This window comes from Amblyomma maculatum, chromosome 1 (assembly GCF_055883805.1).
Source record: "Amblyomma maculatum isolate TAMU_Amacu chromosome 1, ASM5588380v1, whole genome shotgun sequence".
NCBI lineage: Eukaryota > Metazoa > Arthropoda > Arachnida > Ixodida > Ixodidae > Amblyomma > Amblyomma maculatum.
The window spans coordinates 186,391,102-186,444,481 of record NC_139344.1 but is presented as its reverse complement, the minus strand read 5'-3'; the positions used below and the strand labels follow the sequence as shown (position 1 = coordinate 186,444,481).

Sequence of the window (53,380 nt, the reverse complement as noted above, 5' to 3'; positions counted from 1 at the left end):
TTGGTTGGCTGATGGGGTTTAACGTTCCAAAGAAACTTCTGCTAAGAGGCACGCCGAAGGGGAAGGCTCTAAGAAATTCGACCATCTAGGGTTTCTTAACACACAATGACGTCGCGCAGTATACAGGCGCCTTGCGAAAGTTTATTCAAATTTTCTCGTGCGCTAGTTCAGCAACCTCTTGTTGAGCCACTATTATTGTTAATTGTGTTATGCTTTTCGATTAATTAAACACCCGACATTAAAAAAATTTCCTCTACCATTTTCTTATCTTAGCGAAACCCAATGAACGCTTCTGTCACGCAACATTGCTCGCAAACCCAAGTGCTCGATTATAGCTTCGTAGAAATGCGCGATTAATTATTGCATCAAGACAAGCAGCTAGACCAGTTGGTACGTTAACACTGTTCTGCGCGGCAAAGAGACGCGACTGGAATAAGAAGACACAGTGAGCGCTGAAAATCTAAAAAACTTTTCTTGACAGTGGGCGCTCACCGTTTAGTTTCTCTTACTCCTTGTTTGGTGTGTCGCGAAGGACCTCGATGCACGTGAAACTTTATTTCGCCTGCACAGGCATGATTATATCGTCATGTTTTTGGTTTGAAGTTATGGCGTCATTGTGTAGTTGCCCTCAGCCTCCGAAGACGGCTCGTGCTTTGCAAATAAGGCGCCATGTTTTGAACTTGTGGTCTTCTGTGCATGTTACGCTAGCACTCTGCATCCACCTTTCTGAATCACGCAAGCCTTCCCCAGTGCATTCCCCAGCAAACTGGGATAATAGAGTCGGGAAACGCGCTCCTTTTCACTGTGTCCCTGGTCTTCTGCATAGTCGCCAATATGACGCCAGTAAAGGCTATGCATATAAATGATGGTTGAATGAATAGTTTCGGACCTAAATGTGAAGGAATCATGGAATGGGGGAATTTACTTCTAGGACCGTGAACACTTTTTTTTTATTTATTGCGAAAGCAATACTACGCCAGGTCTAACCGCTCGTCGCTGCGTGCCGTGTCCGTGGTCCCCGAGCCGGCGCTGCGACTAACAGAAGAAGAAGAACGCTCGGTCTCCAGCAGCTAATGTTTTCGCTTCCTATTCGATTCAGCAGCATTGAACCCTTCTCATTTTTTTTTTTAACTTGCAGCCGCAAACATCCATCAAATGACTAGCCACTGTGCAAATCGCCTTCTGATCTGTTGTCTTCCAAATGATTATTGCGGGGGGTAACGTCTTCACAGACTTGAGAGAAACAGGGATGGGCTTGTGCTTCAAATTATGTGAGAATGGGAGGATGCTTGGCTGCGTCGAAAAACAGACAGCACGTGGGTGCCGTTCAGCCGACCGAAAAGTGACAAGACGGAAGAAAATGCAACCCTTATCTTCGACCAAATCACCTGGCGGCGTAGAGCTGGACCGTGGGGTCGTTTATATATATATATATATATATATATATATATATATATATATATATATATATATATATATATATATATATATATATATATATATATATATATATATATATATATATATATATATATATTGTAGTAATCCCGATCGCCATCAGCTCGCGCGCCAACCCGAAGAGGTAGAAGTGGAGCCGGAGCCTTGTTGGCACTGCATGTTGGTTCGAACGCTACCCCTGTCGCTTTGGTTTGCGGACGTTGCCTACGGTCTTGGTGCTCCAATAAAGACCTTACACTTGGTGGAGGTGTCTCTGTCGTCGCGCCAGTCCTCCTCGCAAATTTCACCCTTGAACTTCGGAACCGCACGCTACCGCCTTCGGTCACAACCATGCAGGACGCTCCCAGCCAACCATCGGCGCCCATCCCTGCCACTGCTGCCACCATCTTCTGTCCCGGGGCACAACGCCCCCCTGACCCACCTTTCTTCAGTGGTACCGATGACCATGATGTTGACGACTGGCTGGCCTCTTTCGAGCGCGTCAGCACTTACAACCGCTGGGACGATTCCATAAAACTGAGCAACGTCCTCTTCTACCTCACGGACGTGGCAAATCTGTGGTTTAGAAACCACGAAGCCGATCTTCCGACGTGGTCTGTCTTCAAGAAGAACTTCGCGGATGTCTTCGGCCGTCCTGCGGTACGCAAACTCCGCGCCGAACAACGCCTCAATGCACGGCTTCAACTTCCCGAAGAAACGTTTACCAGCTACATTGAGGACGTGGTTGACCTCTGCAAGCGGGTCAATCCGTCCATGCCCGAGCCCGAAAGAGTCACACATGTTCTAAAAGGTCTCACTGATGATGCGTACTATATGATGTCGGCCAGGGACCCTACTTCCGTATCCGACATTATAACTCTGTGCCAGAGGTTTGACGAGCTACGAAAGCAACACGCTTCTACGCGGCGGGCTGCCGCACCTGCCGGCATTGCTGGCTTGGCACTGGCTACGTCGTCGGCGGAACAGTCTCAATTTATGCAGAATATCCAAGACTTCATCCGCGAAGAAGTTGCACGCCAGCTGTCCCTCCTCCATCCAGTTCAGCCGACCGTGTGCACTTCGCAATTAGCGCCGGCTAACGCGCCATCCATCTCGCCGGCTATCCGCCAAGTTATCGAGGAGAAAGTCGCCGAAGCGCTGCCTTCTAGTGTTCCCATCGCTCCTGTGCAAGCCCCACTCACTTACGCTCAAGTAACCGCGGGAAAGCGCGGTCCGCTTCCTACATCGTCTTACCAGAACGACCCTACATTTTATGCTCCACCTCGTTTCATGGCCCCTCAGTCTCCGATCCCTCGACCGCGACGCCGCATTACGAACCCATGGCGAACCGCCGACAATCGCCCAATTTGCTATGCTTGCGGGCTCCCGGGTCACGTCGCTCGCCTTTGCCGTCAGCTCCAGCATCATCCTGAGAACGCAGTCCGTCAGTACCACTACGATACCGAGCCGCCCTTGAGCAACGTCTCTTCTGGATCGTCTCCACCTCGGGCTCAGTACTCGACACGCCGTTCGCCTTCGCCTCGCCGACGTTCCATTTCGCCGATGCTCCGGCGACAGGGCCCTACGCAAAGAGAAAACTAAATGTCGCAGTTCCGGAGGCAAGAACTGCGCGTTTGATGAACTCGTTAAGTCCTCCGCCTTCTCCCGCCAACGTCATTGAAGTGTTCGTAGAAGGTTTTCCCGTTCTTGCGCTGGTGGATACAGGTGATGCCGTTTCCGTAATTAGCGATGGCCTTCGCCGCAAAATTCGCAAGGTCACGACGCTGCTTTCTGCCTTTTCGCTTCGTACGGCTAGTTCAGAGCGCATCACCCCTGTGGCAGCGTGCACGGTACGAGTTTGCATCAAAGACATTACGTATCTCGTCGAGATGGTGGTGCTTTACGCCTGCTCCCACGACATCATCCTCGGCTACGACTTTCTGTCGACTCACAGTGCTGTGATTGATTGTGCCCGTGCTGAAGTTGAGCTTTCCCCTGTGTGTAATGTTTCCCTGTGTGACCCGCCTGTGCGCCCTGCTAAACTCCTTGTAGCTGCAGACACCGACATTCCTCCCTTTTCTTCTGTTCCCGTTCCCCTTATTTCGACATCTGTCCTCCCTAGTCCTGTTCTCTTTACGCCCAAACTCGCCTCCGCCCACCATAACCGCCTCCTTTCCTCACCATGAGTCGCCAGGGTGGCTCCTTTTCCGCCGGGGGGTATTGTAGTAATCCCGATCGCCATCAGTTCGCGCGCCAACCCGAAGAGGTAGACGAAGTGGAGCCGGAGCCTTGTTGGCACTGCACTGTTGGCAAGCTGTTGGTTCGAACGCTACCCCCGTCGCTTTGGTTTGCGGACGTTATATATATATATATATATATATATATATTGTAAGGTGTTTATTGGAGCACCAAGACCGTAGGCTTATTATATTGAGGTGTTTATTATATGTATATATATATATATATATATATATATATATATATATATATATATATATATATATATATATATATATATATATATATATATATATATATATTTGCATTTCAGTGGGACCAGCAACACAACCCACTGTTCACTTGAAGCAATAAACGCCTGCGTCTGTGGACTGCTCCTGCAATCCTTACCTCTCTTTGTCAAGCATTCGCTTCTTTCCTTCCAAGAAAAGAAAAATTGCTATTTATTTATTTATTTATTTATTTATTTATTTATTTATTTATTTATTTATTTATTTATTTATTTATTTGTTTATTTACCCTCAGGGTCCAAGGGCATTACAGAGGAGAGTGGGGGTGAACTAAAGAAAATAAAACAGAATACAGCAAAAAGATAACACAAAATTATATAGTCATTATACAGTAAATGTTAACGACTGCGCGACAAGATATAAAAATACAAAATCAGCAGCAACACAACCAAGTAGCAGATGTTGAAAAACCAAAAGCACCAAAAAAAAGACAGCAAAAGTATGTTAAACATTGGAGCAAAAAAGGTTAGTAACAGCTGTACGAAAAGCAATGGCATCTGTAATTTTAGCAATGGCACGAGGAAGGCGATTCCAACTGTTAGAAGTGCTTGGAATGAAGGAGTCATGGCAGTATTTTGAGCGACATAATGGAATTCCTACTTTCTGACGGTAATCAATGCGTGATGAAGTGTAGGACGGTAGCGTTAGAAGTTTCTGTCTGAGATATGTACTATAGTGAAAAATCTTATGAAGTAACGGCTGCTATTAAGGGTACGATTCCCAGAGGGTCTGCGCGCGGATTGAAGACGGCGTGGTAGTGAAGGGAGCTGTGTAGGATTAACGGCCCTAAAGTCACTTCAATGTATAACATATGGTATTTAGGCGAAAAAAAATCATACAGCCGTCATACGCCTTTCAGATGTGCGTAGCAGACAAGGGCAGCTCATATACGGATGGCTTTTAATTGCTAGGATGGGCACGCAAAGAGTCAGCAAACTTTGAAGCCGAGAAATAGCACGAAAATTATCACCGACTTTATTAGAAAAAAAAAATGAATTGAGCAATTATGTTAGGTAGAGATAATTGGACAAACAAGAAAAAAGTAGCAAGGAGCCACCAATGGAAGCAGGCCTGAGGCCACAACGTCCGCATGTCGCATACGGTGTGTTCTATTAATTTTAAACGGGGCATTTTGACATTTCAAGAAAATGTAAAAATGTCTGAGGAAGACACATCGAGAAACTAGAACAGGGCCGAACACAACTGGGCTCCTCTGTCTGCAAAAAAAAAAAAAAAAAAAAAAAAAAAAAAAAAAAAGATTTTTCTTTTTTTTTTTTTATGAACACGCAGCACTGGTTAAGAGGAGAAAAGGTAAATAACGTATCTAAAATTTCACCTTCTTTACAGCAGCCAGGGACAGGGATGCGCTTGCTTCAAACATTAAAAAGAGGCAAGGAAACACAGTAACGTTGGGAAAGACAAAAGAAAAAGTAGATAGGAAAACACCGACAGGTGTAAAGAGGAGGAGTTTCTCCGTCAACCACTCGCCGTGGTGCGTCGTACCGCTGTATACTGAGTGGCGCCGTGTTCAGCAGTCGATGCAATATGTTATCCCTGATAAATAAAGCTTCCTTTTTGTTTTACAGTGGAGCGTTGATGTCAGCAAGAGTTCAACAGCTTTAAAAATAATTAAAAAAAAAGCTAATAACAGGTAGCAAATGTCTGAAACTTGTTTCGTTATTAATGCTCCGCAACTGTGAAATATTGGAAGACCTTGTAAAAAAAAAAAAAAAAAAAACACTGAGGGCACTTAAAGCTGCTAAATGCTTTGTAGGTTAAAACTCTAATACCTCTCTGCCACGGTGGCTCAGTGGTGAAGTCGCCCGGCTGCTGAGTCGGAGTACCCGGGTGCGAACACGGCCGAGACGACCGTGTTTCGATGGCGGCAAAACGCAAAAGGCGTCTATGTGCTGTGTAATGCTAGTGCACGCTAAAGGTCCTCGCATGGGGCAAATTACTCGCACGCCTTCCCTACGGCACATGTTTTGCTTTCTACCCTTTTCCGTTCCCTCTCGATGTTTTCAAGTTTCCACTGAAAAGTGCGACAGGTATTGCTCTTTTCCTCAAAACCAACATTTAACGTTACAGCGTTAAAGGCCCCGTTCGCCGAAATCTGGCTTCGGCGCCGGCGTCGACATTATGAGTGAAAAATCAGGACACGGAGCTGTCAGGTGGTGTCTGGCAGCTGATATGGCTGAGCACTAACTGGACGTAGGGTTGCCTGACGTTACGTTTGGCAGGAGCTGCCAACTAGGGTGTCTCCTGTCATGTAGGAGGGTGATAGCAGAATCAGCCTGCCAGCACATTTACAATCACGTTACCCCTTGGCCACGCTGGCACATTTATCTGTCATTTTCCGTCATCATTTCCATGTTTACACTGACGTTAGCAGTACTAAACAATAACTGCTTAGCACAGGGATGTTCACGACGTCCTTAAAGCAAAAGAAAGATAAATTAACTTGTCAACTTAAATGTCGTAAAATTAATACTGACGAGAAATACACATACGTAACGACGGTTTATCGCCTGTATAGCTGCCCGCACCCGCCCACATACCTCTGCCATGAAGGCGCTGCTCATCATCGGCTGTTCTTTCGTTGTTCCAAATTCGAAAATGTCTTGCTCCGAGCGTGAACAAAACGATCTGTCATTTGTATTTTTATTTTCTTGCGTAAATTTAAAATACCCTGTAAATCAAATACCTAATTGTTATTTCTAAGCACACACTGATGTGATAATTTCCTCTCATTAAGGTGTAAGGTGTTCAGGGTGTAGCAATCAGGGTCCGTATTCCGAGTTTGCGCCATTTTCAGAAGTGTAGTTATCTCCCTGACATCCAAGTCATCTGAGTGGTGGAAACACCAAAACCGATTGACATTTCAACTTCCAGATCCGGCGTTTCCACCAGTAAGGTGATTCGAGGTCAGGGAAGTAACGACACTTCTGAAAATAACGGAAACTCGGCATACGAACCCAGGTGTCGGTTTTTGGAGGTCCGCTCGCTTCTCGTCATGTGACAGCAGTGCTGACGTAGCGGTTGCGTCATGGCTACGTTGAGTCGGCGCCGTCACTGCACTTTTGTTCTATTTTAGTTCCTTTTTTCCTCCTTTCCGGTGGCAGGTGCAGCGCGGGGAAGCCTCGAGTGCCAGCGAAGATCGCGATCATGACGCATGAGCATCGCTCTCCGCCATGTCCTCTACTCACCCTACGAAAACTTTCTTGGGCAATGCTTCGTGTCAGAACTTCGCCTTGCCGATCTAAACAATACCACAGTGATTGAAAAGCTACAAATCTTGCAAAACAAGCAAACGTGTAGGCGTGACACATCTTCGAGCTGATCTCGATGCTTGCTTACTCCCGCTGCTCTCCGCTTGAGCGGCATAACAGTCGAATCCGGATATATATCAATCACTTGAAGGTAATCGCGAAATAGTTCGATATATCGATATATAAAACAAGCCAACAGATGACCTCCTCTGTAACCCAGGGGCGTGAATACGGTGTACTCACGCTAACGGCACGTTTCTTGCAGAGATATATACTGCCCGTTGGCATTAGCATATACCGCTATCCCACCGTTCGCCGTGGGGGCTAACACCACTGAGAGTGGCGAGTCGCACGAGCGCACACCCTCGTCACCAAGAGGGCGCACTGGGCGTACGCGCGGGCATCGAGGCTCCCTGACATCCACGTGCCGCTCCGTAGACATGAGCGCGTGCTGCAAATATTTAGTAAGGACAGATCGGTGTGAGAGATGTACTGCCCGCTGGCATTAGCGTATACCGCTATCCCACCGTTCGCCGTGGGGGCTAACACCACTGAGAGTGGCGAGTCGCACGAGCGCGCACCCTCGTCACCAAGAGGGCGCACTGGGCGTACGCGCGGGCATCGAGGCTCCCTGACATCCATGTGCCGCTCCGTAGACATGAGCGCGTGCTGCAAATATTTAGTAAGGACAGATCGGTGTGAGAGATGTACTGCCCGCTGGCATTAGCATATACCGCTATCCCACCGTTCGCCGTGGGGGCTAACACCACTGAGAGTGGCGAGTCGCACGAGCGCACACCCTCGTCACCAAGAGGGCGCACTGGGCGTACGCGCGGGCATCGAGGCTCCCTGACATCCACGTGCCGCTCCGTGGACATGAGCGCGTGCTGCAAATATTTAGTAAGGACAGATCGGTGTGAGAGATGTACTGCCCGCTGGCATTAGCATATACCGCTATCCCACCGTTCGCCGTGGGGGCTAACACCACTGAGAGTGGCGAGTCGCACGAGCGCGCACCCTCGTCACCAAGAGGGCGCACTGGGCGTACGCGCGGGCATCGAGGCACCCTGACATCACGTGCCGCTCCGTAGACATGAGCGTGTGCTGCAAATATTTAGTAAGGACAGATCGGTGTTTTGGAGCTCGTGCTGCTCGCACCTCGCGTCCGTGTAGCGCCGCATGGCATGACGGCCATTGGGGTTCTCATGACTCGACAACCTCCCCCTATCTTCTGCCCCCTCCAAGGTAGTTGCAGTTAAACCAACCCAAGATGGCAGTGCAGGCCCTTCTACAATGGGGCGTCTCTTATTACGCCCTCCCGTGCGACCACCGGGGAATGAACAGTGACGCCCGCCGCCCACAACGACGCACGGAGAGACCGAGTCTAGCTGACGACCGCATTCTTCCACGCGCTTTCCCTACACTATGACCGTCACCTAGTGTGTCCCAGTTCCAGATGGTCCCCATTAGTCAGCACCCAGTGAGCAGAAACGACTCTACTACAATGCAGCACAGGCATGGAAGCATCATTCAACGCTGGCCGCCCAGCACGCAGCCAAGTCGCTGTCAATCATGCGCGCTCCTCTCCTTCGTCGACGTCGCGGGTGCCGCAGGTGTTCGCCTTCGGGCGGTTCTTGGACCAATGCGCTGGACTACCTTAGAATCATCTGCTCCTGATTAGAGGAGATGGCCTGAGGAGCGGACACACCTTCAAAAGATTTATCCCGGTGACGATGCAGAGTGGGGCGCCGCGAATGAATGCCAAACCTGGGCCAGCTGGGAAAGCGAGCAAGTGAGCCTCGTTGATCCCACCCAAAGACAGCGCCCAAGACCATGTCTCTGTGATTGGATGGAAAAGGCGGGAAAACGATGATGCAGGCTTTTGAAAGCGCCCAATTAACACTCATCGGAAGGCGATTTCTGAGCAGCTCCCTAACCAAAGCAGTCTTTTCAGCACACAGTTTTTTTTTTTTTTTTGTAACCGTACAATGTTGTAAATGTGCAAACACAGTTTTCCCTTGATTTGATTTTGCTACTGCCCGTTCCCAGCCTATTTTCCTTCTTCAACCGGCGCAGCAGCGATGGTCCCGTACCATGGTGCAACAAGCTACTAACACGACGACTCGTGAAAGCTGCTGCGGATGGCGATTTGAGAAAACGGAATGCTGATTATAAGAGGCCTAATTCTGTTACTGCCATGCTATATAGACTGCAATAACTCAGCAAAAACAGAGAACAGTTGATTTCTGTCTCCTTCAGCAGGGAAGTAGGTCACGCGAGAATGGCCGCAGCCCTTCGTTAACCAAGTCTGGTTTCACTGCATGACAATCGCACCGAATTCCGGCTTTTCTGCACGACAGCGGTGTCACGTTGAAAACAAGCACGCCAGACCGAAGGCCACCTTCAAGTGGACTTGACGCTTACCTCATCAGGTATTTTTTTCAGCGTTAGGGCTGCCAGCAGGTGCAGCAGTGGGCGATATGGACGAGTCAGCAGGCGTTTTTGCCCTTTGTAAATCACCAAGTCACGACATTCGTTCTCCCGCTTATCCGAAGAATAGGGCAACGAAGTTGGGCAAGTCGTCTGGAAGCGCTGATATCAGCTCAAGCAATCGCTTCGCTCCACTCGCTTGTGACGACTTCCCTGAACTTCCTACCCTTGACTATCCAGCTCACAACGTGTCGGCGCAGCAACATTCATACGCACAAGCTGCTGATCGTCGAGGAACAAAGGCCGCCCCGACACGTAAACCCATGGACAACACAGATGATGACACCGCGCTTGCTAATTCCATCGCTGAGGCTTGTCGACATTTGGAGGAACTCACTAAGCTCCGAGAACAGCCATCTCGAAGGAGTATAACAAGCGAGCAGCTGCCTCACGCAGCATCTTCGAAAATTAATGAGCCACATTCCGGTGCCGACATGCACACACCGTCAGTGGACAAAATATTGGCGCTGATGAAGCAGCTGACCACCCTAATTGTTGAAGCTCTTCAACCTCGTCATGGATGTGCATCATCTCTGGGGGTGCAACGAAGCTGCCGAGATTTTGCTATTAAGGCCCCAGAAGTGAACATCTCCCTGCGCGGTGGCAAGCTCAAGACCTGCGCTTTCCTTCTCCAAGAACACAATTCCCTTCCTCATCTCTCTGGTTTCTGCACTCCTTCCATCACTGGTCGCCGTTGCATCGCTTCCTTCCTTCATTCGGGTAAATCTGCAATTTACGCTAATCGATATATGACCCCCCGATCGATCTTCCACGGTGGCGCAACAAGAGGTCGTTGTCCTTCTCGTTGAACCTGCACATACACCACTGATTCTGGTATAATCTTATGGTCGTCCAGGAACAGCATCACCTAACTATGGTTGGATTCGTTTCCTCCGCTTTAACTACTCGGACACCCTCATTTTAATTGGCACAGACTTCAACGGCACTCACGCATCGTAGGGCGACCCTTTGGATTCCTTCGGGGATGCTCACATTCATGGCACTAAAATTATTCATTTCATCTTCTAAATCAACAGCAAACTTCAACACACGGGGATTCACCTGATTTGACATGGTGGTTAGGTCGTGACAATCATCGTTGGTTCAAGATGTTGAACCAGATACTAGGGGCAGTGGTCACACCTATATACCTTAATCTCCATTACACCTATGGAAAATATGTCGTAGCGTACTGTTCGACCTCCTGGGATGCTGTTCGCGCTAATCGGTTTGAGTAAAATGAATCTATATCTACCGCTCTGTCTGCACTTTCGTCTGTTTAGTCGGCTCATACATCCTCCACTACTGTAAATGAGGATGATGCGAACTCGTACATGCACCTTTTAAATATCTGGGCTCTTCGTCACCAGGTGGATCGTCATGCTCCTCATAACCCCGATGATCCTCAGCTATTCCCGCTCTCCATCGGGCTACGGCACCTCCGTGGCCCTACTCAAATCGGCGCAAGCAAGGCTGGGCTGTATGGTGTGTCCGCCTCTCATCTACACGGGCAATGGACATATTTGGCGGAATTTCACGCCATGGAACCCCCTTCTCAAGTAGTTAATTAAACCGAAAGCATTAGCTCGGTTCTAAATGTGGATGAAGCTTCATTTGCACAACAGGCAGCCCATCAGTTTACCCGAATTGGGATTGAATTCCGATCCCTCCTCCCATGTTATCGATGTCTAAACACCCTGATAAGATTTCTACAGACTTCACAATGACAGAACTGCATGCTGGCCTCCATCGATCGCCTCAAAACAAACACTGCCCCTGGACACGACGACATGCCTAACTCCTTTGTTTTGCAATTTAGAAGGACCTGCTTTATAGTCTGCTTGATACATTCAATAAGGTGTGGCGTTCTGGAGTTATTCCGGGAGAGTGGAAACATTTTATTTCTGTCCCAATACCAAAATCAGGTCCGCCGCCAGTTTCTCTATCTGCCCTCCGCTCTATTTCCCTTACGCCTACTATCTGCAAGCTTTATGAACACATTATAGCACCTTGCTTGTCATAGCAGTCGCAGTCGAATGCTTGTTATACAGAATTTCAAATCAGGTCTTGTCCTCAAATTGGAGTGGAAGACGGCCTTGTTGCTTTGGCTGCTGACGTACTTAACCTTTCTCGCCAGAGTCATCTTGCTTGTACCATGATCGCTACGGGTATCACAAAGGCATATGACAACGCCCTTCACTCTGCAATTCTTGGCACCCATCAAGATCTCGGTCCGCAGAATCGCTTTCTTCACTCAATTTGTTCCTTTTAACAAAGAGAACATTCAGTGTATGTGCGCACGGGAAGCATTTTCGTCACTTTATCTCAAACCGTGGTGTGTCCCAGAGCTTCATCCTCGTCCCCACATTACTTAACGTGGTCTTTACCCCTCCTAAACTAAACGGAAATGTTCTAAAGGGCTAACAGAGATGAATACAAAGATAGACACGGACAGGACGGGCACAGATCTCTTTCCTCTTGTTCCACCAGTGGTGGAGCTTGCACTCTATATGACGAAATAAGCACCACCAATTACCATGCCAATAAAGGGGGGAGGGGTGCACGCGTGTGTGTGCCCGTAATATTTAGATATTGTTCATGGGCCGCCTGCTCCGCGGTCCCGAACCAAGCCCCGACTCACCGCCGCAGCAAGTACCTGCAGCCCATCAAATGTCAGCATCGACTGCACAGTGAAAACGCTTTTATTTTTGTCGCGCATCTACTAGCTAGCAAGTTTTTTATGGTGGGAATATAGAGAGCATACGCTTCCGCGTAGGACCCAGCAGCTGCTGTAATGCATGCAAAAGATGAGTGACAGTGAAAGGCACTTCCTCCCTGTCGGTCACCAAGAACCGCTACTCCATGTGGCGCATGCCACGCCTCACTTTGTGTTCGCTGGTGGGCACGCTGCTGCCCTCACACGGCCACCCTTGTAGCGGCGGAGACAAAGCAGCCGTCATCTCGCACTCACGCCCGCGGCAGCATGGCCCGTAAGTCGGCGACTACAAAGGCGACAGCTGTCCAGAATGCCGCGCACAGGTCCAAGTCACGGCTGCTGTAGGCACTCACTGTGTCGGCGGGGCTATGATGGTAGTGAAAGTAACGCTCGTTGCGGTTCAGCAGCAAGGACACTGGCACGCCAAGCTCAGCCATCTTCGTGACATCTGAGCCACGGCCGCGGTCGGGCTCGAGTCGCGTAGCCCCGACGGGCGCCGTAAGCGCCAGCAGCCGGCGCAGAATACACATTGTGACATTGCTGCCACCGCCCGTGGTGAGGCCAACGGGTGCGAACGTGCCCTGGTCGGACTCGAGGGCGAGAGAAACGGCGTCCATCTCGTGCCGGTGCCGGTGCACGAACTCGGCGGCGCCCCACAGTCCGTTCTCCTCGGCTGTCCACAGCACCAGGCGCAGCGTGCGCCGCGGCCGCAAGCCCATGCGACGTAGCTGCGCCATCACCGCCAGGCCGATGAACACTCCGCCCGCGTCGTCCACCACGCCTTGACCGACGTCCCAGCTGTCCGTGTGCGCACCCACTATTACGTACTGCACGACACGCGCGTTGCGCTGAGCCAAACACTCGCCGCAGTATGCAGCACGACGCATCGGCTCTGTAGCACGGCAACAATGACACGATACACAGCCGCATTCACTATGGCATCTAGATTAAAAGAGATGTTCGAACCCTCTTCATGGGGCTCCGAAGTCCAACGGTCAGTGGTAACGCGTCTCCTTCTGTGTCTCCTCTAATTCAGTGTAGAGCGGTAAGAAAGTCGTTGCTATATATGAACAACGCTGTTACAATGAACAAGAACAGAACGCTGTGACAGACGCAGGCTTATTGCTGTGGTCAGAAAGCATGTCCCACTGAGGAGCGGCAGCGCACAGTTTATTATTTGGCATCGATTACCAAAACAAATATTTTAACAGATACCATTATCAAGTATTAACAAAAGAAATGCTCGCCGGATCATGCGATTATCGTGTAGCCAGTTATAGAGGTAACATTATTAGGTAAATAACTTTTTTTTTTCAGGTAAGTAATGTAGTGAGATGATATTTTGCATTGAAGTTTGCGAAATTCGGACACTCGTAACTTACAGCAGGTTTGAGTGATGTGTCGAAGGACATGAACTTGCAATAAAGGTTACGGTACTAAATCCGCACTGGCTCAGTGATAAGGCGCTCGACAAGGTGCCCGTATGTTATCCAATGCTTCCTAAAGTTAAGAAAACCCAGATGGTCGAAATTGTCCGGAGCCCTCCACTACGGTGTTCTCCATAGCACCTCAGTCACTTCGGGACGTTAAACCTAAAAAATAGAACCAAGTCAAGATTCATGGAGGGCGGAAGCGCGGTGAACCCGAACAAATGAGACTGAGACAAGACAAGACAAGCACTAACTTTACCGAGCTTTATACCGTGATAGCATCACAGCTTGTTCTGTGAAAAGGCGCAGCTGTCGCCGTAACCCAGAATCAATGAGAAAATGTGTCGGAGAAAATACGCAATTTAATAAAATAAATTTGTCACCATTGGTGTTCGAAGACCCACTGCGTGACAGGCGGGCACGCAACACATAGGCCACAAAGTATCTTTTTTCCAAAAATGGCATTTATAACTTTTTTTTTTCTTTTTTTTTTTTTTTTTTTTTTTTACAGGTAGAAGCACTCAGCCATTGCTGAGCTGCACCACGGCCGCTTCCATCGAGCGGCCGTGGCTGCACTATCTTTTTAGAAAAGCCAACTAAAACATCGGCAGGGGTTATCTTTTTTAAACCGATTATAGTGTGAAAGCACTGGAAGCTGCAGTTTCAGTCGTACATGTGGCCCCATTCTGAAGAGTCCGATGACCGGAGTTCAATCCTTATAGTAACTTTATGCGTTCAAGCTTGGCCTCTGAGATCAGCTCCGGTGCAACGACGCTCTTAATCGCGGAGGCCATGGGTATGTAGCGCCATCTGGGAACCCCCGCGTCAAACGGCGTGGGCTTTACCCAACTTTGCCGAGTGCTCAGTGACCTAAGACATTTCAGAGAAGAGAAGCGCTCTCTCCCTCGAGACCGGCCGTGGACATTTGCGGGTGGGCCTCAAGCAAACTACTGTATACTGTACCATAGTATATATATTTCTTTTATTTTTGCCTACCCTTTTCTTTCTCCCTATCGCTCACCTCTTTGATTTCTTCTACCTTTTCCTCACTATCCCTTTATTTCCGCCGTCCTCGTTCAGGTGCTTCAGATATCAGATAGCAGATACCGGGGCTGGCAAACATCTTTCCTTTCCTTTTGTATATACGATAAATAACCACTACCACTACTACCACCACCTTTACCCAACTTGCACCCAAACGATCGGAAGCACCCTTCGTGGTGGCTGAGAGATTAAGATGGTCGGCTACTGAACCTGAGTGCTTGGGTTCGAACCTCACCAGCTCGTTATCCTCCTTGACGGCTTTCTTATTAGTGTGTAAGCCCCACAAAAGGAAATGGTCAGTCAATGCTCAGTCATAGGCTCCGTCACTTTCTCTGTTGGCTGTCGAACTTGAAAGATACGTCGGAGAGACTCGCGCGTTAGAGCCATTATATCGAGATTGAATTATCGGCGCGAGGCCATGTGGTTGTGACCTCACGAAACAGATTAACTAATTTAACTAATCACAACGACGGCACAAACAGGATCGGACAAGATTCTTGGTCGGTAGTGGTGAGCGGCATGAGTGTTTTCGCGCTAAAAATGCGGCAAAGGTAAGCACCGTATCAACAGCGGAAGCCAATCATTCGGCTAAAGCGAATTCTTGGTGGAACAACAGGCTCAACGTTGCGGTCCGAAATGCCTTTCTCCCACAAGCTATGGAGTCCAAAAAGAAGCATCATATCATAGGGTTCGTAATCAGATTGCATGACTGCAAGATATTGCACATCGCATGAATTTAGCACGAAGTATTTCTTATAGCTCTTTGCAACACGCCCCAAAAGAAAATTGCGTCTTTGCAACTAATGAAGCAATGTTCTTTTTTTTTTTTGACAGAAGATAAAGCAAGTTGACAGAAGATAAAGCATTTTTCCTACGGTGACGTGCGTTTACAGGGAAAGAATCGGTGAGAAATTTGATAACAAAAAGTCTTCGTCCAAGGAGGAATGGGCATTTCGCGCAGCCGCTTTAGCACATTATGGCCCTTAAGACCAAAGTATAAAGAACGATACAGTGGCGGCGGAAAGAGCATCGTTATCGTGTAAAGCCTCTTGCGAGAAATAAAATATAAATACTCATTCGAGAACCAACTAATTTCACTGAAGCATAAACACCTTGCATAAATCCTTCTAAACCGTGGCGATCAGTAAAATTTGACGAAACCACTTATTGGTTTCTTGAAGTTGAAGCACATCCATGAAGTTAACTTGCGAGAATGCTTTAATAATCAGATGGGAACAGTAGCGAAAGAAGAAGAAGAAGAGAGAGAGAGAGTGAACTTTAATTGGTTGACGGAATTGCGTGGGTGATTTCCTCAGTCCAGGATACCATTGGCTTGGGCTGCCTCCGAGGCCCACGGTGAGCAGGCTGCGCTGCTCAGAGAGACCCGTGTGGGCCAGCTCTGCCTCCCACTCCGCTTGGCTGAGCGGTCGAACTTTATATTTCTCTAATTGCTCTTTGCAGTTCCATATCATGCGCAGGATGTCCGAGACTTCACCGCATGCAGTGATTGTGTTATTTTTGAATTTTTCGGGCCAAAATTTGTGGTACTTTGCTAGGTTTGGGAATTTCCTAGCCTGTATGTTCCTTACTGCCTCCTGTCTGCTGAGGTCTTTGTGTGGTTCTGCGTATCGTCTTCTTCCTAATCTGAAGTATTCTATTAGTTCCCTGCACGTGAGAAACGGCAACTGACTGCCTCCCATACAGGTGCACTAAGCCCAACTCCTGTGCGCAATCACGTCTGGTCGATTCAAGATTTGATGAAAAATTAATTTCGCAAATATTCGGTGAACACGCTGGATATAACGTCTACACAACTGTGGAAGACGGAGCATAACAAACGTTTTTGTCACTAGAAACATGTTGCAGGCCTATAGGCCCGACCAAATATTAAAAGTTGATAGTGGACATGAGTATAAGCATAAGGCTGAACTTCCGGAATTCGCTCTCTCCAGTAATGTGTACTCGACAAAATGCATGCAGTGGAACGCCCAGATGTTTACTTGGCGCACATGACCGTTCTGTTTCATTATATAGGAGCAGTTTTGAGGCCCATTAACCAAACCAAAGGCCAAAACTTTTGGGGTGATTCATCTGAGCACACAAGACGATGCCAAAGTCTTCTATTCTGGATACCACTTTGTCGAAGGTGGGCTTGTCAGGGCAGAAATAAGTAAGATCATCGGCATATTCAAGCACTCGGACCTCATTTTTTAGGAAGACGGAGGCCATGGATATTACTATTGGGTAAAACGCTCAAAATGACTTCAGATAAAGAGCAAAAAGAAGCAAAGACATCGGACAAACTTGCTTCATAGAAAACTGGATCGGAACGGTGCTTAAAAGATGCCTATTTACAATTAGGCGAATCGACTAATTACCGTAGCACAGTTCCTACTCTTTAGTAAAATGGACCCCCACAACACGCTCGCTCTAGAAAACAGGACTGAGTGGTAAACACGATGAAATGCTTTTGCGAGGTCGACCTGAAATAAAGCAACCTGATTATGAGAGCAGGAGCATGATTCGAGGATTGCGCGCAATGTGTGCATTACTTTAAGTGGTGCAGCCCCTCAAGCTGCACGTGTAGTGAGGGCCAACGAGAACCGACATTGCGAACTGTGGGCGATTTGATAAATTTAGGCGAAAAGTTTGTGATCCTCATTTGCCAACGGGATTAGCCTATAGCTTTCCACTGAGCACAGTTTTACTTCATGAGCACCCTTTGAAGCTGTGTCATTTTCTAGAAGCTTAGCAAGGGCCTCGAGGTCAAAACTCATCGTGCAGATGACTGGCAGGATATCAGTGAGAACAGTTTTAAAAGATTCGTAAAATCACTCGAAAACCCCTCAGGCGTTTTTGAGGGAGGCAACTGATGGATTGCTAGTTTCACGTCCTGCCGCATGAAACAGCTGCGAATTATATAACAATAACATTCTGACAAAGGCGCCACCGGGAATGTGAAATGCATGACAATGTCCGAATTTCGCATATCTGGGGTGGCACTAAATGACGTCGAGTAATAATCCACAAATACGGATGCTATTTCACGGGATCACTTTTGCTGTCGCATGATGGTATTTATCAACCAAAGCTTGTCGCGTTGGGAGTTCCCAGTGCAAAGAACACTTAGAACAAGATTTAACACTCCTGTACTGACCCGCCACGGTGGCTCAGTGGGTAATAAAGTCTGCTGCTGAACCGGGGTTCCCGGGTTCGAACCCAACCGCGGCGGCCGCGTTTCGATTGAGATGAAACGCAAAGGCGCCCGTCTGCTGTACGATGGTATGTGCAGGTCAAAGAACCCCAGGTGGTCCAATTATTATTCCAGAGCCCTCCTGTACGGCACACCTTCCTCCCTTCCTCCTTTCTCTCTAGGGGCGATTCAGGTGTCCACATAAACAAGTGTGACAGGTACTACGCCTTTCCTTTCTTAAAAACCAATTTTAATTTTTACTGCTGTATCGCTCCGCATCATACCTCTGTAAGCTCACTTTTGAAACTAGCAATTTTACCCATATATAAGGAGATGCACTTTATACTTCATACAAGTTGCATAAGCCTTTGTTAAGTGGTTGCTCCTGCTTTTTCGTATACGGAATGATTTAAGAGAGCCAAATTCAATAGATATTGCGCGTACTTCCTACTTGAATATTTCCCAGTCGGCAAACAAGGATAGATTTTCAGAAAAATATAATTGCAGCAACGAGTCCACACGAATGATAAATTCTTGGTAATTACCACTGATTAATTCAACTTCCAAGCGCCCGCTACGACCTAAATTTTGAACGGCCATTGTTTCTAAGTCGAGCCGCCACCGTATAATGCGTCCAGAAAACGAAACCTGTACAGTTTCGCATACAAGTAGGATAACAGGAAGAAACACACACGTTTCTTCCTGTTGTCCTACTTTTTCGCACAGTTAACCCAATTTCAATATGAACCAACTAGCCCGGCAAATCTTGTTGCACAGCACACGCACGCCTAGCTTATCGTCTCCATCGAAAAACGGCCGCTAAGGCCGGGATTCGATCCCGCATTCTTGGGCACAGTAGTCGAGCGCCTTAAGCACTGAACCAATGGCTGCCAACATTGAAACAAAGCGCACTGTTGAAATAGGCAAAAACTACATATCAGCTAATCAACATACTGGTTAACATGAATAAATTACTTTGTGATTTCCACCGACACTGGTATTTCGAGGCCGCAAATGCAATCTCGTATCTCGAAAAATCAAGTTTTGTGCATTGCGGTTCACCTTCCCTGAAAGAGCTTGCATAAATCTTACACGCTGCAATGTTATATTATGGCAACGTTCCGCTACACCGCAGTTCCTTAGAAGAAGGTGAGAGAAAGACCGAGAAGTTCATTTCCTGAGTTTCCCGATTACCTGATCCGGAAATTCCGAACCCACGATGTCTGCGACAATGTTCCTAGACAGCCCGTCCGTGTGAGTGTTGTTCATATCCAGGTGCACAACCACGTTGGAGTCTGTTCAGTTACGGAGAGAAAAATGCTTAAGTCGAACGGCATTCTTTCCCATCGCGAGCATGCATGGACCCTCCATCAAAAACAAACTGTACAGGGTTTGCTTATACTTTTTTTTTTGTTGGGGGATGCTGTGGCACACACCGAACAGTTGTAAGCTTTCAGCTGTAAGCCCTGGAAGCAAACTCGTTGGCCTCCACTTTCACAAAACCAGCTCACATGCAATAACATATTGAGCATAATGTGCGAAAGAGTTTTTTCACGTAATTTTGCACAAATTTATAGCCATATCATAACAACCAATATATATATATATATATATATACGTATACATGTTCTATATTATACGGCAATTCTAATTACTCCCTGTGAACACAGGGCACACTTCAGAAAGAAACCTTCTGGCACATATCGGAAGCTTACGTTTTTCTACCAATGTGTTCCTAAAAGTATCTCGCAGCGTTCCATAGTTGCCTACCAATAATATTCAAAAGAGTATACTATTGGCTTCGTAAGATAGTTTTAAAAGATTCTTGCCACGCATCAGAATCTTCGACCATTCCCACCAACATATGTGTACAGCATTATCTTACAATATCACACAGCTGCCTGACAATTAAAAAGTGTGCCAGAAATATGAACTTGCGGTGACAGAAAGGGTTTCATGGGCTTAACAAAATTTGCCGTGTCTAAGTTTGTTTCGTCGTTTAACCGGATTCCTTGCTCTGCGTAGTCATGACAGCCGACCAATCAGTATACCCAAAGAGGCGGACGATAATGAACTTTTCCCATTACAAAACGGCCTCAAGGGTTCGCATCCCATCAACAAAAGTGCCAGTGTCTGGAAATTAACCACAGCTCCAATCGATTGAGGCCTCGGCGAAGACTCATGACTTAAAATCTTACGAGCAGCAGCAGCAGCCGCAGCAGCCGCAATGATGACACTAAAAATATAACCAATTTCTCTTATTGAAATCACATGGACATGATTGTGTCATGTCCAACGAGTCAGATGAAGTTACATCAGCGACTGACGCTAGTTTCAGCAAAAAGAACTAGTGAAGCGAGAAAAACGAAATATTGGCTAAATTAGGCAATGGCTACAATCGATTAGAGGCATCATACAGAGATTACATCATTTTTTGAAACGCAAACCTTGCCATGTAGCATACGATGACGGTGTGGTTAAACTAGAACTCTTATAGGTCTCAGTCACATTGACAGGTTTTCCAACCCTGTAGCAATAATGTCTAACATTCTGCAATCTTTTGTTCTTAAGGCCTGTGTTCCTAGAGTCGTCCACAAAAGGGGGTGAGTGTCCTCCTGGGCAGCCGGCGTACAACATATAGGGCACGTATCCGGCCCTGCAGCTTCCATAAAGCCCCGTCCGCACGGCCCCGAAGGGATGCAAGCCGCCCCGGCCACTGTCCTAAGAGACACCTCCTCCAAGCTTGTGAAAATATAAGGAAGGGGTAAGGGCTCAGGGAATCAAAACGCAGGTACTTCTTGTAGAGGATAACAAGATAGGAAGAGCGGAGATTAGAGATTAAGAATGAGACAAGTGAAGAGGGGAAGTGGAGGGGAGTTGTATTGCTCAGGTCTTGGTGCGTGAGAGCTCCTGCTTTAATCTGATAAATATCCAGAGTATCTCCTGTGTTCAATGCATCTGGATGCGTTTCATTATTTCCTAATTGAAAGCATGCATCTCCTGAGTGATGTCTATGTATTGTCTTTGTAAATTGTTCGAGTTGTTTAATAGCTGTTGAGGGGGACTCTTTCAATTGTTCTTTCTACAATGGCACCCGCTCATTTTTTTTCTTCTTATTTACTATCTTCTTCCTCTGTGCTTCCTTTCTTTTCTCTCTTCTTTCCTGCCCTGAATTGGCTTGTCTCACCCTTCCTTGCACCAATCCGCTTGGGTCGGTGTTCGAAACTACCACAGGTTTCAGTTATATAGTGGCTACAGTTGGCCTCCCAATAATGAGCTTTCACAGAAAAAACAAGGTTCCCGAGATCCGCTTTTACGGTTTACGGGGCCTTTTGCTCGGACGTGGCACAGAAATCAATAACAGAAAGCGCATATTTATGGCTGCATGCTAATACATTTTAAACGGCGACGACAACAGCAGCACTAAATATAGTCTTACTAGCACAGCAAGCGGCATAAAGTTGCGGCCGCACAGCTTCGGCATCGTACGTTTTCATCAACCTCTCTCGCAAACTCGATTACGCGAGTACAAGCCCGAGAGTTGGTTCTGTCCATTGAAACTCACCCCGTTCCACGAGCCGAGTCAGGAAATTGGCGTCCTCGATGGTGACAGCGGCTGCCGGTATCTCGGGGTCTCCGGACTCGTAGGCCAACATGCCGGTGTGCGGCGTGTAGAGGGAATCCGGTGTCGCAGAACGCACAAGGGTCGCCACGGCTCCATACCTGTGCCGCGTGCCCGCATGTCATAGTAGCACCACACTGGACGGGCTTGTCAGTCGCTCTTCAAGGACAGCTTGTGTGTGACAATTGTGAGGCGCGAGAAATACTACATGGCTACAAAAGAGCTTCACTGCATGCGCAGCTTGCTCATGTATTCACGTCGATATATCAAAGGCGTTTGCCGCGCAGTATCGGGGACGATGTAGGCAATTTGAGGGCTGACGTTGATAGATTTCGATGCGATGGGAGCCCTTAAAGTTGGGCATGATGAGCTATCTCAATCTGTGCCTTAAATAAAGTGTGTAAATGGCGACCGCGTGAGACATAAACGCGTCGCCAAGTGAGTGGGAGAGGCGCTCATACCTGGCGGCCCGGGAGGGTCCCTTCCTGCGGTACGGGACGTACTGCCAGTAGTCGGTCCACTCGGGATTAAAGAGCACGATGGTGCCGTTCACCTGGACGCAGCAGCCGCGCAAGAGAAGGGCGTTACACTGCGTGCACCTCCAGCCGCTGGCGCTCCCGGCTGTTTTGAATTTTGAACTATATATCTGCCTCGTGAAATAGCTTTCCCTTTGATGCAGTCGGCAGCAGGTGCTTCCGCCATGCTAAACCACTAAGTTTAAGGTAGTCTGGATGAGGCACTCATGAATGCACCGACCCAGTGTGAACAGGTCGCACTGAGACAAATTTTTGTATTGAAGGATTACGGAGATGAGAACACGTCGTAAAGCAAGTAAAGCCGCTCCTACTGATTGATAGTGATGGCAAAAAAAGAAATCAGCATCTGTCTGTCCGAAAATCGACGCACTGTATTCGTGATAATAAATGACCTCAGCCCTTCTATACTAATGCGATTTGATGTATACGTGGGAGGAAGACAATTGGGGCTGAACTTGTGGCTTGTCTAATTCAGGAAGGGGGAGAACGCATGAGGCCCTCACAATAAGGAGCACAATTAAGGAAGCATAAAACCAATGTACATAGAAATTCGGAATGCGAACTACTCTAGGCGCAAAAAGGACGCGTGTCGAGGGCTCACCGGTGTTTGTGGCCCCATTGCCAGTACTTTTTTGATGCGCGTTGTATACCGCAGTGCTTTTTCGGCACTATGTGCAACTTTGAAGCGGCAGCCACAAATAAGAAGAACCTTGAGCACTGTGCGCTGTGCCCGCATCGGTTGTCGCCATCATATGAAGGAACGACAAACTGATTACTACATGTGCGCACCGATTTCAGAGCAAAAGGTGCCCATGATTAAGAGAATCACACCTAGCTTGCATGAAATTAACCTGCTGCATGCTTCAGTTTACTTGGTAATCCAGTCACGTTTTTTTTTTTTATTTACTGTGCCCAGTTTTTTTAAAGCATCGATTTCATTTATCAACAGCCGACCGAAGTGTTGCAGGAAGAGAGAGAGAGAGATATTTTAATGGCAACAGGAGTTGCAGTACGAGTCAAACGTTGCATTGGGGCGGTTTTAGTTTTGCTCCGCTTCGGTCAAACAGATCGCCGACGAAATTTTATGACAAATTCCTGCGTTCGAGTCGTCACATTCACCACCTCTGCACGGTGTGTTGGTGCTGTTTTAACTTGTCCAATTTGCGATGCTAAAACATTTCTTGCCTTCGGCCACGAATGCAGGGAACTTCATTATTATATATGTATTATAATAATATTATAATATTATAATAATTATAATATTATATGTATTATATTTACAGCTAGGACCTCACCTCTTGGCGGCGCGCGTCGAGTTCCTCAAAGGAGCGTACCACAAGCACCGGAGCCTCGAGGCCCCCAGGTGGCGTGGCCACCGAGCCCCCGAGGCCCAGAACCGCTAGCGGCACATGGCGGGGCTTCAGCAGCGCGGCCCGCTCACCGCCACGGAGCCACACTGGCGTGGTCACGGGCTCCGTCTGCACGCGGTCCACTCCGGCGGCGCGCAGCTCCGACACGAGATGGTCGATGGCCGCTTCCAGGCTGTCCGTGCCCACCAGGCGTGGGCCGAACCGGTCGGCGAAGTCGGCTAGCGCCCGGTACGTAGTGCCAGACTGCGGACCTGCGTCGAAGGCTGACAAGATGCGCCGCACCAGCGGTTCATAGCCGTCAATTTCCGCTATGAGTTCCACAGACAGTTCGCACACCGGGGTACCACCCCTCGAAAACAACGCCGAGAAGAGCAAGGGTAGCACGGCGAGGCTCGCCATGGCTGACTATAGCAAGTCCTGTACAGTGTGCCAGCGACGGCGGCGTTCACAGCCAACCGCGCAGGGACGGCCATTGGCTTGCACCCTTTCGATAAGCGCTGCCACAGTTGTCGCGACACTCGATCCAGAAGCTCTTATCTGAAACGTCTCAGTGCCGGTCTGCAGGAACGTTGCTGGGCGATGCGCCAGTAACGCAATCGGAGCGGCTGGCGCGGGCCCACGGAAGCAGCGCGCCGGGGGCTCATGTGGATGCATTAGCCCCCCCCCCCCCCCCTCCTCTCTCCTGATTGCAGGGGAATCGTTTGCGCAAGGCGCACACGTTGGTGAAGCGAATAGCTACATAAGAAACCTGAAAAGAAATTAGACGAAAAATACTGTACCCATTACGTGGATAGCAGTATAGGTGACGAAAGGCACTAAAACGTCCTCATGGCAAATAAAAAGAAATAGAAAATAAAAGTAATAAGACAAAAGGCAAAGAATCCAGTGAACTTAGCTTAGACGCCCTGATACGCATGAAATCAAGGCCTAATGAGATTCCGTCAAAGCTGATTGACAGTAACGAAGAGCATGAACGAATAGTTTTCGCGGATACACTTTTTTCGTTGCTGAAGTTTCTCATTGAATGGGATAAAAACCACCCTTTCGGATTGTATTCACTTACTGGCTGTGCGGGTGGCAGGAGTCCTCTGATGAGCAACTAGTACGTATCTGCCAAAGATGTCAAGGCGGTATCGCTTGGCTATCAGTTTTGTATGCACTGAAAAGGGAACAGACATGTTTGAGCACAGTCGAGTGAACATCGAATACTCTAGAGTCGGAATAATGTGCGGACAAGTACCGAAAGTTCTCTTTCTACCGTTATCCGTGGTGGGAGGGGAGGGAAAAAAGTTACGTAATAATGGCACCACAATCACCCGCCTACTCGTAACGTCACCCGAATAACGCTAGCGCAGGGGACAAGTCCCTCAGTCCTTGAGGCCGAAACCTTTCGGGTCCGATGGACGCCAGAGTTCTTGACTGCGCTGTGCTATTCGCAGCCGTTCATCCATTGTTTTGTCGAGCAGGTGGACCGTAACTAAGAGCCGAGATTAGTTTGATGTGACCATAACAAGACTGACGTTTATTTACTGAGCGCACGTATTTGTAGGTTTGGAACACGAGACACATGCAGCCATTAAACAAGTACACGCGCAAGTACATAGCCAATCCATAAAAACGAAACAAAAATCAAAGCTCACGATATAACGCCTGTAAAAAAGGCGCCCTATGCAGAAGTAGGGAACGTTTTGCGCGGCATGCAGTTAAAGCTGCGGTTTGAAGTTTTGTCGCACGTCAGACGGGACGTACCTGTCACAAACTCCCGCCTTTACGGTCAACAGAGGCGCGGGATCACCTTTGCGGTTAACCGTCGTTCCTCTATAAGATTTGCGAACACATTTAAAAGTTAGGCCGGTAAACCCGTGAAGTACGTGTGTAGGTGTGTGATTCAGGAATAAGTTAAAAAAAAAAAAGGTGCTTTCTTTTACAAACAATTGAATGTTTATAAATTGTAGTCCAAATTACACTGCATAATAATAGAGTACCATAAAAAAAAAAATGCCACGACAAGATATTGATAGAAAGACTAGTTAAACGACAAGAGGAAAACTCGACAATGAACAAAACATTGCAATAAAAGATGACTATAAAGATAATAAAGCAAGTATTCTAGGTATAATAGATATGGGCAAGGGTTAGATAGAAAACACAGCGTAAAAATATTACTAAGTCAGGTAAAGGTTAACAAAGGCGAAACTAATGTTCGATTAAACAACAGCCTGTGGCGAAATGGAATCCTCACGGCTTTCTTGTTAGCTGAGGCGTCGAAGGCTGAACTGATCGGTAGCGGCGGCCGTGCAGGTGAGGAGAAAGATGCGTCGATCGCGGGCCCGGTGAAACACAAGACGCTTTCGCAGAGCGGCCGCGAGAGAGGCCCGGAAGACTGAATCTTCCCAGAGCACACTGGCACGGGCTTGCTGCGGTCTGTCATTTTATACACTCGGCTTGCTGCGCTGTGCCCGCGTCATGGACGCGCGATGGCTGCCCCGCCGGCTTGTCGAATCCTGCTCAGAGGAGCAGCGAGGTCCCGTGAGTTTCGCTCTATATCTGAGGTAGAAGGTCCCGCAACTGCCGCTGTATAGGTGAGGCAGCTTGTGACAGTACCATACGTCAGACGATTTACTTGTCTTCGAGCCACTTTTAGCTTTGCTAGTGCCCTCTTCAAAATACTCGACAGTGCACTATGCACCAGCCCGATTTTCTACCAATGTTTTCGTTTTCTGCTTATAATAAGTCTAGTTCCTTATCTTCTGCGACTTTTCACTATTTTTGCGAGTCCCGATTTCACGTATTGATCATTCTGGCCAGTTGAAGCTCCATTTGAGAAAAAAGTAACATTACTTTTTTTCTCCTGTTCTTGTTACATTTTTGAAGGTCGTTCATCACGTTTTTTTTTTAATGTTTTTATACGTTTTTATATTCTTTTAGTTTGAGAGCCTCTGTGGCTCTCAAACTAAAAGACTGTGTGCAAGGTACAGAGACACGTACCTTGCACACAGTGGCAAACGAATGACACCAGGCCTTAATTTGCACTTAATTCATTGGTGTCCTTTGGTCGGATTCCAACTTCAAGTACACGACCAGAATCCCTGTAAACGCGGCCTGGAATGCGGATCCAGTATTGCATGCTTGAATTTTACCGATAAAATTCTCAGTTAACCAAAAATCCATAAAACTAGAATTTTCGCCTTTGCGTTTTATACCTGCTATCGCAGAATGTATAGCTGTGGTATCTGAACAGGCTTAATTTGCCGTGCTACAGTGGCAGTCTATATGCGCAAACGTAGGCGGGCGCTTATGAGCTTCTTACGTGTCAAGAATGAGGGCTACGTTGTGGTGGTCATTGTTTACATCCGCAGCAGCAGCCTTTAAATATGCTGGTTTCGTTGATTTCTCAAATAAGACGGTAATAAGCTATATCATGGTTCAAATTGATGTTAAACCTGGATCCCTTACAATTATGCTAGGTGAATAGCAGAATCTGCATTTCTGACGTCAGACCTTGTGGATTCAGAGTATGCAACTGTGGTTACTCCTGTAGCAGATTCCTTTCTTCGTGCTCTTGAGCTCAAAATCTTGACTGAAGCTCTATTACGTATGTCTATTTGTCACCGTCGAATATGTGGGCTTCGGAGGGAAGAGTAAGTGGATCACGGTAGCGGATAACAAATTTCTGTTCATGAAACCTAGCACAGAAGAATTGGATTGCTCTATCAGTAGACGCTAGGCGTCCTAGACAGCTCTTTATTGCGGCTTATTTTCTTTCTGCACTGTTAAACCAGACTGCGAAAAACATTTAAGTCCTTGCCTAGTCTATTTACTCTTCCAGCCGATTTAATTCTGTGGCGGATTTACAGGAGGAGGAGTTCGCCGCAGACGAGACATTTTACTTGCCAAATCATTCTGAAACCATTTTCGATAAAGCAAAAAAGGTCAGAGAAGTAAACGGTTTAAATGAAACCTCTCCCTTCCTCTCCCCCTTCTCCCAAAAGAGCGCTTTCTCCAAGAGTGACCATGAATCTGCCCCTGCAATAATGGAAGTTTCCCATCAGAAGTAAAACGCAGCACGCGTCGGAAAAAATTGGGCTGTTCGCCGCTCTAGGGCTCCGCTTTAGTTTGGTGACACCCACGTTGGAATGGTAGACTATACTTCCACTTTGATGGCATCTGCACACGCCAGATAGAACGTAAGGTATACATTTAAAAAAAAAGCAATGTCAATATCTTCTTCGACGAAAGCGAAAATTGAATGTTTCGATCCGTCAAAAGCTTAGGAGCACGACAAAAAAAGAAAAAGAAAGCAGCGCTATTTACCTGCACTGTTTTCACAGTTTTCACTTTTGATCTCGAACATCGAGCGAGCGGCCGTGTAGACTTCTCCGTATGCATTTAACACACATCAACCTATACCGAATGCGTTACGCGGTGGTGGTGGCCGCGGCCTCAAACACTTTTTTTATACACATACAAATTTTGCTGAATAACTGTCGATGAAAACTAAATGAATTTGCAGCTTTCATATCCTTACTTGCATGCGCTTTTCAGCGCATCGGTATGACTTCGAGCCAAATGACAATGTTTGCCGACATTGGCTCTCGGTGCATGATATACCACCCTGGCAGATCAGGAGCCTCCGCGTTCGGGTGCTCACAGTATTTGGTTCAGTTTGTGTTTCGACAGTTCTGTTTTAAAAAAGTATGGCCAATGTGCGATTCGTTCCCTTTCCACGACAGCCATTCCTTGGTGCACTTTCTGAAAGAAAAAGAAAGCGCAACGGACAGCATGCGTTTTGTTCCAAATTTTCCGCGTCATACATCGAACGCGTATTCGTGCACCAGATGCATCTTTCTTTCAGGACGCTCATATATCGTATAAAGTGCTGGCACCTTGAGGTTGCATGCGCAATCATCTTTGCGAAGTCTATATTGCCTTTTGCTTCGTCAATTAAAAGTTCACATTCGTGATGAAGCGAACAACAGCGTCCAATGTCTTATATTTCAGTTGCTTCCACCATTCAGTAAGCCTTATCGTAGGGACCCGTGCCTATACTACAGGCTGCGTGAACACTAAATGAATGGCGTTTTTTTTTTTTTTGCTTCTGTGTACTCCTAATCTTTTATTGCTTCAGTCTATGGGCGCGGAAGGCGCTCGCTTAGGTCGGCGAAGATGTAGGCGGTTGCCGCCCAGAAGGCGGTGCACAGATCCAGGTTTGTCGGGTCCTCCACGGTCATGGAGTCACCGTCCGTGTGGTGGAAGAAAAAGTACGCCCTATTGTCCGTGTCAAGCGAGGCGCCCGGCACACCGGCGTCCACCCAGGGCTGGATGTCGGGCCCATCGGGACCAAGCGTCAGCCGCGTGGCGTTGATGGCGTCGAAGAGGCTCAGCACTTGGGCCACCATGCAGCGCGCCCGTGGGTCAGCGGCGGCGAGCCGGAGGCCCAGCGGCTTGAACGTCCCCAGGTCAGACTCCATGACCAGGTTGAGCTTGCTGAGATCGCGCGCAGTGTGACGCTCGTAGTAGGCGCGGCCGCCCCACACGCCCTCCTCCTCGCCCGTCCAGAGCAGAGCGCGCAGCGTGCGCCGCGGCCGTAGACCCAGCTGACGAAGCACCGCCAGCGCACGCCACGAGATGAAGGCGCCGCCGCCATCATCCATGGCACCTTGGCCCACGTCCCACGAGTCCAGGTGGCCGCTCACGAGCACCACCTACAAGCGCCCGGATTCCATTGCTCTTTTCTCATGCCATACATTGTACCTACATGCTTTTCCAGTCACTCACCATGCCTTGTAACAATAAAGCGTACTAGCATCCACAATATCTATTGCCTTTAGGATTTCGGGCTGTACATAGTTTTAGGGTCAGGTACACGTCCTAACCAGGATGCCAGCGAAGGCACTCGTGAGGGCGGGGCATTGAGTCCGCGCGCACCAACTGGATACGCACGACAGATAAGCAACTACGGTAACGGAACGTTAGCTGCTTTGGCCTATTAAAACAGCGCTACATAAAAAGAGAGTTTCTGCCGAAATCTTGATATTCGAAATGATCCAGATGAAAATGTTTCACTTTTCAATTACTGCTTCGACTACTGGACTATACTTACTGAAGCTCCACTGACGGCAAGGTACTTACACATCACAGGCCAACAGTACGAAATCACTCAGGTTAATCATTCTGCGCTGCGGTCCGCTGAGGAGATAATGGGCCACTCTGGGCAGTAATAATGCGGCCTCTGGACAGTAATAATAAAAACACTGTTATACTGTCGTTCTACAAGACCGGCTTTTTTCCAATGCATACTTGTTCGCGGGGGCAGGTAGGCAAGAAGTTATGGTTTGTCAGAACAGTGTCCATCCTCACAGACACGCGCACGACTGCACACACACACGCACGCACGCACGTGGCAGTTCTCTAGCGAAATATTTTAATAAATGGTGTACAGTAGGAAATCCGGTATTTACAACAATGCCAAGGAATTGCTGGGCTGGAATCGCACGTTAGCAATGTCCGTCCACCAGTTTGTTCTAGTAACGTTGCGTCCACCTAGGAGGAGAATAGATATCGTCTTTTTGTTTGTGTGTGTGAGAGAGAGAAGCACATGGTAACACATTTTTTTTTTTTTCTGGCGAGACATGAAGACCTTGAGGAGGTAAATCCGCATGTTCCGTAACGCTCTCTCCGTAACGTGCTCCTGGTGCAGATATCGGCGTAAATCGTAATATGTAGCCGCGGTAGGTTCCCTGGTTATATATACCAAGGTGACAGTGAACAGAAAATTACTGAGCGCAACTAACTGTCCGAGGGGCGCCCTTGCCTGTTGCGTCCAGGAAAGTTGGACCACTTGGAGGTAAAAAAAATGGCAGTGGCTTAGCTCTGGTTAAGCCTGGTAAATTACGTTAGCAATGGCCGCATGGCACGCTTCTGTGTTCGCTTGTGGCGAAGCTTGTGTGGTTCGATAATTTGGCTATAGAGTAACACATGACACACAATGGTTACGACTGTTCTTCCGGCGATTCTTCAGCGCGCTGTCTTCGCTTGGTGGCATTGCGGCGTTCCTGAGCAGTCATGTGTTCATCAGTAGCTGACGAGATGAAAGCACTCGGAGAGCTAGAACGTTGTTGCCGAGCTTCATCTTGTGCACGACGCAATTAGCACGACGTTCTTCACGTTCTTCCACTGTCTCTTATGCACGTTTTCGCTTCCTTACCGCAACTTGTCACTGACACCTCTCTTTAGCAGCCTGCATAACAAAGCAAACACGGCGAGGCCGAAGCAGCGGCGAACCATCTGTTTGGCGCGGCAGCGGCGCCGCTGCAGCGCGCGCCGCGCCGACGGTGCCGCCATCTGGCGGAGCTCGGCTGAAGCGGTTACTGTTCAAGGTCAAACACGGCGTCCGCCGGGGATACGCGACGGCTCGAAACCTGGCGCAGTATTGCTATCGCAATAAAAAATTTGCCACTCTTTTAAATAGCTTCTATTACACTAGTATGACGTCTCTCCGAATCCACAACTGTCCAAGAATGCGAATATGGTAAGGTGAAAAACAAGGTCAAAAGCGGTCTTGATATCAAGAAAGACAGTTGTCGAGATGCGCTCGTCATGATGGCCCTCTTTGAACGATGAGATGATGGCGATAACATTACCAATCACAGAACTATTTTGGCGAGACTCGTTCATTATCATTTTGGCTCTCAGTAAGCATATGGTAGCAGCATATGGTGGATTCCAGTAGCAGCGGTGGCGTAGCGGTAGAACATCCGCCTCGCAAGCAAGAAGACCGGGGTTCAACTCCCGGTGCCGCGCAATTCTCCACCGGAAAAAAAAAATCCGCGTGTCGATGGAATTGCATAAACAGGTTTGGGGTGCGACCCGATGCCGGTGAACACCTCCGGCAACGCACTCCCTCACCAGAACAGGAGTTGGCCACCCTGGTGCAGTAATTGGCCGCAGCATCTCATGATAAGCTCCACAAAACCCCGGCCCTCAGTCACCAGCGGCTGCGGAACAACCGACAATGCCTGGCTCCGCTGGACAGGCCGCCATTGGAAACTGACTCTGGCAACGTTTAATGCTAGAACTCTAGCTAGTGAAGCCAGTTTAGTAGTGCTCTTACAGGAAATAGAGGGTATGAAATGGGATGTCATAGGGCTTAGTGAGGTTAGGAGGCCGAATGAGGCATATACTGTAGTGAAGGATGGGCATGTACTGTGTTATCGAGGTTTACCAGAGAGGCGACAACGTAGAAGTAGGTTTCCCTGTCAATAATAATACTATAGATGAATTCTATAGTATTAATAAGAGGGTGGCAGGCATCGTAATTAGGCCTATGCACCTACATGTAGTTATGATGACCAGGCAGTTGAAAGCTTCTACGAAGATGTAGAATCGGCAATGCGAAAAGTAAAGACGCAGTATACTGTACTAATGGGCGACCTCAATGCCAAGGTAGGGAAAAAGCAGGCAGGAGACAAGGCAGTAGGTGACTATGGCATTGGTTCTAAGAATAGCAGGGCGGAGTTACTAATTGAGTTTGCAGAGCGCAATAACTTACGAGTCATGAATACCTTCTTCAGCAAACGGAAGAACCGGAAATGGTGATGAAAACGTCCGAACGGGGGTACTAAAAATGAAATCGACTTCATAATGTGTTCAACCCCCGCCATTATACAAGATCTAGAGGTAATCGGGAAAGTGCGATGCAGTGGCCACAGGATGGTGAGGTCCCAAATTAACCTAAATCTGAAGAAGGAACGCAACAGATTAGTAAGAAAGAAACCCATCAACGAATTAGCAGTGAGGGGGAGGGCAGAAGAGCTCAGGATCTCGCTACAAAATAGGTATTCAGCTCTAACCGAGGATGGCGACATTACCCTAGAAGCAAGGGACAATAATTTCAGAGATATCATTACTGAGTGCGCGGTAGAAGTAGGCGGTAGGATAGCTAGAGAGGATACCGGCAAGCTGTCTAAGGAGACGAAAGATTTGATTAAGAAACGACAGAGTATGAAAGCTTCCAATCCAACAGACCGGATCGAATTGGCCGAGATATCAAAGCTAATCAATAAGCGCAAGGTGGCCGATATAAGGAAGTATAACATGGAGAAAATTGAGCATGCTGTAAAGAACAGGGGAAGCCTTAAAGCGGTAAAGAAGAAATTGGGCATAGACAAAAACCAGATGTATGCGATAAGGGACAAGGCGGGCAACGTCATCACGAATATGGATAAGATAGTCAAAGCAGCCGAGGAGTTCTATACAGATCTCTACAGTAGCCAAACTAGTCAGGACAGTAATGAGATTGGCGGTAGGGAAAAACAGTCAGACGTTCCACCAGTGGCGAAGGACGAGGTCAAGAAAGCATTAGAAACTATGAAAAGGGGGAAATCAGCTGGAGAGGATCAGATAACTACAGATTTGCTGAAGGACGGGGGAGATATCGTGCTAGAAAAACTGGCCACCCTTTATACGCAGTGCCTAGTATCATCGACGGTACCGGAACCATGGAAGAATGCAAACATTATCCTCATTCATAAGAAAGGGGACTCTAAGGACCTTAAAATTTACAGACCAATCAGCTTACTGTCTGTTACGTATAAGGTATTTACTAAGGTAATCGCTAATAGAATCAGGACAACCTTAGACTGCAATCAAGCAAAGGATCAAGCAGGGTTTCGGAAACGGTACTTTACTATCGATCATATCCATACCATCAATCAGGTGATAGAAAAATGCTCGGAATATAACCAGCCCTTATACATAGCATTCATTGATTACGAAAAAGCATTTGACTCAGTTTAAACCTCGGCGGTGATGCAGGCATTGCGAAATCAGGGGGTAGACGAGCCGTACGTGAAAGTGCTGGAAGATATATATAGTGGCTGCACAGGAACCATAGTTCTGCATAAAGAAAGTAACAAAATTCCCATAAAGAAAGGTGTTAGGCAAGGAGACACAACCTCCCCAGTACTATTCACAGCTTGCTTAGAGGAAGTATTCAGAGACTTGTAATGGGAGCAGTTAGGGATAAGGGTAGATGGAGAATACCTCAGTAATCTGCGATTTGCTGATGACATTGCCTTGCTAAGCAACTCGGGGGATGAACTGCAAATAATGACTGATGACCTAGACAGGAAAAGTAGAAAGGTAGGCTTGAAAATCAATATGCAGAAGACTAAGGTAATGTTCAACAGCCTCGGGAAGGAACAGCAGTTTACATTAGGTAGCGAAGTACCGGAAGTAGTAGGCGAATATGTCTACTTAGGACAGGTTGTAACCGCAGATCCGGACCATGAAAAGGAAATAACAAGAAGAATAAGATTGGGATGGAGCGCATTTGGCAAGTACTCGCAGATTACGACTAGCAGCTTACCGGTATCGCTAAAGAGGAAAGTATATAACAGTTGCATGTTACCTGTATACTCACCTATGGGGCTGAAACGTGGAGGCTAACCAAGAGAGTTCTACTTAAGTTGAGGACAACCCAGAGGGCTATGGAACGAAAAATGGTAGGGATAACATTAAGAGATAGGAAGCGTGCAGAGTGGGTCAAAGAAATAACTCAAGTTACCGACATTCTAGTGGAAATTAAGAAGAAATGGACATGGGCAGGACATGTAGTGCGAAGAGGGGATAACCGATGGTCGCTTAGGGTAACAAACTGTATTCCAAGGGAAGGAAAGCGTAGCAAGGGGCGGCACAAAGTTAGATGGGCGGATGAGATTAATAAGTTCGCAGGGGTCAAATGGATGCAGCTAGCACAGAACCGGGTTAAGTGGAGAAATGTGAGAGAGGCCTTCGCCCTGCAGTGGGTATAGTCAGGCTGATGATGATGAAGCATATGGTGCGTTTGTACATCATCCGCTCCATGCGCTATACTTACGCAACTCAGTACAGAGATGGGTCGGAAAGACGCGGAGCTTGTTGGCTGCTTTTCAGGTCTCAATATGGGCGCAATTATAGCCAAATTCCACTCCGCAATGACCTCACCAGTGATGCCGAAATAACTGTAATAATACAGGATGCGGAGGCCATAGTTGTGCGGTAGCTACATAACTCACTTTTTCATGGCGTGAAGGTGTGCGCTTGTTTAACTCAAAGATGGCTAAGGTCAATACTTCTATCATAAAGGGTGCATCCAACGATAGGTTGTAAGCTTGCAATGGAGAGGCACTTGCTCCTCAGCATAACACTCTAATTAGATACCACGGCATGCTATAACAAATATGATACTCTTGGCGCGAGAGGCTACCGTATGCGCATGCGAGAGGCTCTTCGTGCATGTACTCGGCTTCAGGTGCATGCTGTCTTGTAGATGGTTTCTCCTTATTTTTCCACCTCCTTGTTTCCCCTGCCTTTGTTCTAATATTGGAGGATTTATTCAATATGTTTACTTTGTATCCCGTTTCTCATTCTTAGGGCAAGTTACGTCCTCTAAAAGAGCCTGTAGTTCGCGTGCTTAAAGGATGTCCCGGCTGAAAAACTGACGCGTGAAATGACATCCACAAAAAAAAAAAAAATAAAAAAACAAACCTTGCCTGCAGGCCATTTATAAATATATGGTATATACTTAACAAGAAACCGCGGCACCATATCCCAAGAGGCACACCCTCATCTACTGCTTGCAACGCGCGTCAAGTCCATACCTGTAATATGCCTTTATGCAGCATGCTTTTAACATCGTCCGAGCAAACGCTCGAGCAATCTCATGACCTAGTAAAGGTAAGCGTGACGTTCACCTCCTCAGGTTTGGTTGCGCCGTTCAGTTCAGCTATCGTGTTCCGAGATGTGGCCAGGGGCAGGTTTTCGGCGTCCATTACCAGGTGCACGTACGGCTCGATTCCTGAGCAGGAAAAAGAAAGGGTTAATAAGCTCAAGAAAGCGACGAAAAGAATCGACGGGCAGTTTTCAGCACTGCGAAATGCCGGAAAGCTGAGTGCGCGTATCTCGATGCGCCACGCATGAAAAAAAAAAAAAAAAAAAAAAAAAAAAAAAAAAAAACGGACATTTAGTATCCTAAGGATATAATGCTCTGCTTGTTTTTTGTACTCTTTCAAACTGCTTACTTACTTCTTTGCTGTCGAGAATCTGAGCGCGTTTATCCAGAGGAACATAGGAGCGCTCCTCGTCGCCTTTATAACGTGGAACTTCTTCTCACAGACAGCATGGTGGCATCAATGTGGCTTAATTGACGCCACGTCGATTACATCGGCCACTTTTGATTTCGCTTTTGGTGTCTTTAGTAGAAATTACTGGAGAGATTAGGAAGGATTAACTCGATTGCATGCGCCTGATTATGAAACAAAAATGCGCCTATGCAGTGAATTGAGAGATGTGTACAGCATTTGCCAAAAACAATTATAATCCAGGAGTGTTGGCTTATTAGCCATGTATTGTGGCTGCTGTGGCCGCTACATTCACAGTCGGTGTCCCATATCTCTGGGGAGAGGAAAAAAATTATGGAGGACACTTAAGCTCCACCTTTGAAGGTATGGCGCGATAGTGCAGGATGAAGGAGAACAGTAAAGAGACAAAGCAGCAGGCACTCACCTCTGTCCTGCATCCTCCGCAACAGCTGGGCGTCCTCTAGGGTGATGGCTGCGCACGGGATGCGGCGCTCGCCTCTAGCGTAGTTCATCCAGCCCGTATGCGGGCTGCCAATTGAGAAGGGTGTCACGGAGCGCACCAGCGCGGCCACGGCGCCCACGCGCTCCGCCTCGACAGCGCCGTTCTCGCGGTAAAGCACAGTGTACGCGTAGCTGCTGTATTCCTCGTCGAACACCACAATCTTGCCCCGGGCCTGCGGTAGAAAGCAGCCGAGGATGAGTGCACCCTTGCCGAGTAGACGACACCTTTTCGCGTTCGCCTGAAAGCCTCCGAAACACGATTTGCTTTAACGCCATTTTTCAGGGGCGTAGAACGTGAAGTGCTTAGTGTTGACGAAATTCGCTGGCCGGTCAAGGTTCCTAATCATTGATCGTTGCCGCCATCAGTCCCGTGCGAGCTGTGGCCACCTTCTCCTTGCAAATTTACTTGGCTGATCTGCCCACCCTTGTCACCACACACCCCTTCGAGTGCACTCTGCTAGCAAAACAAACCATCGATTACCGGTACTTCACGCAATCCAGTTACAGACCTCCTCTAACTTGGTTTCAGTTAGACTGTGCCACGAACTAGGGCTAGTTCTCAAACCTACTCTCATCTCTCTTTGCCTCTTAACGTCACTATGGTCAGTGGCCAACGCATACCAGCAAAGCTAGAACAAGGAGAAGGAGAGCGCTCGTGTATTGTTTTATTCTCTTCGTTTGCATGTATTTGTTAGGCTAACTCGTTATCTCGCAGGGGTTATGTGGATGCAGCTAGCACAGAACCGGGTTCATTGGGGAAATATGGGAGAGCCCTTCGCCTTGCAGTGGGTATAGTCAGGCTGATGATGATGATGATGATGATGATGATGATGATGATGATGATGATGATGATGATGATGATGATGATGATGATGATGATGATGTTAGGCTAACCGATAGCCCGAACTCTCATATCAGAATAGGCAATGCGCGTTGCCCAAGGGGCGCGCCTAAATCGGACACAGAGCTTCACTAGGCTTTAAAATACCTTAGCGTATAAGCCGGAGGATACGAATAGCCTGTGTGTGGCTGCGCCGGTCTACGGGTTGTAAGCTTTCTCTTTTGGGCATAGCGTTTTTATCTCAGTTTCAATGTTCTGAAGGATTGCAGTTTCTAGAGATATGCTTAAAATCGCAATGTGACGGCCGCAGCTGCCTGCCAACTTGGCTACGTGAAGTGCTATCGCCGCATTCAGGGAGCCATAACATCTCTACGCGCAGGTTTGACACTGAAACTGTTGTCTTAAGCTTTTTTTTTTTTTTCTTGCTATAGGACGCTGCAGAGCAAGTTACTTGCACGCTGTCTAGAATTACGTTTTGGCTGTGATGAAGCAGCGCTGCTGGAGTAAAAAGATGACACCAAAGTTAAAAGGTCTTCCTGCGATGTCAAATTGATTTCCGCGTACTGCACGCGCCAACCTCACTTCACGTGCGCAATACATACATGCTGTACTTCTGAAGAACTATTATGGCCCAGATAGATTTATCGGGAACAAATCTATTCATTAAAATTTTACTTCGTGTGTCACAAAATAAAATGGAGTTTTTGAGGGCGTTTCAATGGAACATATCTGTTGATAAACAAAGGCCTGTCGATCGTGTTTTGACACTTGCCAATGTTCGGCCCTGCACAGGTAGCGTTCCGTGGGTGAGCTGAACCTTTGGTTTATTCTTCCAAGCGGTTAACATCGAGATCCGCAGTGAAACAAGTATCTGAAAGGCTCTCTTTGGTCACACCAAGTCATTAAGTAGCTGCAAAAATCATGTTGACAAATGACAGGCATGCAGAAGTTGTCGGTGACGTGCAATATGAAATTTTGGGGAAATGCTTGATATCTCCACAGCCTCAGCACGCATTTTCAATATGTAAGAGCCAAGAACGAATTGTATCCTTGGGTGGTGTTCCATTCAGTGCCGATGAATGCAAAAAATTTCAGTGCAAACGTGAAAATAAAAACAAGTTTCCATGCATTACTCCCAGCACATACTTAAATCTGCAACAGGCGTTATTTTATCATTTTATCGGTGTGATGTATGTAACTATACATTGACGTCCCCCCCCCCCCCCACCTCCTCCCCTTCGCCCTTATTGAGTGCCCCACTAGGGCCAAATTTGGGATTCAAAATTTAGCTGAAAATAAAAACACGGTGATGCCTTATTTAGCGCCATGCGCACCTTAAATATTCATTCATTGCGAAGTAGCTATAGCCCACAAGACAATACTTACAACGCACAAGTTGTTCTGGATTAAAGAAAATCTACCAAATCGTCAGATTCCATCGAGTGAATGCGGAAGCAAATATCGCACGAACGTTTTCGTCGATACTTAGAGGAGTGGGGACACTAAATCTTCGTTGTGTATTCTGACTAAGGAGTGATGCACCGCACATTCATCGAGCACGTCTAGCGACATGGATCGCGCGGAAAAGCAGGCAGTAATTTATAATTCATTACTTTTTTCTCCATGAAGTTGCAGCTTCAGTTCCAGCCGTCGAAAGATGACTGTGACGCCCTAGATGCGCTGAGGTCGTGCAAGGTCAATGGGTCGTGTACATGAGGGCATGAGATATATAAAAATTGCAGTATATTTATCGATGTTTAGTTGATTTTTTTCGCACCAAGGCTCACGCAAGGCCACCTTAAAGTTAAAATCACAAAAAAATAAGCGATGGTTATACGTCAGTTTATCACCACGTCATCAAAGCGCATGCACAACGTCATATCCGTCGCTCAACGGCTGAAACTGAAACCGAAAGTGCAAGAGAAAAAAAAATCAGTAATAAATCATTTAACTGCATTAAGTGAATAGGTAGCGGTCAACCTACGGCGGACATACGTCACGGCGAAGCTTTGTCCCATGAATTTCGACTTCTGGGTCGTGTCTGCGGTTTCATTTGTACAGGCATTGCTTGCAGGCGCGTGGTGTCGACCTTTATTTCGTCAATACAAGGGCGCACATCGCGGGAAAAGCGGTGTTGTGCGCTGCCTAAAACTGTAGTAACTTCTTTGTAACGGGGTGCAGGATGTTCCAGGTGCCGTGGATTAATGAGCGGCAGAAACAGTGGGCCTTTGCGATCCGCTTTCAGACTACCTACGGCAAGCTGCACGGGAAACTCATTTTTTTTTTAGCGGTAATTGTTTGACAGTGTTGTGAAAACTAGAGAATTTGGCAGAGTATGTTGTTTTCTCACATTCCGTAGCGCCTTTCCGTAGCGCCACCAAGGCGCCACATTCTTGCCAGAACAACATCGGCTATGCGCTTGCAATAGCAGCAGCGCGATTGGTCGTTTCATGTCTTGAAAAGGTTTGGAAATATGTGTCATTTCATTCATTTTATTTATTGACACTGTTAGCTTTTTCAGGCTGTTATAGTAGTGGAAAACTGAATAAATGCACATTAGAAAAGGAGGTACATTTCACAACTATGACATAACGCAAAACACTAGAAAATGAACTGGACATGAAGGAACAAAAATCTTGCAGGAAATCAGAAAACGCAGGCAGAGCTATTATATTGGTGTACTATGGTCCAGGTATGCATTTCACACTTTCTAGAAATTGATCGAGGCAACAATTTTATTACCATAGAATCAGGCAGCATGTTCTGTTCTTTAATAGCTCGAAGAAAACATCTGTACCTAAAACTATCATTATGAGGAGGCGACGTCGGAATATGCATGCTATGGCGATATCCTCATTAGGGCGTATTGCAAAATAATGTGATGCAACAATATTACAGTGAGCATGAATTAAAAGGAAAACAAGCTTCAGCCTTTCTTTGTTGGATACTGAAGACTGTTAAAGTTTGCAAATTTACATAATTCGCTCGGTGAATCTGTTCGGTGATATTAATTGTAGGGAAAATGGGAAGCAAATTTCTGATTTTTTTTTCAATTTCTCTTTTTTTTTTTTTGCTAGATGCGTTGTACGGATCCCAAGAAATTTTTCCATATTCAATTACAGGTTTTATCAGGCGTCATAAGTGAGTATTTTTACATCGCGAGTCGCACTGCGGATTTTACGAATATGGCCCCTCAATTACCTTGTGTACATTGGAGCTTACATTAGCCATGTGCGTATTCCGGCGTAGGTCGGAAGGAAAGTAAAACCGAGATACTTGTTCAGTTGTACTCTTATAACTAGCTTACCTCCGATGGAGTAAATGTATATCTTCTTCCCAGTAGCAGACATAACTGCGAATTTGTCACAGTTAAGCACCATTTGATACTTAGCGCACCAATTTTCTATTGCTTGTAGATTAGCATTCACTTCTTCTTGATGAGTTCGAGTCTTAATTGTTTTGCATACCCCACAGTCATCAGCGAACAATTTGATTAAACTGTAATATGTTTGGAAGAACATTTATAAAAACCAAGAATACTCTTCCACATTGATACAGCGTGATGAGGCATTTTAAGCAATTGAAAAATTTTTCGTCAGACATTTGGGCTCCACCGAGCTGCTCGAATCAAGGCTTATGTATGCTTCCATCAGCTGCCGGTCGAAGGTCTCGTTGCCTGACTGCAGGCCGCGGTGTCAACGTATGTATTTTGCGAGAACTTGTAAAGTTTCTGCATTGTTATGTGATAACTTATTTGGTAACTTAATGCCATAGTAATGTAACATGTTTCGCGAGTAGATCAATCAGTATGAGCACGCTGCATGTGCCTGGAAAGTGCAAGGAATATGTTGCGATAAAATTTCATGCTCGTGCGGGCCCGAATAGTGCAGTTAGGTTTATTCATGGCCCGTATACAGATGGAGAGGGTTACAGACAAGGTTATCACGTTATGAAGAAATAAAAATTATTTACCAGCATTATTTTATTGATCGGAGTCAGCCAGTTATGAAAAGCTACACTTCAGATAACACAAATAAAAAAAATAGCAATCAGCATTGTCCAACAATTTTTTTCCTTACTTTATACAGCACGCAGGGGAACTGACAGCTGACACAAATGGTATAAGGTTAGCTGTGGTTTAGCTTGTGGTTAAGCCTGGAGTTACGCGGAAGCAATCATGGCTACGCTTAGGTTCGGCTTCAAAGTAAATAAATAGCTTTTGCACGTAGTAGTTCACTCCATGGTTTCAGCTTTATTAACGCCATAGGAGAATCACTTCACGTATGAGCACCCCTTGCCTCTCGTCGTTGACCATTCTCATTCGGGTGTAGAAGACTTTAGTGGTATGACGTCGTCTCTATGTCAAACTCCGGGGTATACACCGCCGTCACAACTTTCGAACGAACCTTCTGTCCTAGCACCTCGCTGTTGTCGTTCACCTCTACCAACTAGCGAATTATCTATATTCTTCTTCTTCTTCTTCTTTTCCTTTTTCTTTCTCTTTTCCTTTTATTTTTCTTTTTTCTGTTCCTTCTTCTTTTACCACAGTGTAGCTTTCGCTACAAAACCAAATTGTTGCGTAGCAAAGCAGAGTTTACTGACTACAGCCTAGGGGCTGAACATGCACATGAAAGGTAAGTGTATAGATCTATGTATGTAACTTGCATGTAATTAATTGCACAGCACTGCAATAAATCTTATCGCGTTATTGCTTGCAATAAGTATGTGCCCTTTCTCGTTTCAGAGGTATTCTGCATGGCCTTCAGAAGGGAAGTCGATTACTGGCAGGCAGGGCCTGCCATCTTCATCAAGTGTTTTAAGATACATCGCATCTCCCGTCACAATAGTAAGACAAGTTTTATAAATAAAAGTACAAAGATCCTAAAATCCGTTGTGATTGAAGTCATCGCTAAGAGGCAGCGTACCTATCTCAAGAAGTGCAAGACGGCAAGGTAGGTAGTGGTTGGCCTAGCAAGTAGCGCTTGGGTTCATTAGGGGGAGGAGTAGAAAATTGCTCAAATTGCTCATAAAATAGCTATAAATTGTTAAGTTTGAAAGCCTGGGAAGACACTGTACTCAGAGATATTCCAGACATTTTGGTATCACCAATGTCTCGGCAGTGGTATACCTAAGTTCATTGGGGAATTCAAGCTGTGCCATAGTAACACGCCAAAATTAAAACGACCAATTAGTTGGTTCAACATTATGAAAAAAAACAGTCAAATTAAGTTGTATACAAATGTTGAAACTGACTCTTGTCAAGCTTCTGTGGCTTCTGAAAAAGTCGAAGGAAGATCTCTGTACACTGTACCATATATTTCGTTGCGGCTAAGTATTTCTTCGTCAAAAATCTGTTCAAACTATATTTTCTATATGCAGTGCCATGCAGTTTGTTGCAATTTACAATTTCTCCCTCACAGGCCTGCTTTGACTAATTTATTACATGCTATAGAAAACATACTGCAAAAAGTTTTGGAGAAAACGGTCATATAAGGTGTTATTACCTACACCACAAGAAGGGTTTATCATTAATAGCGGAGAAACTTTCACATTTCACAGTTGTAAAATAAAGCTGCCTGTATCAAGGGTTACTTTTACCTTCGGCTGTTTTCTTTTGTTTGTCCTTGTGCCCAACTTTGCTTCTCGTGTGGTGCCTGTAGCAAAGCTGTACAGCAAGCTTTAAGACGTATCTTTAATTTCAGGTTTTTATTAGGAAGAACCACAAGAAAAGCTCACATTTTGCCTTGCTGTTCGTAATTACCTGCCTCACCTTGAACACGTTGAATAAAATGCATGTTATACATTTTCCACATTTCTATGTGCATGCATCAGCCGCCAAGGTGCCATTCATAGGAGCTGACAGCTCACGTTTAACCAGGCACCGAGCTCAAAGCACAGAAAAGGGAAATGGCTACAGGCTGTTGCCTATATACCGTGATGACCCGACCGATATGGCGAAGTTTTTAGGGTGATCGACTGCTGTACCCAAGGAGGCGGGATCGAATCCAGGCATCTGCGGCCACTTTTCGATGGCGGTGAAAAGCAAGGCGCCCGTGTGCTGTGCGATGTCAGTGCACGTTAAAGAACCCGAGGTGGTCGACATTTCTGGAGCTCTCCACGACGGTGTCATAGCCTCAGTCATTTTGGGATGTTAAATTTCATGAGCCTAACCAAACACACCATGATGGGAAGCATCTGCAAATGTTTTACATTCCGAAGCTGCCAGATATTTCAAGGGGTCATAAAGACAAAATATTTGCTTTAATACTTTGTTTTCATCCACATAATGCAGCAATGAGAATTGGGGATCAAGCATGAGATTTGCGTACATGAAGAGCTGCAACAGCTGTATGTAAATGGCTTGAAATATCGCACACCACCATGACTGATCAATTTTGTTTATAAGTGGGTTCTGTCACCTGCACCAAAGACCCGCAGGTATCTCTTACTGCTGGATTAGCTATGGCCACCGAGGCCTAGAATTGCTAGCACATTCAGGTCCTTGACACACATTAGCACATGTTTTCAGCCATTTACACTTATTGATGCATGTTGGAGCCTAATACAAGCATGCAGACTGAACACAGAAGTGCCGAAAATGAAACATAAACGTCATGCAGTCGCATATTTCCAGGTGAAATAAAATTCAATTGCACTTTCTTTCATGATAATCGCAACGTTTTAATTGGTTGATATATAACGTTATGCATGACACAGTTGCTAGGCATGCCGGCTTCTGCAGAATTTAATCAGGATTTCAGCAGTCAATAACATGGAACTAAGGTTGTTCTCCCTCCTAAGGTTGTGAAGCACTGGTAAGTAAATCTACAGCTTCGGGCGGAAAAGCACGACGCGCCGTTAATAACCCCACGTGACAATTTACGTTGATATACTAAAACGCGGTGTGCTTGCACGCTGCGAGAGTTCATCGCACGGCAAGAAACCCTTGCCGCTCCAGTGCTGTGCAGCGTAGAAAGGTCCGTAAACACAGTAAAAACAATACAAAAAGTCCTCTTGGAATTTGTATGCGTTCAGCTCTTCGCCGTCGCAGCCACAAGTCGCGCAGCACGAGCTCGTTTTAGGCTACGGCTGCTGGCCGTCCAAATGTTTATCTCCTCGCAGCGCAGTACCTCCAAAAAGTGTTTACTTTATTATATATTTTGCACCAATCTGGCGGCTGCACGATATATGTAATAATAAAAGTATTATGTTAAACTTCCGAACAAACAAACGATACTGGCTGAAACGGTAGCATTTACAACGCTTTTTCGTCCCTATTTTCGGGTACTAACGTTAAGCATGCACGTAATAATGTACTGAGATCATGCGAACCTTTTTTAAGATTTCATTCTCACTTATTCAAGGTTTACCGCGGCGCAATTCAAGCACAGCGCAGTATACGCACTCCTTCGTCGAGTGAACCGGAAGTCAGAGTACCCAGCATGCTTTGCGAAACAGTCTTGTGCCTCACAGCGGTGGCGCAGTGGTTAGGGTTCGGTTTATGATTTACGGGGTTTAACCTCCCAATACGAGACAGGCTATGAGGACGCTGTAGGAGAGGGCTGCGGAAATTTTCGACCACCTGGGGTTCCTTAGCGTTCACTTTCATAGCACAGTACGCTGGCGCCTTACTTTCCCCCTCCATCGCAAAGCGTCCGCCGCGGCCAGGATTCAATCTCGCATCCTTGGGCACACCAGTCTAGCGGCCTATAACCGCAGCAGTAACTGCACCACCGCGGCGTTTCGCGTATTGTATGTAGAAAACCAACCTTTAGCACGCGAGATTCGGGAAAGCTTATTTACCCTCTTCATAATTTCATTGCTTAGCCGCTTTCGCACGATTCGCCCGTTTGCACAGTTCCGATGTATGAGAATGACAAATGCTCCAAATGTAATTTTTTCAGCCGATGTCAGGCATCGGCATCTGCTGCTGTGTGCTGTGTTGCCACAAGAGCATCACTAAAGCGCAAGAAGCCCGGAAGAATCGTCTTCCGCATCCCACGGCACAACAGGTTTGTTGTGCGTTTAGTTTTCAGCTTGGCATTTCTCCTGTTTTAATGTACATTTAATTCAGCATTTCCACAGCGATGCAACTGTTAACCAACCTGAACCAGGTGTTCATCCATGGGCACGAAATGAATGTTCCTGATGATCTGTGAGAGACATGAATAGCAGTGAATATTTTCACATTCCAGAAAATTTAACATGTGATAAAAAGCATACTATGGTTGGTTGGTTAATATGGTTTAAAGTACCACAGCGACCTAGGCTATGAGGGATGACGCGCATATCAAGGGGACCATTTTTCTATTGAAACTATTCTGCATTATGTTAACGAATACTTTAACCAGTGTTACATTTTCGACGTGAAACTAATACTAGACAGGCTGCAACATGAATCCGAATGTTATTCAGTTTACTTGAGGCTAGTACCATATTTTTATTCAGAAACTCTTCAAACCTTCTTAACAAGGTAATGCTGAGGATGAAAGATGTGAACAATTCTACTAAAATATTTCTGAAGCGACATTGATAAATTACCAACGGGCTGATATAGATAAACACTTTTGAAAATTTGGGCAGCCCGATAACTGCTGAAATCACTCACGGCTCCCTTATGTCACCAGAACCATCGGCAAACCGCTTAGAGGGCGAAGTTGCACCGCTGCAATCGGATGGTGGACGAAACACGTGGTCGTTCGAAGTGCGCACACTTTTCCAGACATGTGATCTCGATCATGAATTACTGATCTCGAGCCGGGCATCCTGAAGAGCGAAGTTGAATATGGGCCTTATCCAGCCTTGCTAAGAACAAAGCTAGCGGAATTGATGGCATTCCAGCTGAGTTGCTTCAAAGCCTCAACCATGGCGCTGTTAAAGTTCTGTATACATCATGTCAGCAAATTTGGACAACCCTGCAGTGGCCACAGGATTGCAGGTCAGTTTACATCCCCATTCCAAAGAAAGCCAGTGCCAAAGATTGTTCTAACTGCCGCACGATCGCGCTTATTTCGCATGCTAGCAAGGTGATGCTGAAATTCCTCCAATGTAGGCTGCAGCAGTATGTGGATGGGGAGCTTCCGGACGTGCAAGCTGGGTTTCGCAAGGGCAGAGGAACTAGAGACCAGATTGCCAACCTTCGCTGGATCATGAAAAAAACAAGAGAGTTCCAGAAATCCATCTACTTCTGCTTTATTGATTATGCGAAAGCGTTTGACTGCGTAGATCACAGTAGATTGTGGCAAGCTCTCCAAGAGATGGAAGTTCCAATTCACCTCATCTGTCTCCTCAGGAACCTGTATGAAGGGCAAGAGGCCACAGTCAGAACTGGGCATGGTCTTACTGATTGGTTTCCGATTGAGAAAGGAGTGAGACAAGGCTGCATAGTGTCGCCCTGCCTATTTAACCTCTATGCTGAGTGCATCATGAGGAAGGCCGGTCTGGACGAGTCTTCAGCTGAAGATTGCTGGAAAACATATCAACAACCTTAGATATGCGGATGATACCACTTTGAGCATGCTGTAAAGAACGGGGGAAGCCTTAAAGCGGAAAAGAAGAAATTGGGCATAGGCAAAAACCAGATGTATGCGATAAGGGACAAAGCGGGCAACGTCATCACTAACATGGAAAAGATAGTCAAAGTAGCCGAGGAGTTCTATACAGATCTCTACAGTAGCCAAAGTAGTCAAGACCGTAGTGAGATTGGCGGTAGGTAAAAACAGTCAGACGTTCCACCAGTGACGAAGGACGAGGTCAAGGAAGCACTAGAAGCTATGAAAAGGGGGAAATCAGCTGGAGAGGATCAGATAACTACAGATTTGCTGAAGGACGGGGGGGATATCGTGCTAGAAAAACTGGCCACCCTGTATACGCAGTGCCTGGTGTCATCGACGGTACCGGAACCATGGAAGAATGCAAACATTATCCTCATTCACAAGAAAGGGGACTCTAAGGACCTTAAAAATTACAGACCAATCAGCCTACTGTCTGTTACGTATAAGGTATTTACTAAGGTAATCGCTAATAGAATCAGGACAACCTTATACTGCAATCAAGCAAAGGATCAAGCAGGGTTTCGGAAACGGTACTCTACTATCGATCATATCCATACCATCAATGAGGTGATAGAAAAATGCTCGGAATATAACCAGCCCTTATACATAGCATTCATTGATTACGAAAAAGCATTTGACTCAGTTGAAACCTCGGCGGTGATGCAGGCATTGCGAAATCAGGGGGTAGACGAGCCGTACGTGAAAGTGCTGGAAGATATATATAGTGGCTGCACAGCAACCATCATTCTGCATAAAGAAAGTAACAAAATTCCTATAAAGAAAGGTGTTAGGCAAGGAGACACAATCTCTCCAGTACTATTCACGGCTTGTTTAGAGGAAGTATTCAGAGACTTGGAATGGGAGCAGTTAGGGATAAGGGTAGATGGAGAATACCTCAGTAATCTGCGATTTGCTGATGACATTGCCTTGCTGAGCAACTCGGGGGATGAACTGCAAATAATGATTGATGACCTAGACAGGAAAAGTAGAAAGGTAGGCTTGAAAATCAATATGCAGAAGACTAAGGTAATGTTCAACAGCCTCGGGCAGGAACAGCAGTTTGCATTAGGTAGCGAAATACTGGAAGTAGTGGACGAATATGTCTACTTAGGACAGGTAGTAACCGCAGATCCGGACCATGGAAAGGAAATAACAAGAAGATTAAGATTGGGATGGAGCGCATTTGGCAAGCACTCGCAGATTATGACTAGCAGCTTACCGGTATCGTTCAAGAGGAAAGTATACAACAGTTACATCTTGCCTGTACTCACCTATGGGGCTGAAACGTGGAGGCTAACCAAGAGAGTTCTACTTAAGTTGAGAACAACCCAGAGGGCTATGGAACGAAAAATGGTAGGGGTAACATTAAGAGATAGAAAGCGTGCAGAGTGGGTCAGAGAAATAACTCAAGTTACCGACATTCTAGTGGAAATTAAGAAGAAGAAATGGACATGGGCAGGACATGTAGTGCGAAGAGAGGATAACCGATGGTCGCTGAGGGTAACAAACTGGATTCCAAGGGAAGGAAAACGTAGCAGGGGGCGGCAGAAAGTTAGGTGGGCGGATGAGATTAAGAAGTTCGCAGGGGTCAAGTGGATGCAGCTTGCACAGAACCGGGTTAAGTGGAGAAATATGGGAGAGGCCTTCGCCCTGCAGTGGGTATAATCAGGCTCCTGCTGCTGCTGCTGCTGCTGCTGCTGCTGCTGATGATGATGATGATGATGATGATGATGATGATAATAATGATGATGATGATGATGATACCACTTTAATGGCAGAACGTGAAGTGGAACTCAAGAGACTTCTGATGCGTGTACAAGAAGAGAGTGAGAAGTTTTGGCTTAAACTGAACATTACAAAGACAAAGATCATGGCCTCTTGCTTTATCAAGTCCTGGAGCATCAAGGGACAAGAAATGGAAGCTGTGACAGATTTTCTATTCTTGGGCTCCAAGATTACCCCGGAAGGAGACTGTAGCCATGAAATTAGAAGATGCCTGCTTCTGGGAAAGAAAGCCATGGCTAGCCTTGACCGCCTAGTAAAGAGCAGAGACATTAGTCTGCCAACCGAGATCCGTATAACTCGTGATGTGGTCTTTCCAGTTGTGATGTATGAATGCGAGAGTTGGACTGTGAAGAAGGCTGACCGCCGTAGAATTGACGCGTTTGAATTGTGGGGCTGGCGGAGACTCTTGAGAGTTCCTTGGACTGCCGGAAGATCAAATCAGTCGATATTGTTGACCATAAACCCTGACTGCTCATTGGAGGGTCAAATTCTAAAGTTAAAGCTCAGCTACTTTGGTCATCTGATGAGAAGAGAGGGGTCGCTGGAGAAAGATTTGATGTTGGGAAAGGTTGAGGGTCGCCGCGGAGAAGGAGTAGGCAGCGAACGCGATGGTTAGATGGCATCATCGAGGCGCTGCAGATGAAGTTATGTGATGTTAGGAAGATTGTGAGACCGGAAAGCGTGACGTGATATGGTCCATAGGGTCACGAAGAGCCGGACACGACTGAACGACTGAACTGAACTGAATATGGCGAAGTTTCCCGGCGAAAAGTTTCGTCAGTACTTATTCTTTGACGTGCCAACCGCTATCCAGCAATGTGTCACGACGTCCACCAGCTCGTGGCACGCCACCTGCAATCTATACGTATCAGAGTGGGTTCCATTGGACCAACTGCCTTCTTTTCAAAGCTATGCAAATTTAGCTACTCGTCAAGTTACCCCGGGCTCATCACAGCCTCGGCTCCTTAATTTGGACAATACTATAGTCGCCTTTTATCACAAAAGGAACATGTCCGGAGCCACTCGTGGTCTTATCCCTCCGTATGCGATAATCCTTCCCCGCGGTCTCACCCGTGAAGAGGAGGTTACGCCTTGGAGGATTCGGGTCGCGTTTGCCCCTACTCCTCTCCTCACCCAAACGTGGCCTCATTTCCGACATTTATATCCTCGCTCAGGGCGTCGGATACGCAAATGTAAAAACATTGAAGCCGACATTCACCACTTGCTGTGGGCCTACCCAGCACTGAGACCGACAAGAATCCGGCACCTGACGATAGTGGGTCACCGAAAACTCCTGCTGCATATATTGCCTGGGCACCGGGACCCCATAACTGCTCACTCCTGGACTCCATAAAAAAAGCAAAACTCTTTCCATTAATGTAATAATTTATTCATCTTCATTACATACCCCTCTGATGCCCTGGGGCAATAAATATCGTTTATAAAGAAAAGTTCCGTGAGAGACTCAACATGCGCAGACAATTGTTTTGGAAACGATAAACCCCTTATCAGAAAGCTCATGCGAGCGTCATCCTGAGAAGCGACAACTAACAGCGCATTCAGCCACCTTAATTAGAAAAAAAAACTTTCGCATTATGAATGCCAAGCAGCAAACAAAAGCAAAAAGTAGACCGATGTCCCAGGCTTGTGACTATTGCGAGTAGTCTGAGAATCGCCAAATGTAGTAGCGAACATCTGAAGAATGTTAATAATTTGTGTGATAGTTGTAGAAACATTGTATCCTTCACTGGAAATTACGATGATGTTGAAGAGTAATTCCGAATGACATTAAAGCTGTACCATCAATTGAATCTGTATATAGCAGCGCAAAACAATACGCCGAAAAAGAAATATTGACGACAGCAAGGCCGCTGACTGACTACCACCTTTTTGTTGTCAAGGAACTCAGCCCATTGAACACTGAACTCACTGAACTCACTGAACAACACTGAACTCACACAGCGAGAGACAATGAGGCCTCACTGGCTCCTTAGGTGTCGCTTGGTCCAGTGTTGCTTACTCATGTTCCGTGATGCTTCTCCTTCATATTTCTTTGGTCGTAATTACGTTGTATGAGAACTCGCTATCTACATCAGCTCCAGCCTCTTTGGTAATCTAGAAAGATAGGTTAATGAAGCGCTGTGGTGGCCATTGTCTCCAGGCTTCGCGTTGACTTCATTCTTGAGAATTTTCATTGCAGATCTTGGTGCTGAGAACGCTTGAGTTTTCAAGATTTACTTAAACTGTGTCTGAAGGACGGATGATCAAGATGGGAAGCTCGCAAAGTCAGATCATTTCGCACAAATTGAAGTTGCGATGACAACAAAGTTTTGGTTGCATGTTCTTTCTTTGGGATAATCCACAATAAATTGAATGCATTTTATGACCGTTAAAGTTTATGTTTTACCAGACGACCAGTGGCTGTATGGTTTAAGGTCATGTGAGACATATAGCTGAGCGTGTAATAACTGCTCTGTCGCTTTAGTTTGCTCCCACTCCTTTGCCAGCCTGTCTCTGGAGCTGGAATGACAGAGAGTAATGGTGCATTCCAATCACAGAACCAGAGCGACCCGTACACTCCGCGACAGAGCGCCCGAGCGTGGAGAGCATGCGTTCCGACTCTGCGTTTCGAACACTCGTGCTCCAGCCGGAGCAAGTAGGTGGCGCTCGCGACCTGACGGAGAAAAAACCTGTCATTCCTTGCGCTTGTCTGCGCCTCATGTACTACGGGTCGTATCGTCTGTGTTCAAACGTGTAACGTATCTAAGTTGCTCCCGTTGGTTCTTGAGATGTTGACATCAACAATCTACGCGATAATTTCATTCATGGTCGCACAGTGAAACGCGAGCGCACACGGTAACAGTTCCTCGACAGTTTTTCGAATAAAACAGTCGCGGTGCGCCGTTTTCAGCCGCCCAAGCATGACAGTAATTGAATGGCTTGGAGTTTACGAAATTGAAGCACACACAGACAGTTTTGCTGTCGGCCTTTGAAATGAAGCTGCTCTCCAAGAGAGAGCACTAGTTCACGACGGGAAATTGCATCGCGGCGGCAAGTACTGATCTTCCGCTAAAAAGTACGGAAGGCAGAACCTGCGCGGCCGAGGCGACAAGCGAGCGGAAATGGAGAGCGCCGCTGAAGGAGTGCGCCACGCAAATTTCCGGCTGCTCCACGGAGCGACCTTGGCTCGACGATTGCTCCTCTTCTGCGTTTTGAATACGCGATCCGTGTTCCGAATCTGCGTTTAGAAGACAATTGCTCCGAAAGGAGCAGAAAACGTTGCTCTGGAAGTGCTCCAGCCCTGCGATTGGACTTCACCATAAGGAAACAACCATTACAAAGCAGTTTTTGTACGTCTCGTGACCTCAACCACACTCACAATGTTAGTAACCGCTGAACTGTTGGAAGAAAAAAGTGAAAAGTAGATTCGTCGAGAAACTCAACCACAAGTAAATTTATTGTAGAGACGAGGCGGATTACATGTGACCGCCAATACTTACCATTATCTCTTGCGCACCTTCCAAAATTGCAATAAAAAAGGGGCGTAACCGAAAATTTCACGTCTCTACACTGAAAGATGGCGAGAGTATTCGTTCGTGTTGATGTGGTATATTTCCAACTTGTATTATATCGCAGGAACTCATCGCGTGATACACGTGATGTCAACATGATGGCAGCATTAGACAAAAACAGCGCAGGTGGTATATGAATAAGCGAGAACGAGCTTACACAGTTAATGCATTGGGAGAGAACGTGGGAGAAGCGGGTGCTGCTTGGGCAAGACCGGATCACACCGCTCTCACGCTGAAATAGTATCTGTCTTAATTTTGTAAGGAACAGCACTCACAGGACAGAAGTGCGCGAACAAGCATGAATTTCCGGTCCCGTCCTGATGGCGTATTTCATTACTACGCCGCACCAAGCCTCAATATGCGCGCTATCTAACCTTGGAAACGTTGATGTGAAGCTCACGGAAGGATCTGACGACGAGCACGGGAGCGATGATGCCGCCAGGAGGAGTGCCTACGCTGCCGCCGAGGCCCAGCATGTTGAGCCTCTGCATCCGGGGCCGGACGATCCATGCCGACTCGTTGCCGCGCACCCAGTGAGGCACAGCCACACGCTCCGTGTACACGCGGTCCAGCCGCTGGCGCCCCAGCAGTTCCACCATGTAGTCGATGGCGTTCTCCAGGTTCCGAGATCCCGAAATTCGAGCACCGAATTGGTCTACGAACTTGGCTAGCTCCTCGTAAGTACGGTTCCCCTCGGGACCATGCATCACGAAATCGACAATGTTTTGCACCACCGGCGCGTAGCTGCGTATCTCTGCAAGGAGCTCCGCGGACAAGAGCTCCGTGCCATTGCAGGTGTACACCTGCTCCCCGGACGCCCAGGTCGCGACCAGCAGAAGCGAGAGCAAGACAACGGGGCGCCCCATGGCAGTCGTTCGCACTGGCTGGCCAACGAAGTAGCTGCTGTTTTTTTAAGGCTCACCTGGCAGCACCGATAGCGCGGCCGCTAACCTGCTGGCTCTGCTGAACGGACAAATTGGCTATCTCTGAGACTGGCCTAAGCAAGCACAACGCACGCCTCGAGAGATTATCTCTCTCCACCAGCCTTCAGAAGGCGTCTTCTACAAGTTGAGTGCCCACTAAGTGAAATGTAAGCATAGAAGAACTGCAGCGGTTAACTGTTTTGAATAGCGGCACCCTTCTTCACCGATGACCATAAATTATGGAAACCTCTTCAAGAAATTTCCCATTTATTCCATGCAACACATCCTTTTACAGACGGGGATGACAATATATAGGTAGGCGCAAGCACGAAGGGATGTCTGAATGCAAATGTATTAATCTAAGTATAGCGACAAGACCTCGGTTGACGTCTGTACAACATTTCTAATGCTTACGGTACCCATCACAGATGTTTGAGTCCCTGCCTT

General features: G+C 46.8%; 2 protein-coding genes across 2 annotated transcripts; both read right to left on the bottom strand.

Annotated features, from left to right (window-relative positions):
• Positions 1-12,264: 12,264 nt before the first annotated feature.
• LOC146205132 (carboxypeptidase Q-like) lies at positions 12,265-24,197 on the bottom strand. The gene is made up of 5 exons (XM_084589825.1): positions 23,561-24,197; positions 22,191-22,282; positions 21,673-21,830; positions 19,302-19,402; positions 12,265-13,267 (listed from the first exon to the last, which is right to left on the bottom strand). The coding sequence occupies exons 1-5, from the start codon at positions 24,032-24,034 to the stop codon at positions 12,692-12,694; spliced, it is 1,401 nt and encodes a 466-aa protein (XP_084445951.1). The 5' UTR covers positions 24,035-24,197; the 3' UTR covers positions 12,265-12,691.
• A 4,545-nt stretch (positions 24,198-28,742) lies between these two features.
• LOC146205131 (carboxypeptidase Q-like) lies at positions 28,743-52,878 on the bottom strand. The gene is made up of 4 exons (XM_084586827.1): positions 52,385-52,878; positions 36,182-36,431; positions 35,371-35,474; positions 28,743-29,340 (listed from the first exon to the last, which is right to left on the bottom strand). Exons 1-4 carry the CDS (start codon positions 52,874-52,876, stop codon positions 28,765-28,767), a joined length of 1,422 nt encoding a protein of 473 aa, XP_084442953.1. The 5' UTR covers positions 52,877-52,878; the 3' UTR covers positions 28,743-28,764.
• Between the last annotated feature and the right edge of the window lie 502 nt (positions 52,879-53,380).

Excerpts from the sequence above, each read along its gene's own strand:
- LOC146205131 (XM_084586827.1), bottom strand. The coding sequence starts at position 52,876 with ATGGGGCGCCCCGTTGTCTTGCTCTCGCTTCTGCTGGTCGCGACCTGG. Across the intron at positions 36,432-52,384 it reads TTCACATCAACGTTTCCAAG|GCCCGGGGCAAGATTGTGGT; the intron begins GTTAGATAGCGC and ends TTTCTACCGCAG. Across the intron at positions 29,341-35,370 it reads GCGCAACCAAACCTGAGGAG|GTGGTGCTCGTGAGCGGCCA; the intron begins GTGAACGTCACG and ends GGGCGCTTGTAG.
- LOC146205132 (XM_084589825.1), bottom strand. The coding sequence starts at position 24,034 with ATGGCGAGCCTCGCCGTGCTACCCTTGCTCTTCTCGGCGTTGTTTTCG. Across the intron at positions 22,283-23,560 it reads TCGACGCGCGCCGCCAAGAG|GTGAACGGCACCATCGTGCT; the intron begins GTGAGGTCCTAG and ends TGCTGCGTCCAG. Across the intron at positions 21,831-22,190 it reads GGACCCTCCCGGGCCGCCAG|GTATGGAGCCGTGGCGACCC; the intron begins GTATGAGCGCCT and ends CACGCGGCACAG.